Source organism: Theropithecus gelada, chromosome 1, assembly GCF_003255815.1.
Source record: "Theropithecus gelada isolate Dixy chromosome 1, Tgel_1.0, whole genome shotgun sequence".
NCBI lineage: Eukaryota > Metazoa > Chordata > Mammalia > Primates > Cercopithecidae > Theropithecus > Theropithecus gelada.
In genome coordinates, this window is record NC_037668.1 from 24,673,767 (window position 1) to 24,744,867 (window position 71,101).

At 44.8% G+C, this 71,101-nt stretch overlaps 2 protein-coding genes and 1 long non-coding RNA gene across 6 annotated transcripts; 2 read left to right on the forward strand and 1 right to left on the reverse strand.

Moving 5' to 3' along the window:
* Window positions 1-16,793: 16,793 nt before the first annotated feature.
* Window positions 16,794-46,712, forward strand: CADM3 (cell adhesion molecule 3). 3 transcript variants are annotated; one of them, XM_025391193.1, is made up of 11 exons: window positions 16,823-17,077; window positions 34,936-35,037; window positions 35,836-35,922; window positions 37,102-37,242; window positions 37,741-37,893; window positions 38,896-39,033; window positions 39,332-39,502; window positions 41,828-41,918; window positions 42,353-42,522; window positions 45,218-45,343; window positions 46,250-46,700. In XM_025391193.1, exons 1-11 carry the CDS (start codon window positions 16,996-16,998, stop codon window positions 46,366-46,368), a joined length of 1,380 nt encoding a protein of 459 aa, XP_025246978.1. In that variant the 5' UTR covers window positions 16,823-16,995; the 3' UTR covers window positions 46,369-46,700. The 3 variants fall into 3 exon arrangements, with proteins under 3 accessions (XP_025246997.1, XP_025246988.1, XP_025246978.1); XM_025391203.1 differs by lacking the exon at window positions 35,836-35,922 and having other exon boundaries at window positions 16,817-17,077; XM_025391212.1 differs by lacking the exons at window positions 34,936-35,037; window positions 35,836-35,922 and having other exon boundaries at window positions 16,794-17,077; window positions 46,250-46,712.
* Window positions 41,448-47,840, reverse strand: LOC112628472. The gene is made up of 4 exons (XR_003120428.1): window positions 47,661-47,840; window positions 46,258-47,066; window positions 45,253-45,326; window positions 41,448-43,686 (listed from the first exon to the last, which is right to left on the reverse strand). It is a non-coding gene; the product is annotated as an uncharacterized LOC112628472 (long non-coding RNA).
* A 2,308-nt stretch (window positions 47,841-50,148) lies between these two features.
* Window positions 50,149-51,849, forward strand: ACKR1 (atypical chemokine receptor 1 (Duffy blood group)). Of its 2 annotated transcripts, none has more exons than XM_025391235.1 (2): window positions 50,149-50,331; window positions 50,810-51,849. In XM_025391235.1, exons 1-2 carry the CDS (start codon window positions 50,311-50,313, stop codon window positions 51,797-51,799), a joined length of 1,011 nt encoding a protein of 336 aa, XP_025247020.1. In that variant the 5' UTR covers window positions 50,149-50,310; the 3' UTR covers window positions 51,800-51,849. The 2 variants fall into 2 exon arrangements, with proteins under 2 accessions (XP_025247020.1, XP_025247012.1); XM_025391227.1 differs by having other exon boundaries at window positions 50,276-50,331; window positions 50,760-51,849.
* Window positions 51,850-71,101: the final 19,252 nt, after the last annotated feature.

Sequence of the window (71,101 nt, forward strand, 5' to 3'; positions counted from 1 at the left end):
TTGAACTAATTTACATTCCCACCAACAGTGTAAAAGTGTTCCTATCTCTCCACATCCTCTCCAGCATCTGTTGTGTCCTGACTTTTTAATGATCGCCATTCTAACTGGTGTGAGATGGTATCTATCTCATTGTGGTTTTGATTTGCATTTCTCTGATGACCAGTGAGGATGAGCATTTTTTCATGTGTCTGTTGGCTGCATAAATGTCTTCTTTTGAGAAGTGTCTGTTCATATCCTTTGCCCACTTTTGATGGGGTTGTTTTTTTCTTGTAAATTTGAGTTCTTTGTAGATTCTGGATATTAGCACTTTGTCAGATGGGTAGATTGCAAAAATTTTCTCCCATTCTGTAGGTTGTCTGTTCACTCTGATGGTAGTTTCTTTTGCCGTGCAGAAGCTCTTTAGCTCAATTAGATCCCATCTGTGTATTTTGGCTTTTGTTGCCATTGCTTTTGGTGTTTTAGTCATGAAGTCCTTGCCCATGCCTATGTCCTGAATGGTACTGCCTAGGTTTTCTTCTAGGGTTTTTACAGTTTTAGGTCTAACATTTAAGTCTTTTAATCCATCTTCAATTAATTTTTGTAAAAGGTGTAAGGAAGGGATCCAATTTCAGCTTCCTACATATGGTTAGCCAGTTTTCCCAACATCATTTATTAAATAGGGAATTTTTTCCCCATTTCTTGTTTTTGTCTAGTTTGTCAAAGATCAGATGGTTGTAGATGTATGGTGTTATTTCTGAGGCCTCCATTCTGTTCCATTGGTCTATATATCTGATTTGGTACCAGTACCATGCTGTTTTGGTTACCGTAGCCTTGTAATATAATCTGAAGTCAGGTAGCCTGATGCCTCCAGTTTTGTTCTTTTTGCTTAGGATTGTCTTGGCAATGCGGGCTCTGTTTTGGTTCTATATGAACTTTAAAGTAGTTTTCTCCAATTCTGTGAAGAAAGTCATTGTTAGCTTGATGGGTAGCTTCCTATCCATGAGCATGGAAAGTTTTTCCATTTGTTTGTGTGCTCTTTTATTTCCTTGAGTAGTGCTTTGTAGTTCTCCTTGAAGAGGTCCTTCACATCCCTTGTAAGGTGGATTCCTAGGTATTTTATTCTCTTTGTAGCAATTGTGAATGGGAGTTCACTCATGTTTTGGCTCTCTCTTTGTTATTGGTGTATAGGAATGCTTGTGATTTTTGCACATCGATTTTGTATCCTGAGACTTTGCTGAAGTTGCTTATCAGCTTCAGGAGTTTTTGGGCTGAGACAATGGGGTTTTCTAAATATACAATCCTGTCATCTGCAAACAGGGGCAATTTGACTTCCTCTTTTCCTAATTGAATACCCTTTATTTCTTTCTCTTGCCTGATTGCCCTGGCCAGAACTTCCAACACAATGTTGAATAGGAGTGGTGAGAGAGGGCATCCTTGTCTTGTGCCGGTTTTCAAAGGGAATGCTTCCAGTTTTTGTCCATTCAGTATGATACTGGCTGTGTGTCTGTCATAAATAGCTCTTATTATTTTGAGATACCTTCCATCAATACCTAGTTTATTGAGAGTTTTTAGCTTGAAGGGGTGTTGAATTTTGTCAAAGGCCTTCTCTGCATCTATTGAGATAATCATCTGGATTTTGTCGTTAGCTCTGTTCATGTGATGGATTACGTTTATTGATTTGCATATGTTGAACCAGCCTTGCATCCAAGGATGCAACTGACTTGGTCATGGTGGATAAGCTCTTAGATGTGCTGCTGGATTCTGTTTGCCAGTATTTTATTGAGGATTTTTGCATCTATGTTCATCAGGAATATTGGTCTAAAATTCTGTTTTTTGTTGTGTTTCTGCCAGGCCTTTGGTATCAGGATGATGCAGCCAGGACTATTTGATGTTTTAATAATCCCTCACTTGTCTACCTGTAACCACCCCTGCTCCCTTTCTGCCAATCAGCCACACCACCAACAGTGCAATTATTTTTCCTGAAGGCAAAACCCCTTAAAGTTCTCTCTTGTCTAGAGAAGAGCCTAGAAGCCATTTGTGATCTGATTCCTGTTCATCTTTTCAACATCAGTTACTATTATCCGTCAGCCTCCCCTCTCAGCTTATGTTTTACAGTAAGTACTTAGAGTTCCCAAAATGAAAAATAAAAAGGTTCCTTTTCCATACTAATATGACTAGGTATGCTGCAACGGTTTCTCTTTTTGGAATGCCTTTCTCATGTTCCCACCCTCACATCTGTCTGGAAGACTGTTTCTCCTCCTAGAAGACTCAATATCAATCACCTCATTTTCTATAATATCTTCCCTGACATCCACCACAACCCCAAGCAGACTGGATCACACCCACCTTCACACCATTACTGCACCCTGTGCATATGGCTATCGGAGGACTGAGCACTCTGTAATGTACTCAATTTTGTGCATCTCTCTTCCTACCAGAGAGAGAGCAACTTGAGTTCTTTTTACCCTTGATAGTCTGGGCAGTGCCTGGCACATGGTAGTTGTTCAATGTATGTTTACCAAAGAAAAAGAATCAACAATCAAAACCACTAGAACAGGTCTTTGTCTTCTTAGCCACATATCATCCTATAATACCACAGTTCTTGATTTTTGTAATGGAAATGTTAGATGAGAACTCTTAAAATGAGACTGAGAACTTTAGGCTTCTTCTGCTGCTCTACTTCAAAGTGGTAGAACATTCAACTTCCTCCAGAGCTCCAGTTTGCATATCCAGTCTATTGAGTATTTCCTACTTGATGGGTTGCCCTCAGCTTAAACTCAATGTAATTTAACAAAATTGTTATGAATTGATTATGTCTCCCTCTAATTTATATGTTAACACTCTAATCCCTCATGTATTTAGATGTGAGAGGTGATTTGGTCATGAAGGTGGAACCATAATAGATGGAATTAGTGTCATTATAAGAAGAGACACAGGACAACAATCTCTTTTTCCACCATGTGAAGACACGTTGAGAATGTGGCTGTCTGCAAACCAGGAAGAGGACACTCAACAGGAATCAAATCCACCAGTACCTTTATCTTGGACTTCCCAGCCTCCAGAATTGTGAGAAACCAAAGTCTGTTGTTTAAGCCACATAATTTATGGTATTCTGTTTTAGCAGCCTGATGTAAGACACTCATCCTCCTTCATTCCAAAATACTACACCCCACAAAAAGGTTCTCCTAATTCCACTACTTCTTTTCATGGTTCAGCATTTTCCAAGTCACTCAAAAGCCAAAACTGAGAGCTGCCTCAGCCTTCTCCCTCTGTCTTGCTTCCCATAACCAACACCAAATGTAGCACCTCTTTTTCCTTCCCAGTTCCACTGCCCTTGCTCAGGACTCTTACTTTGGTCCTGGATTTCTATAATCATCTTTTAACCCATATTCTTAGAATAAGCTTTTAATTTAAAAAAATTAATCATTCAATACATAAGCACACCATTATTATAAAAATATGAAGTATATAATATGGATAATTATAGTCCCCCTTGTAACTTAAGTCTCAGTCCTAGCCCAGAAAATAATTTTCCAATTTTAATATGCATCTGAACAATAGAAACACTCAAGTGCCTACTATGTGCCAGGCACTATTTAAAGCACTTTAAATAGATTAATTTATTTAATTCTCACATCATACAACCCTAGGGGTCATGTAAAATTATCTCTATTTTCCATACAATGAAAAAAAACACTGAGGCGATTAAGTATCTTGCCTGAAGTCACACAGCCAGTAATTAACTATTCATTTACTTAAACACATATTTATATGCATATAAGATTTAACATATATATATGTGTATGTTTTAGGCTTTTTTTCCCATTTTACACAAAAGGGATAGCTGTATGTGTATTTTCTTTGTATTTTCTTTGTATTTTCACTTAACAACATACCTTCTGTATCTTTCCATGTTGGTAGGTATAAATTTACCTCATTCTTTTTAACTGCAATGTGTTATTACAAAGTATAATATAGCATAATTTATTTATCCAATTCACTATTGATGAATATTTATGTTGTCTTCAATTTTTCACTACTGGAAAAAAATGATGCGATGCATATCTCTGCACATAAATCAGAGCACCCATGTGTGAACAGATCTATAGCATAATTTGTAGAAATAGCACTGCTGGTATTTCTATTTTTAATTCCAATACATTCTGCCAAAATATCTCCAAAAAGGCTGTGCCAATTTACATCCTCACTAACAATATATAAAGGTGCCTATTTCCCTAAGCACTTGCCAACACTGAGTATTATCCATCATTTTAATTTTTAACAATCTGATGGGTTCTTTGATGCCTTTTAACAGTCTAGGATCTCTTTGGTGCTGTAACTTGTATTTCTCAAAATCCATATGCCGTTGATCATCTTTTCAGATGTTTATTAGACAACTGTATTTTTTTTCTGAGAATTCCTACTCATATCCTTTGCCCAATTTTCTCTTGGACTGTTTGTCTTTTTTATGTTTATTTGCTGACTATTTTGCATGTTAGCAATTTTGATACTTTGGTATATATGTTGCAAATAAAATTTTCACAGTCTGTGACTTACTTTTACATTTTGTCTATGGGTCTGTAATTATAACAGTTTTAAAAATCATGCAGTAAATCTTATCAGTCTTTTCCTTTATCGAGTCTAGGTGTTGTGTCTTGCTTAGGAAGGTCTTTCCCACTCTAAGATTAAGTATATTTTTCGACAGTTTTTACAAACATTTTTAGTGTTGCTTGCTTTATAAAATTTAGCACGAGTCCACCTGAAATATATTGCTGTATATGGCATAAGGAAAGGCTAAACCTATCCCATACCAACTGACAAATAGATAACCAATTACTCTAATGTCTTTAAACAGTACAACCCTCTAGTCACTGATTAGAAGTGTAGTATATAATGGAGGTAGCACTCTTCATACACTAAATTTCCAAGTTGGTTTGTAACTACACTCTCTCTTCTGCTCCATGGTTCTATTTATGTATTCCTGTGCCAAGATTTCATGTTTTAATTGCTATAATTTTAAAGTCGCTTAGGATAGCTAGAAAATCATCCTCCCCCTTAGCCCCATGTGTTTAAAAAATTATGGCTATTTACTCTTGACTTTATCTTCCAAGGGAATGTTAGAATAGGCTAGTCAAGTTCCATAAAATATCTTATTGGAATTTAGCATAGTATTGCATCAAATTTATAAATTAAAAATTACCATCTTTACCACACTGAATCTTAGAATTAATCTTTAAATACCAATTCAATAACATAACATCCTGCTGCAATTTTTTTTCCAACTGACATTGGGTTAAAGATAAAGCTCTTCAGTGTCTAGTTTTCAAATCCCACCTCCCAAATTTGGTTTAAACTAGCCATTTCATCAAATTGATTTCCCTTATTTTTCATCGACAAAGTTTTTCAAACTAGTATACTGACTATATCCTAAATAATCCTTCATTCCCTGTGCTAGAGATGCTATGAAATTAGGAAAGGGATAAAGCAGTTACATTCTTTGTCTACACATCCTCACTTTGAAGTGCTAACATTCTGGGTCTATCCAAGATCCATCATTACCCTTTAACAAGGCAAGAATAGGTATACTTTTCCTTATTAACTTACACAGATTTGAGTTTGCAGGGGGAAAAAAATAGAGCTTTTCTGTGATTAAATAATCTATGACAAAACAGTCATCCCTCAGTATCTGCTGGGGATTGGCTGCAGGATGCCCATACCCCTGCCATAGGATACCAAAATCTGCACATACTCAAGATCTACAATTGACCCTGTGAAAACAGCAGAACCAGCAGAACCAGGAAACTGGCATATAGAAAAAGTTTGCCCTCCGTATCTGCAGATTGCCCATCCGGAGACTATTGTTTGGTTGCAGATATGGAGCCTGCAGATACAGAGGGCAAACTGTATTTATTGAAAAAAAAAATCAACCTGGAAGTGGATCTCCACACAGTTCAAATCCGTGTTGTTCAAGGGGCAACTGTACATTGTTTTTTTTGTCATTCATGTGAAAGAGAACTTGGTGTTCAGCAACGAAACAGATAATGGGATCTGAAACTTGAGGAGGCCTCACTGGGTCCAAACTCTCAACATGCAGGAAAGAATTCATGCAGTCTTTGACAGATGGGTAAATATTAGAAAGAAGTGAGAAAAGGTTAGAAGAACTGAGATAACACTACCTGAGAAGAGAAGACTAAAATTAAACTGAAAAATGTTTCAGGTATGTGTTAAAACTCGGAGGAGTGAGAAGTCTGGGAGCGGCTGCATTACAGCAAAGCCACCACACTGAGGGAGCAGAGGATCAGAAATGACAAAGGGTCAGGGTGGCCACACGAGGGTAGTAGAGAGCAGGTTAACAGAGAGACCTTGGTAAAAGTGAAAAAAACTTATTGGAACTGAAAATCTAGATCCAAGCAGTGCTTTATACTCGGACAGTGAACACAGGGCAAGATTCTATGGTACACTCAGAGAAACAGAGGAACATCTCCCTGCTCTAAGGTGAAAAGGTCACAGGGAAAGGTAGCTAACAAACATGTATTGAGTTCTATGTTAGGAGTTTTACATAAATGTCCTCATTTGATAATCTTTACAAGCCTACAAGATAGACAATAACAATGTCTGATGTTTAACAAGTGAAAAGACTGATCGCAAATGACATAAGTGGCACAGCTGGTATTTAAGCCCAGATGAGTCCACTTTCTAAATCCATGCTTTCTCACTCTTCTGCACTCTTCTGCCTTTCCAATGAGTCAGAAATGTCTCCTTGGAGCTGGGCCCAGAACCTGGTTAACTTTCTCAGAGCAGCACACACAGTCATTCCTAGGCTTTCATAGTCCACATGAAAACAAGCTATGGCCTTTTGTGAACATAGCGAGAAAACTAAATTTATCTGCATCCATTCTTGGCTTAGCCACAGGAATAGCAGCAGCAGTCACCAGCCTCACAGGTATGGGCACGCAGGCACAGCCGTCCACAAGGAAGCCCTGGGACTGGAAACTGGTGGCAAACCTCAACAGATGTCACCTTGCTGGGGAATACTACTTGCAGTGATAGCAAGCTCTGGGATTTTAAGGTTTAAAAAGATATTAAGACCAAAATGCACCACAAGAAACAGATTAAAATAATCTGAAAAGAAACAGACTAAAAACAAAAAATAGTAAAAAACATACAAGAGGGCATGGAATAGCATATCATAGCATATCATGTTCAACTCATGACCATCAGCCATAGCCTCACTCACCTACTGGACCTGTTCTGAACACAACTATTTAAGTGAAAAGGATCAGAGAAAAAGTACTAAAATGACAAAAGAACTGGCAGAAGGTTAAGAATTAGGACATTTCACCTAATGTAGAGGAGGTTAAGGGGCAATTTAATAACAGTCTTAAATCCTCTAGAGGGACATTATATAGAGGCTCATAAAAAGAAAGAGATGTCTTCTTTCATAAACCAGAGGAAAAAGTCTTAAATGGCAGTGGGAGGTTTACTTTGTACCTAAGACAAAAGTTCTTACTTGTAAAAATCAAAGTGTAAAATCAAAGAATGTGATCGCTCTTCTCCAAATCAACCAGCATTTAATAAGCACCTATTATGTGCCAGGTACTGATATGTGCAGTAGCCCCTAAGTACTGGCAACTTGACTTTGATCAAAGTTGACAGTGGAATTTACATTTACTGGGAGAAGGAATAAAGACAATAATAAACGAAAGATAAATTATTAGGAAAATAGCAGAAAATGACAAGTGATTGCAAGGGAATGAGACGGCCTCTCTGAGGAAGTTAATTTAGGCTGAGATGTGAAAGCAGAAGTGGCTTAGCATGAAGCAGGCAGGAGTGTTCTGGTTCAGAAGGAAGAGCCAGTGCAAAGGCATAGAATGGGAATGGCCTTGGTGTGGTAGAGATCATAAAAAATAAATAAATAAAAAAAGAAAGAGGAAAAAAAAAAAAACAAAAAAACGGATACTGTGGCTATGGGGTTACATGAGGTTAGACAGATAGGCAAAGGCCAGATTACATAGGATCTTACAAACAAGGTCAGCAATTGCTGGAGAGGAAGAGTCAAGAAAATTATTTGTTGAAAGATTCAGTGATACTTTTTGGTTTTACACCTTAACACAACTGTGTTCTGATGAGCTACTTACACATATGGTTCCCTCAGGAGTTAATGAGCTCTTGTTAGTAGACCCCCAGGCTATGGTGGGTTACTTCTCAGGATTGTCAGGGCACAGGAATCACCTGGGAGCACCTGTTAGCACTATGGTCAGGAATCTTTATTATTAAACTAGAACCAGAATATCCTAAGTATCTGTATGATTTGTAACAGGTGGCTCCAGGTAACTGTTTGGATCAGGCACAGATGGGTATGCTGGTTTGCTGGCATGACCAAGAATTTTAGAGACACACCTAAATTAAGATCTCAGCTCCACCAGTGAAGGTGTGACTTGTAGGAAGTTACAAAATTTCTAAGCCTCCTTTTCCTCATCTGTAAAATGAGAATAATACTACCTACTAGTCATAGGGTTGTGCATAAGACTAAATGATAGAGCATAAGCAAGGTGCTAAGTGCACAGTAGGCACTCCATTAATGCTGAATAAATAAATACATGCATGAACATATGAAACCTATGCGTAAATAAAAAACTAAATATATTCACATTCACTCTTTGTAATGCTTGTTGTTTTGAGCCTGCAATGTTCCTTACCGCCAGAGAGAGCCCAAGATCTCAGAGAATGAAGGTAGGATCCTGGATAAGAAAAAAAACCTCCATATTCTGTCTTCTACTTAGCCTTTCTTCTTCTCTTTCCTCCCATTCAATTGGCCTAGCTATTCTGACTCACCACCCCCTACCCCTTTCCCACCTCTACCCTCCCCTGAAACAGAAAAACAAAACAAAACAAAAAAAACTCACTTGGCTTTCCTCCCCCTCCAATCTGCCCTGGAGATGACCCCCAGCTGGTTGCCAGGGAGATGGTCTGGGTAACAGGTGCTACTGAGGGAAGGCTGTTTCTGTCAGGAACTGCTTAGGGTGACCAACCATCCCAGTTTGCTCAGGACTTTCCCGATGTTAACACTGAAAGTCCTGAAAAACGACTCAGTCCCTGGCAAACTGGGACAGAGCTCATAATCCTCCGCGCTTTACTCTTCAAAACCTTATGTCGCTGCACACAGTTGTCAGCATCTGTGTGCCCTACAGCATTGTCCACACTGCGTATTGGTGTCTGGGTCCTGTAACCGCATTCTGTGTGCTATCTCTACCTTACCCATAGGAGCTAAAACAGGACCACACTCACTGGGTCCTATTTAATGTCATGGTACTGGATTTGGGTCTCCAGAAGGGTCAGGCTTCTGTATCAAATGATGTGTATCCCACCAATCCATCCATCCACTACTGCCAGAGTTATCGCTCTAAAATGTAAATCTGGCACTGACATTTCCCTGCTTAAAATCCTTCCGTGACTCCTTGTCTGCAGAATAAAGAGCAATCTCTAGCATAAACTCCTTTCAAAATTTAGCTGCAACTAACCATGCTGCTTCCTGTTTTACTGTTTTTGCATACGCCATACCCTCTTTTGTCATGTCTTTCATCCCTTAAACCTGCCCCACACCTAGTCTTAAGGTTTTTCACAGATTTACTCTTTGCCTCCTCTCTTCTCTCACTGTGTCTTACACATAATTTTACTGTAGCTCTTATCACATGATGTAGTGATTATGTGTCTGCAAGCCTATCTTCTCTACTGGACTATGAGTTCCTTGAAGGTAGATTTCATGACTTACTCATCTTTGTATTCTCAAGTGACTAGCACCAGACGTTGACATTTTGTTGTAGCATTTTTTAACGTCCACTTCTATTTCATGATTCTGAAAAGAAAACCATGACTGTCAGATTGGTCTTAATTACCAAGTATTTTGCATCCCCCAAATACTATCCTAGCCCCAACCCTTGCATCATCCTTCACAGCTAAAATGAGTCTCAAAAATGGGGTGGTAATTGGGAATAAGGGTAAGACCACCCACTGAATGTTTTATTTTATATATTTTTAAAAGCTAGGAGCTTATAAATTTTTTTAATAGGCTGCAACAAAACATCCAGGTCAAAACAATTTCAACTAGCACTATGCAGGCACATAGACACGCAAAAAATAAAATGAAATAAATCGCCAGGCGTGTTGGCTCACACCTGTAATCCCAGCACTTTGGGAGGCTGAGGCAGGTGGATCACCTGATGTCAGGAGTTCGAGACCAGCCTGACCAACATGGTGAAACCCCCTCTCTACTAAAAATACAAAAATTCGCCCTGCGTGGTGGCATCCATGTGTAATCCCAGCTACTTGGGAGGCTGAGGCGGGAGAATCTCTTGAACCCAGGGGTGCAGAGGTTGCAGTGAGTCGAGATTGCACCATTGTACTCCAGCCTGGGCAACAGAGTGAGACTCCATCTCAAAAATGATAATAATAATAAATAGATTTTTAATAAATAAGTAGTAAATAATAAAATAAAACAATAAATTAATGAATAAATTAATGATCAAGAAGTTCTGTTCTGGACATAATAACTTTTTGTGTTCTTATATACAAACACATTTGTTTCCCAGGCATGATATAAAATTATAAGACTCTTGCTTGATTTTGTTTATACTAACAAATACATCAGAATGACACTGCTCAGAAACTTTCTAGAACTCCTATTTGGTAACTGCCTTAAGAAGCAACAAATAAATCAGCTTAAAAGTCATTTACTATTACTTTATAGCCAAGTCTTGTTTCTTATATTACACAATATGAACCACCAACTTATCCATAAGGCTTGAATCTCAAAGATGTCTGGCTATTTTTTAAATTAAAAGCCGAACACAAAGGATAAACATTCTCCACAACTGAAGTTATGCAAAGGACTGTGGCAGGTTCTAAAGTCAATTCCAAAAGTTACAAAACGTACTTCAAGTAAGTGGATGAAAATATTTGTATATTAGGATCAGTTACTTTATTTTGGGCATATTATATCAGTGTGATCACATGCACATGTAGCTACAGGGGGTATGCCAATGAAGTCTAGTTATATGCATGTATGTGCTTCTGGGAATAAAATGACTTGTCAAGCCTATGTATTTATAGATATATCATTTGGGATTACCTCAGAATTAACTAAGAATCTATACATTTTCAGTTTCTACACAAAGCACTCGGATAAATGAGATTCACGAAATATCATTCCTGCCCTCAAAGAGCACAGGAAGGAGAAAAACATAGACAAATCATTGCAACACAGTGAAAGAAGTGTAATAGTGGAGATACATATTCAATACAGTGGTAGCAACTAGCAAGGAGTGATTATATGTAGATAGAAAGCTTCAAAGAGAGGCAACACCTAATCAAAGTTTGGATGGATAAACATGAGCACAAGTTTCATCAGGCTTAATGAGATGGGCAATCCAGGTATAGAAAATAGTATGTGCAAAGACACTGAGGCATGAAACAACATAGCGTGTTTGGGAAATTACAAGCCATTTGATATTGCTGGAGCACAGAATCTAAGGGAAAGAATACAGAGATATTTCATTGGAGAAGCGACTGATAGCCATGTAACTGAAAAATGTGTATTTTGGTTTGCAGATGATTATGTGTGTCTACTGTCTTTCCATAGTACATCAATCAGCCTGTAGCTGGAGCAACAGTGACACATGTATTTATTATATGATTTTATTTTTGCCTGAATTTATCACAAAAAAATGTCCCTGGTCTCTGCTCGTATTTGTTTTACTCCCCCATTACTCTCTCACCTTTTACTAGTTTCCCTCTGCAATCTAGTTTCTAGCTCCCTTTCCCCTTGGAGCATCTCCTCCCACATTGATCTGAGTTCATCTACAGTCCCATAGGCCATTCTCTTTTCTAATATCATGCAACTCTTATCTTTCCTTCAGAATCAAACTTATATGACCTCTTCTCTGAGAAGCCTTCTTGGCGAAGTGTAATGACTGAGAATTTAGAGTTTGGAGTAAGACAACCTGTATTTGAAACCTGAGTCTGTCATTTACCATCTTTGTGCTCTAAGATACCAGTCATTTTGCCTCTTCAAGCCTCACTCTCATCACCTGTAAAATAGGGGTAATGAATACTGACCAGCATGCTTGTGAATATTAAAATGGATAATAAATGTGAAGAATTTAGTATAGAATGTGACCCTTAATAGTTATTGCTAATCATAAATTTAACTTGTCTAGAAATTCTCATGCCTAAGTCATATGTATACATAAGGTGATTTAATTTGGTCGATATTTACCTTGACTTTATCTGCTTTTCTGATAAGCTGTGGGAGGCAGTGCTGCTGCTTTGCACAACTCCAATTTGAACAATGCCCCCTGGAGTTGTGCAATATGGCAACTCTGGGAAAGAGGAGGCTTTTCAGTTTGTTTCTATTTATAGTTTGAATACTTTAACTTTATAAATAAATTAATGTCTTAAAGTGTCTGTGGGGTCTCTGGGCCAGAAGATTTTGGGGCTTTTTTGTTGGTTGGTTTATATTTTGTATCACTATTTAAAAAGAAAAAAACTTAAACCAATAATAAGATGCTTTGAAGAAACTCAGTCTTTTAGATGTCATTCCAATCAGTATTAGTTAAGATTTTAGTAGAAGTTCAATTAAAAAGCATTTGTTGACAGAAAGAAGAATGAGCACAAGCCTTCAGGTCAAGTAGAGCTGGATTTGGATTCACTATTTACAGATTACATAATCTTGTTAAACCTTTGTTTCCTTGATTTGGTAAGGGAGCTAATCATTCCAGACACACTCAGGTACTTTCTGGTACTTAAGTGAGCTACTGTGTACATAAAGTACCCAGCACAAAATCTGGCATTTGGTGGGTTCTCAATAGCGGTACCTATGATCACGTTTATTATGTGCATGTTGCTGCTCTGATTGCCGGCTTAAAACTGGTTAGAATCCAGATGCTGGTTAAAACTGGCGATTAAATTCAGGTTGGTATTAGGATTAATAGTCAGAGCCTATAATAGATTAGGGTTAGGACTGAAATTACAATTCAATTAAGGTTACAATTGTAATGCATACAGGGGTTATTATTAAGGTTGATGTTAATTAAAACTGGATAATAGAAGTAAGAAGCAGTATGGAGTACTGGTTTAGCTGGGTGGAAAATTGAAGAGGAAAGCAATGTGGAAACCTATGTAGAATTTAGTGATACAGAAAACTCATACGGAGGAGAAAAAAGGGTTAGAGTACAAAGCAGAATCTGAATGGATATTAAGCCTTCTTAATTTTTTCCCTACAGGTGCTGTCATCTTCTCCCTGATGAATATGTAAAATTCACCCACTCAGGCTGAGTTCTTTCCCCTTTCCCTCCCGGGCAGGAGCAGCGTGGGGAAAGGAATGCCCAGGGCCCACACAGCTGCGTCCAGCCCAGCACCAGTGCCAGCATCACATTCCACACCCTCAGCTACCCAGGCTGTTGCTGAGTGGACAGGGGCATCTAGGAGGCAAAGCCCGCCTTCTCTCCACTCCCCTTCCCTGCTTCCTCAGATTTTCAGTGTAGCTACCAGCTCTGTAATCCCACAGACAACCTACTCCAGACTTTGTGCACGTCTCTGGGAAATGCATATGGTATGTCACGGCGTTGAGAGTGGAAAGTAACCATAGAGATCACAATCCAACATGGATACTTTTATTTTACCTATTTTCATGATGGGGTTAATCCTTGTAGGTCAATCTTTCTTTGTAAAACTATATTCCTAGTGAGGAGGGTGGGCGCCTGTAGGATGCTGGGTGCACATGTAAAAAGGTCATTGGAACGACTATAGGCAAGAAGTTATTCCAAATGCGAACATCCACATCAGTAGGAGAAACTATTTTTCACTCCGAAATATGCAAGAGTGAGGAATTCCTCAAATTGGACACTACTCTAGAGTTTTGGGAACGATTCTTCTTATCCTTCCTGCTTCCAAGGGTACTATCTCCCATTCCCCACCCAGTGCTAGTAACCCTTCTGCCAGCTAGCTGTATGAACACAGAAAGTCATTTAGCTTCTCTGAGTTCCATTTTCCTTATCTGTTCAACAAGGGGTATTAATTAGATAATCTTGAAGGTCCCGTACAACTCTAACATTCTTTTATTCTGTAATTCTAAAAGCCAGTGACTGTTTCCCATTCCCAGGACTTAAACTGCTGCCAAACTGATGCTGATGATGCAGAAAGGAGAAGAGGAGCCAGTAGGAAAAGAGCATTCCAGAGTCTCATATGCTAACTCTTAATACTCTCTCCAAAACAGCTTTCCTCCTTACCTCTCACCCTTGGTTCTTGTCATGCAGTTACAGTAGAGAGTAGGGCCAGACCAGCAAGTATTACAGAATTAAGGGGGTCAGGCAGAAGGGGATCACTGCAGAGCAGCAGATGGAAAAGACAGATTCATTAGAAGACTATGAGACCTAATCCTACATCCTGCGCTCCCTATCCCACCCATCCCCACTCTCACTCCCCTCCCCCTCCATTAACCTGTTCTCTCTTAAGCCCACTTAGATGATCTCTAAGATGTCTTCTAGCTGCAAAGATAATACTCTTTATCCACTAAGACCCTTTAACTAGGGTAGCCTGATCTTTCCCTTCTGAATCTGATTTCTGTTTTGAAAACACCCACATTACTGCCTGATCTCTGCATAACTAACTTCATGCCAACAGGGCCCCACCTCTGTGGGAAAGTTCAATCTTTCCCACATCTCTCCCCTACCCCCTAGCCCAGCCTCTTCTCTCTCTTACATTCCGGTTTCCACACCCCTCAAATATAGTACCCCCTTTATTTTCATCTCTTGGAGTTTCTAAGATATCAGCAAACCCTAGGGAGACAGAATGGTCTGGAGCCACTGAGATATGTCAAGTCAGGCAAGTCGGACAGCCAAAGATGGTCAACACTTCCGTGCAAGAAAATCTTAACTATCCAGGCACTCAAGAAATGTCCAAGAGGCAGGCAGAACTCTTCTCCCAGAAACCATCAACTCTAACAGCCATAAGAGAAAAACTGTGGGGCAGCATCCTGACAATCTGGAAGAATTTCCCTGGGGAATATTCTCTCCTGACCTCCCATAATTGCTTGTAATTTATATAGGGCTTTACTGGTAACCAAGTACTTTCCACATCCCTGCCCTTGAGTTTCTGGGTGACAGAAACATTAACTACATCACAGGGGGGGCTGAAAAACTCTGTTTTCAAGAAGGAAAGATTACCCAAACATTAAAGATTAGCCCAGTGAGACAGTCATCAGCCCAGAAAGAGAGCTGGTCTAAGAGTTAGAAGACAAGCACCCAAATCCCTCATCTAGGGATAAAATATTAGCCTCACAGGATTGGAAGACACTTTAAAATCATATTGTTGCACATCCCAGCCACCACTTGTGTCTTCTACTGTTAACTGTCAGTGTAACCTTGGTTCAGTTAGCCTCCTTTGAGCCTCAGTTGTACTTATATAATTAAGGGGTTGGAAGAGCCATTTTCTAAGAATTCTTACATATCTAAAATTATTTTATTCTAGAATTCTAACATTTAGAAATGTATTTCCAAAAGCTAAGTTTCAGCAAGACTGATTTAGAAAGATCCCTTTCTGAGATATATCAAGACTCTCTCAGAGATACTCAGTCACAAAGAACGGCAAACACCAGGGATTTGGGACATTTAAGCCAAGACCAAGCGCAAACACCCTGCATCTCTCATTGTGTCCGGAATTGGTGGGTTCTTGGTCTCGCTGGCTTCATTCCGAGAGCGAGCGAGTGCTGCTAGCACGTTGTCACCTCTCATCATCTTGTTATATCTGGCCTCAGGAATGAGAGTTGCTTTGGTCACAGATGCAGGGGTCCTTAGAGGGTTTCTAGATCAGACTCTTCATCCATGAACCTTACTAACTCAAACTTGAGATGGGCAAGATCCTGCAAAAGATCAAGAAAGAAGAAAAAATATTGGAGAAAAGGACTGGGGGTGAAAGGGATAGAATAGGGAGGGTTAAGAAAGAAAACGACTGAGTTGCTTTGTTAGGCTGCCAGATTGGGCAAGAGTCTGGGGTGAAATCATGTTTTCAGAGGGTGAGTTGTTTCCTTGAGTGAGATTGAGGGAGACATTGGTTCCCAAGGCTTGGGAGTTTGCTGGAAGATGCCTTTCATGGGAGATTGCCTGGGGCCACGAATTCTTGCTGGACAACTATGGGCTCTTGGGTAAGAGGAATTAGGGATGTTAGCGTTTAGGAGAATGATGAGAGTTAGCAATTATCCACTGGACAGATGTCCCTGGGTACATTGTTGATAGGGGGACCCCAGAGCTTAAGGCCGGGGGCCACAAATTGTTGCTGGACAGATAACTATGGGCTCTTGGGTAAGAGGAATTAGAGATGTTAGTGTTTAGGAGAAAGCTGAGAGTTAGTAGTTATCCACTGGAGAGATGTCCCTGGGTACATGGTTGGTGGGGGACCCCAGGGCTTAAGGGGATCCCCAGTTGCCAAAGGATGGAGGGCGGAGCTGGAGGATCTCAGCCTAGTGGGCACGCCCTTGTCCAGGCCTGCAGTGGCCGTGCTCGCCAGCTGGCCCATGGCCCTGTCCGACTCCCCTCCCTCCACCCCAAGCCTAAGAGGGATGAGCGGGGGGTCCCACTGCTGAGCCAGCTCCCTCCCTCTGATCCACACCCGAGCCCGGCTGGCAGAGCTCCCGGGGGAGAGGGTGGAAGGCACCACGAAGGCAAGGAGGGGGTGTTGAAGGTGGGGGGAGTGGGGAATGCGGCAGCCTGCCCCCCCCGCGACCAGCCCAACCCCCCGCCAACCCCCCTCTACCTCCAACCAAATGGTTTGCTCCGAGCGCCCTATTTAATCCCCGCGACTGCAGCAGCGCCGGCTCCCTCCCGGTCCCCACCTCGGCCCCGGGCTCCGAAGCGGCTCGGGGGCGCCCTTTAGGTCAACGTCGTAGTCCACCCCCTCCCCATCCCCAGCCCCCGGGGATTCAGGCTCGCCAGCGCCCAGCCAGGGAGCCGGCCGGGAAGCGCGATGGGGGCCCCAGTCGCCTTGCTCCTGCTCCTGCTGTTCGCCTGCTGCTGGGCACCCAGTGGGGCCAACCTCTCCCAGGACGGTGAGTGAGGGAGGGGGCGGCGCCTGGGGAGGAGGGGAGTGACCCGAGGCGGGGGCTGGGATCGGGAGTCTGGCGGAGGGAGCCTGTTGGCTTTGTTTGGAACCGGGGTTAAAGTCACCAGCCGCTGCTAATACCCTTGTGTCTGTCTCTGAGCATCCGTGTCTCTGTGGACTGTGGGTGTGCCGGCGTGTGCACCCTTCTGTGTACACCACCGAGCGTGTGTCTGCGTGTGCACCGGGATTTGGCTCTCGGGGCTGATGTCCGTTAGGAGCAGCCCCGGGTCTGGATGTGTTGCTGTCCGTGTGCGCGCGCGTCTGTGTTGGTGTCTGGCTCTGCGTTTCTGTGTCAGTATCTGTGTGTATGTCTGTGTCAGTGTGTGTTGGGGGCGGAGTGAGATTTGTCGCTGTTTCAGTCAGGGCGTGTGTCGGGTGTTTGTGTATGTATGTCTGTAGGGGTTGGGTAGCCAGTGCAATCCCCCAAACTGCTGTATGCAAACATTTCTGCTCCCCCGCCCGTCCCCGCCGCCACCCGCGGCGCAGCTCCGAGTGGGCAGAGAAGGGGGTCTGGGTGAGGCTGCTGAGGGGGGCGTGGGCAAAGAAGGGGGCCCTTATCCTTGGAGCAAAACAACAACACAGGGCGGAGGGGGCCCAGGATGGCAATATCCCTGGCCGTGGTAGAAGCCGGGAAAAGAAATCCAGACAGGAGCAGAGGCGGGGTGGGGGTGGGGGGGGAGCGCAAAAGAAAGAATCAAGATATTTGGGGAGGAGGATGCATGAGACACCCAAAGCTTTCCCGGGCTAAGCACTGATTTTCCCAAATTTGGAGTGGGGTAGCATACCTAGCCCCTTTGCCCCAGTCTGGAACTCAAACCTTCTTCGGTTCCTAATGGTAGAGAGATGAAGGAAGGGAGTCGGGGGAGAAAGGAGGCGGGGCCAGGGGTGAGGGGACTTGGGGAAGAGCCCCTCCCGCCCTGGGCCGGGCTATGTAGGTCAGCGCTGTGGGGGCACCTCAGCTTTCTTAAAGGCTACTAACGGTTAGTGGGATGGCAGAGGGGCAGCGTGTAGGGAAACCCGGAAGGGGGCCACCGCTCCCAGCCTCAGGTCCCTGAGGAGGGAAGGCCGGCTGTGCAGAGACTAAAGGAATGCATCCTCCTCTCCCCGCGCCCTGTTGGAAGAGGAGGAGGGCTGGGATGGAGGAAGGGGGAGAGGGAACAGGACCTCTGTGGAGCAAAGGGAAGTGGGGAGAGTGAAGGGGGAGGGTGGTGGCTATGCCCGGCCAGATGCCAACGAAAAACAGAAAGAACCGCAGGGGAGGAGAAAGGGGAGGTGGCTCCTGGGCGATGGACCCAGTGGCCAGCAGGGATGGGCACAGGGCGGGGCGGGGGTGGAGAGGGGAGGGGTTGAAACTGGGGAGGATGATGTAGAGAATTTCATCTGAGGAAAACAGGCGAAGAGCCAGGGTACTGGAGGAATAATCGCTCTACCTCGCCTGACCTCCCTCAGACCTGTCTCCATCGTGATAAAGGAGCTTCCCTGCTATGGGGACCCTGGGGATCCCCTCCCTATAGTTGGCTGGCTGACTCCTTCCGCCCTCTACCCATCAAACTCCCCAAAGGGAGTTCCCGCCCTAGTCACCACAGAGACAGCAGCCTCTCCTTTCCCCTACGCGGAATCCCCTTCCCCAGAGGACTGCACTGACGACCCCACTCACTGAGGAGCTGAAGGGAGTCTTTGGGGAGAGCAGGCTAAGTGCAAGACAGAGAGGCTGCTGGGTGTTTGTGCCTCACTAATGACCCTCCTACTAGGCCTCGACTTTCAGCTGCAGCCCCTGGCCTTTCTAACCTGCTGAGTTTTATAACGAGAGGCAAATATGATCCAAACTGCAGCCGTTCAGCAATGGGAACTGATGGTGCTAGGCTGGGCCCCAAAAAGAGAGAAAGACGTCATCCAGAAAGCTGTGAGCTCTTCTACTCTAAGATGTAAAAAAACTATAGACTAGAGTAAATCAGTATACTAGCCAAGTCTTTCTTCACTGACTACACTCTTCTTTCTTGGTCCTCAAATTGGGGGCTCAGCCCCTATTCAGGCTTAAAGTTGAGAGGAAGAGAAATGTTATATCCTCATATTTAGAAATATGTTTCAGAGCAGTGGCCTGAGAGAAACAGTGGAAAGCAGTAACTTCTAAATGGGGAATTTCCAGAGGAGAGGTGGGGAAGTGGGAGATGAACAGGAGGGGTCTGTTTCCAAAGAAGAGTCAAACCAAGCATCATTTTCCTTGGAGAGCATTATCTTCACAGATAATGGACATCTGTCTGGTGTGCAGTATCTCAGGACACACTGATGCATGAGACATAACCACTATATCTTCTATCTTAAATTAATTCTATCTTTTAGTTTCTGGATCTAAGAAGGCCAGTGCTGATGGTGGGAGGTAAATGCGTAGATTTAATGCTCACGGATAGTAATCCTGAAGACTATTTTGCACAGGATCATGGACATGTGTCTAGTACCCCTGAGTTGGCCTGGGGCCCCTGGGAAGAAAACTAGGCAGTATGTACTTAACTGGTAATGCTTGACCAAAACTACGAGAGATATGGTGTGAAGGTTTAAGGACAAGATACTCTTATGCTGATGCTTGAATTGTCAAGGGTGTTGTGGTAGCATATCTTTTCCCATTTAGAATAAGGAAACAAACTTAATGTGCTGCTGGGGCATATCGTCCCCTGGGGCACAGCATAAATTTCTTAAGCTTCATAAGGCTGAACAGGGATTGAGAGGGCAAGCAACTGATATCTAGGACTGGCCATGAGAGTTGTGCCAACAGCTCAGGAACAGGTAAGACATTTAGAATGTCCCATCTGCCCTTCCTTCTCACATTTCTCCACTAGTTTTCACCGTGGTTGACAATTCTAACTTTGGAGGACTCAAGTCTATTAACTTAATGTGTCCTCTCTCTGGTGAATAGCTCAGTATTCAACACTGTGACCAGCTTTCTTGGGCTCTTCCTTCTCAAGTTATTTCCAGCACTCTGTGAATTGACCTAGGGTAAAGACAGATAGACGGATAGCCTCTCTTTGTTTCAGATAAGTTTATAGCAATTTAACCTTGTACTGCGCTGCCCCACACATGAACATCTATTTCTTCTCAATGACCTCTGTCCACTATCACTCATTCTACAGCCCCCTGGCCAGATGCCCAGTGAGGACATCATGCCCAATGTGCCAGAGAAGTCCAGCAGGCATTCGCTCTAGTGCTGTCCACAGATCTCTTTGGCAGATCGACTCCATCCAGTCTCTGTTCCTAGTTGCAGCTGTAACTGTTCTGTTTCTGTTCCTGTTCTCCTCCTAGTTGCAGCTGTAACTCTTGAGAAGGATATGCTCTCCTTTTAGACATGTGCATCTTCTGGCACGGAGAAGTTAAGACCATCACAGAGACACTCATATAGCAGAGTTTAGTTAACTCCATGAAGAATCAGTGTGTTTCATGTAGGTCCTAACCTATGTAATGTCAACTGCCTACCCAGCAGTTATGCCACTCTATTCTAAGCTTCTCCATAGATCTGGAGAGCACTGCTGGTTTTAATAGTTTCCTCTAGGGCAGGAGTTTTCCCATTTTGTTTTTAGAACAAAGATGTGAGACATTTTTAACAAATGAGAAAAACATATCAAAGGAGAACTGCTGTTGTTGAAATAGTGAAGTAAGACCTATATCCCTTTTCCCTGTCTTACTGGCTTTTACACATTCCTATAATCCTTAAGGAACTACCTGGGGTTCTGCCACACAGTTCAAAATCCTCTGTCCTAGACTGATAGAATGAGCCAGCTGACTACCCTTAGGCTCTTTCTCCTTCCTCTTCCAACTGAAGAAGAAAGGAGGTCCAAATCTAATTGCAAGAGTGCCTTGTTGGAGATATTCACTACTCACTTGGAGAGAGTGACTCATAGTTCTGCAGCCATAAATTTCCACAGGCAGCATCTCTTTGGCGTTCTGGTTACTTTGAAATAATTGAGAGGTTGTGCCATTGCTCTGTAAATTCTTAGATTTGATTTTGGTACTTCTTGATGTTACTACTTTCTTGCAGTCCAAATAATATGCAAAATGGGATCAAAAGTTTATTTTCCTTAAATCACATGGTAGGAAAAAAATCTTCACAAATATTACCAGAGAAAGAAAACCCCTGGGGCTGTGACTAGTCTTATTCTTTGTTATTTCCTACTCCAGTGGAACTGCGTACTGGCTCAACAATCCCTTTTTTGTCATCTAATTCTCTGTAATAGAGTTTTACCTAAGGATGGTGATCTAGGTTCCAGATTCTTGTTGAAAGCAAGCTGTGGACTGGACCAGTTCCTTACTGACTACTGAGTGAAAAATTCAAAGTTATTATAAAGTTTTGGTAATTATATCTTCTTTTATTTTTCATGTTAGAATGTAATGTTTCATGTTTAACATTGACCATAGGCCCATGTACTAGAATATTTTGTTTCCTGTATGAGGTCGTGTTTTAGAGGTCCACCCTTAATCTCTGAGAATAGCAATCCCCGTGGAAATGCTTACAAAAGACAGAGGGAAACAAACCATCAGAAAAGGACCCTGGAGAAGCAAGCCATCAGAAAAAGATTCTAAGAACTTGCTCAGATTAAGTATAAACACTCCATGTCATCATAAAATGAAGAAGAACAAGTTTCCAGGGCTAGAGACCTGTTTCTGCCTCTAGGATCAGCAGCAGTGATCATTTTTTACAAGGTCAGAACCAGCTGGTGCCCGGGGCTCCAATAACTACCCAAGTAGAAACCCAGTCCAATTCTGTTATATATGACAAGGAGATCCATCCCTTCTAGTACAGAGAAGTCAAGCTCTCAGGAGGCTTGAACACATGAATCTGTTGGGATTTTTACACAACAGAAGCTAAGATGCTAAGAAGTAAAGGTACATACTCTTCACTGAAGCAGCAAATACTAAAGAATCATTTCTCTCTTTACCAATATTTTCCTAACCCTTAAGACAGTCATGAAATTTCTCAACTAACAGAGAAACTTCTAAATCCTGAGAACAAGAGGCATGATTCCATACTTGTCTTCTAGTGTGGTTGTCTGAACTACTTATAGCAATTTTGGATACATTGGGACATTCTGAGTCTGATACATCTCATACCCTACCTGACGAAAATACGTATTTTGACTTTCTTGTGCCCTACTGTCTCTGAGGGAGCACAGGCTCTCAGTTCCATCTTTAGAAGATAGGCCTAATTTTACTCATGGTAAGCTAATGCATATTAAAAGCCCCTCCGTCACCACTAATATCTAGGTATCTAATGTAATCACAGAGGCTCATGTTGACAAACTGAGCCTGGTGGTGGTCCTCATTTTTCAGCACAGTCTCTTGGCTGTGTATCACCCTGACAGGTTCAAATAAAGCACTTCAGAGAGAGCAAGTGATGAGCATAGAGTGATCCTAATAGAAGCATGATGTCTGTTCTTTTAGTTCCTGTGCTTGAGAGCTGGCTGCCTTACCCCATGATCCCAGTTCCCTGTTCTTTATGGAGCAAGCTATTATACCTGTGCTTTGAGCTCTCCATGGTGCTAGCCCCTGACAGTGACACTCTAGGCTTTTCTTGTTGCTCTCCATGGTCCTGTTTTACCTCCAAGTTTCATAATCTCCTTATTCTCCACAGTGCAGTCCCCAGAACAGGGCTAGAATCTCCCTCCCTGCCACCACAAACACACACATGTTCTTGGTTATGGTCCCTGACCTGTTCCACCACAAACACATAACAAAACTCTGAGATACAGATCTAGGAAGTCCTCACAGCCATCTAACCAACTGCAGGAAGGGAACAGAAGGGCAAGCAATTCTTAGGTTAAAAAAGCAGTGCTAGAAGGTTTTTGTAAGATGCTCAGGAAATTGTGGCCTACAGTGACCTCAAATGGCCTCAAAAGAATTGAATGTTTTGTCATATCTGGATTCATAGATTAAAAGTACAACTATATATAGTTCTGTTTTAGATTGAGATAGTATTGCTCTTATATGATAACCATATACAGTTGTACTTTGGTATCCATGAAGGATTGGTTCCAGGACCTCCCACAGATACTAAAATCTGCAGATGCACAAGTCCTGGATATCAAATGGAGTGGTATTTGCATATAACCTAGGCACATTATCCTGTATACTTTGTTATCTCTAGATTACTTATAATACCATACACAATCTAAATGCTATGTACATAGTTGTTTTACTGTATTGTTTAGGCAATAATGACAGAAGAAAATGTCTATACAAGTTTAGCACTGGCACAGTTTTTAAAAATATTTTCAATCTGCAGTTGATTGAATCTATGGAGGTGGAACCCATAGATATGCAGGATTGACTGTATACACTATAAGTGTGGAATGTAAAATGAATCCTACTCAGTTTATAAACATGTACCTCTTAACAGCACTCTGAGCACGACAACCAACTCTAACTTTCCCGTGATGGTGCTTTTTTACCCTTTTCCTTCAACCTTAGCAAAGACAATATATAACAATGGGCTATCAAAATAGATAATGGAGGAATCCGGTAAATGAGAGGCATAGAAAACAAGTGTCAAGTATACATCCATACCACCCTGAATGCACTGGATCTTGTCAGATCTTGGAAGCTAAGCAGGGTTAGGCCTAGTTAGTACATGTACGGGAGAAAACAAATATCAAAATCTTGACTTAACTTCCCCACCTTCATAACCACCTTGTGCAAAACTAAATGCCTTTAAATATAACCATCTTCTCCGAGAGCACAGGTCCTTGGCCGTATCTCAGTAGATGCATCTTTAAACTGTACTCTGCTATGCTTTGAGGGTATCTTCCAATAAGCTGATGATATCAAACGGGGTAGGGAGCTGACAGCGCTCAGCTCCTGTCAGTCTTAGATTAGCCAGCCTGTTCTTCACATCACATCAGAACTACACAAGCTTCTCGTCCCCTAAATGCTGATTTTCCCATGTCAATTTATGGATAAAAGTTAATATAATAGTTAATACTTATGAGTGACCTACAGCAGAGTCCAGTAGAAGAGGCAGGCTTCCAGGATGAATTTCCAGGACTCCTCTTTCATTTCTTCATTTGAAACAAGGAGAAACTTCATTCCTCAAGGACAGGTAATGAGAGTGATTTATCTCTATGAGCGAGCCTTCAGCAAGACAGAATTAGGGTTATAGTAACAGCTGGAGTGTCTCCTATCTACTCATCTTCCTAAACCCCCTATTCTCATGAAGAGCAGGCAGGTTTCAAAAAAGACTCAAATACAGAAATCTCAACATATTTTTCAGCACATATATCATTCTTTAATGTGAACTCTTACCCCTGGAATTCTTTAACCTTCTCTTCTCTCTCTATCTTTCTCTTGGAAGTCTCCAAGAGAACAATAAGAAAGCTAAATAACTTAAAGAACAAACTAAAATGTTGTCTTCTCTAAGGATTTATTTTCCCTTTCCCCAGCTACACCTACACTAATTGTGTATTGATTGCTAATTATAAGCACCTTTAGCTCATTTACTTCTAGTTCAGGGTCAAGAAGGTCAGGTGCATCACCTTGCCCTAGGAAAAAAAAAAGAAAAAGAAATGAAGGCTGATGTCTCAGGCACTCATCTGTAGGCTAGCCATTATTCATTTCTCCCCTTTCTTCAGATACTCGCAAATATTGGCAAGGTAGAATGAAGAACTAGTACTTCTGATACAAGATTTTATTGGAAATATGCATATTTTTGTTTCATATGTTTACTTTTACCCTTCTATGACCTGGCTCTTTGCTTCCAATTCTGATTTCAGTAAGTACATCAATGACAGGTAATTTGGAACTTAGCATAGCGGTCAGTCAGTCTTTGAAGAGCCTGGAGCTGAGTTCTTGAGTTATTATAAAATGAGAAGCCAGTTTTACCATCTGCTCCTAATCTTTTTTTTTTTTTTTGCCCAGCAAATGCAAAAATTACAGTAGAACAATTGCACTCACTAGTTCTTACTGTAGTTCTTAAGGATGAGATCTTTCCAAATACATATATGTTTCTTCCCATAATTTCTATCTGCTAATCTCACAAAAATATAAAAATTACCACCACTAAGCCCCTGAGCCTCCCATATTTTCAATTATCCTCAATTGCCACTTAATGCCAACTCTTTTCTGGTTTCCAAGTCCTGGAGTCCAATGTCAGTGACAGATGGACCGAGCCTCAGCCCTGGAGAGGAGAGGATTCTGGCCCTCTCCTGGGGAGTTTGAGCAGGAGAGAGAGCCTGAATTCTGCTTTGGGGAGAATCTCTTGAGTTTAAGCCATATGGTTTTCTGGAAGTAAGGGGTTCTGATTAATATGGGCATGTGAAAAGGACTCTGTATCTGGGTCATAATAAAATCTGTGTGTTCATGTCAGAAAAAAAAAAAACACCCAGAAAAATGATTAGTGAGAATCAGAGTGTTTTATGTGTGTGTGTTGAGGGGCACATGTCAAAATATGCACCCATCTTAGGGAACAAAAATATTTTTGCCCACATCAAATAAGAGACACTCAATGGAGATTTAAGAAGAGAGATAAGAGTTCTTTTTGTCAGAACAGTATTATTTTCCATTTCGGGGACTGTGAGATCTGTGGACTCGGGAGAATGTATCTGTTTCACGGAAGAGTTAAATTCTCAGGAAGGTACAAAGTGAGGCTAATGCAAACAATGTACAGCAATTTTAAAAATACAGACTTTTATTTTTTTAAGTGAGGAGAGTGTAGGGAGACTAAATAGCAGTTAGGCTTGGAGGAATCAGTGAAACTAGAGTACTGTGGGTGTGTAGAGCAGAACACATTTTTCTTCATGTAATGCTCCTAACCATTGCCCTGAACCTGTCATCCACACCTTGACTCCGATCATCCAGTGAAGGGTAACAGTAAAAACAAGTCAGGAAAATAAGAACCAGCAGAGATGAGTGCTTTCTTGCTTGACTTCTAACAAATTAAACTTTTCCACAGCATTGTTATCCCACCACACCAAGCCATCAGCCTGAAATATCTAAAGTGCAATGTAAGGAGCATAGGAGAACAAGACAAAGCCCACTGAGAAAGGGAATTCATCCATGCGCTCAGACAGGTATTGGGGCACTGGGATAGGTACTGCAGAGTAGAAGCAAGCTGTTGGAACCTGGGCTGAGATTTTTCATCTCCAGAGAATCTATTCTTTATTTCTCCTGATTTTCTGGGCTTTCTGGCCCATTCCCAGTCTCTATTTTCCCATACCCTTCCAATGAGCTAAACTGAATTCTGCATTGGAATCTGTTGTGTTTCCTTTCTCAAGTACTTTCCTAAGATGAGGAACTTTTTCCCCCCAGTTCTATTACATATGTGTGAAAGCAGCAAGATAAATTGAGGGAAAGGGTATAAAATCCCTCTACTTAGTTTAAGAGGACAACTGAGAGTTCAAAGTCTGGCCTCCTGACTGTATTGCATTAGAATGCAGATTTCAAGTCATACCTGTCCGTGTGTCTAAAGTGTTTGATCATAGTGAGAAGTGAATGAGGAGATGGGATAAACAGACACTCCTAAAATGGCTCAGGGTTGTTATCATCCTGTCTTCAGGGGCCTACTCCAAAACAGCTGAAGAGAGTCAGTACCTGCACAGAATCTGTGCTCTAGAGGTCCTCACTGAGCCCTCCCCTGTGCTGTTTCACCTCACCCTCCCATGCTCTTCGGGCAGAACACCAGATGCTTGTCTACAGCACGTAGCCCAGTCCCAGAAGGAAGCAGCTAAGGCAGGGATCGAATCCTCTTCCTTTTTCTCTCAACTGCAGTTCTTGCTACAACTCAGTATTGGCTACAGAGGGGCTTGTTTTGGTTGGGGGCCAGCCCAGGGCTCCCTCCTGGTGCTAATGCACCAAGAACACTGACTCAATAGCAAATCAAAGCAACAGCTGTCCCCACCTCCTTCCCTGCCACCCACTTCCCAGTCTCTGCTCCTCGGAATCTTAACTAAGTCTCTGAGGGCCCCCCTCAGCCTACCACAAGCCCACTTCTGCCTCCAGATTTTTTCTCTCTCCAGCTCAAGAATAGGACATGTTCCTCTGCTTTTTTTTTTTTTCTCTTCTGTTCTGGCCCCTGTCTCCTGCTTCACGATCAGGTTAGCATTCCCTCAGCTCTTCACCGTGCAGATGCCAGCAAGCGCGCACACACACACATGTACACGCACATGCGACCTGTCCTCACAGTCACCCTTTTGAGCTCCAGAGGGCATGGCAGTGACTTCTAGCTGATGGCCTCTTCTGTGTGAACTGGAACCTGCCAGTAAAGCCCTGAAGTGTAAGAAGATGCCATCTGCCCCATCTTCAGGGACTCCCTCTTCATCATAACCCAACTTCCCCAACCTACTGGGCATTTAGTGGACTTACTTCTCTTAAGGTCCATGGTCCTGGAGTTCCTCAGTATCGTGTACAGGAGATGGGGCATAGGAAGGGTAGGTGTCAGTAGAAATATAATCACACTTAATGTCAAATTAATCACTGAATTAGCCAGTCCACAAGGACTGCTATGAACTGTCAATGAGTACAGGTCTCACTCACTGCCTGTGTGACCATGCTCAAGTTCCTAAACCTCTCTGAGCCTTGGTTCCTCATCTTTAAAATAAGAGGATTGGACCAGTTAATACTTAATATCTTGTCAACTATAAAAATCTACACTTTTAAGAATCATAGAGGGGAGAATATTTTGGGCATAATTAGGTGCAACAGAAAGAGAAAAAGGCATTACTGAATTTGGGCAATAGAGAGTCAGAAAGGGCATTAGTTCCATCCTTCCGTAAAATCAAAAGGATTTTAGAAATAACCACCTCTGACCCTTAGGATTCAGTAGGCAATGGCCAGATATGCAAGTTGGCTTAAAGGTTTTAGGAAATATGTAAAATACATGTATTCATAATACCTTAAAGTTTGGATAGGGAAAAACATTTGAATTTTCTCTTAAACTCTGGATATTAAAAAATGTTAAGAATAATTGTTTTTCAGTGAGAATCAAGGGTTAACTCTAAGATAAGCTTTTCATTTTAACCCCATCTTAACACCCACCACAGGCAAGCTAGCTAACTATCTCAAAAGATTCCCTCCTTATTCAGCCTGGAAAAGCCTAGCCACACACCATTCCCAAAGCAGAAAACAAAAGCCTTTCATTTTCAACCCGCTTAGGATGGAACCAAAAGATGTCTGCCAAGGTGTAATAATAAACATGTTTGAGTCCAGATTGGGTACAGGTTCCTTCTAAATCTAAATCTCTTAGATAATCTAATAGTGTAGGACTCCTCAGTCCATAAATCCTGGATCTCTGGCCCAGGCTTTACCAAGCTAAGTAGCTAATCCACATGTTAGGACTTCTTACAGTGAGGATTCTGTTCTCCATTCCTATTGACCATCTATATTCACTCATATCCTGTATGCCTCCTAGGAGAGTAAAGCAAAGCTGGGACGGAGTAGTTTATCAAGAGGCTGCTTGATAAACAAGACTCTAGGAGGAAAAACCACACAGCAACAGAAATAATAGAGGGAGGAAACAAGGAGGAGCAAGGTCTCAGTAGCCCAGCCAGAAAGAGGGTGGATGGGGCAGTGAGGTGGAGAGAAGGCCTAGATCAGGGAGGTAGGCAGCTGAAGCGTGACTGAGCTCTGAAGTTCCAAAGTGGATGTGAGCTGGAGCGCATCGGAGCTAAGGAAAGGAGATCCTTTAGGAGATCCTGCTGCCTGTGAGGGGACAAGAGGCCTTTCCCGGAGGAGCAATGAAAAAGGAAAAAATAGTATCTGAAAAGAAAGAGGGTACCAGATGACAGAATAACTCCCACCCCGTATGGCCAGCTTCTATTTGACTGCACTGTTATATCGTGGCCATTAGGGAATTAGGAATTTAACGGGGGACAGACAGAGTTAGAAAGGAACGGAGGGCAGGATGTAAGAGAATATTTTGACATTCAGGCAATCAAAGTCTTAGATTAGGAAATTACATAGTGACTTCAGTAAATGTGGCATTGCTGCTGGCTGCCCAAGAACCACCGAAGGAAGTTAACTGTACAGAGTTCCTTCTGACCAGCGTTTTGTGCTCTAAAGTCAAAGCAACTCCCCCAAATTTTGAAGTTTTCATCCAAACCAGAATTCAGATGGAACTGGTCTGATTTCTTCCAAATCCACAATCAAACATTCACTGTCAAAGAAAACTGTCACTCTGAGCATAAAGAAAAGCTCCAGGGGCTGAGTTCTAATTCTGATTTTGCTATGGCCAGTCTCTTGTGTGTGTGATCCAACTGTACATAGAATTCACAAGAAGCTGGGGTTCGGGAAAAATGAGAATGACATAATCTGGACAAGGAGCCCAGCAATGGATGTAGATAAACCATTCTAAAAGTGGGTCCCTTCAGTATTCTGGGCCGCAGCCCCCAATATGTTTTTCCCTTGGAGATAACACTCCTCCACCCACCTGTCATGGTAGTCGTGAGGAATAACAAGTAGGCTGGGATGAACAGTATTTTTAACTCTGGAGTTAGAGAAATGCTGAGTCATCATCATCATCATCACCATCATCATCAACGCCTACTCAGGGAGCTGTTTTTTCCTACAGTCAGGGAAGTGGGACTCTGGACCCAAGCACTGGCAAGGCCAGCAGCAGTTATGCAGGAGAGCTCTGTCCTCTTGTTCTACCATCTGACATGTGCACCTGTGACCCTGTTTATGGCTGTAAGGGCAATATGTTGTAGGTCCCCAAAACAGACACGGCAGGGACAATATATAAACCAAGCAATCAGGGCTTACGCTGGCAGACTTTCATAGACTTTCCACTAAAGTTACTTAAATTCAAGACAATACATTTTTATTTCTTTGAGTTACTCATTTATTTATTCAATAAATATTTATTGAGCACTTACTATGTGTAAGATTCTGTGCTATGAGTGAAAAACTGAATAACAGGTGCCAATGCTGCTTTAAAGAAGCACATTAGTAATTCTTCAATTCCCACCTCTGCCACTCTTAACATGAACAATCAATAAGAAGAAAATCAGCGGGTGAAAGGGTTACTTTGTCTTTTAAAATGCTGGAAATCCTAAAGATACTAGAACCCATGAGCAAATAAATCAAGAATTAAGAAACCTCCAAAGCAATTCAGAACAAATAAGAAGATAATTTTTTTAGTTTTCAGCCTAGGTGCTAGAGTGCTATGAAAACACAAGGAGACTTTTTTTTTTTTTTTTACTAGACATGCCATTTGCTTGGTTATCTAAAGAGTCCCACATGGTAAGGCACTTAGGAGTCCATGAAATAGTCCCAGAGGTACAGGTGCAGGTATACTAAGGCATCCAAGTAAAAATGTAATTCAACAGGTACAAACCACAGGACTATCAACACCACAGGTACCCATTTCCAATTTGCTATAGTGTCATTTTCATCATACTGCAGGTGAATGTTGTAAATATTATTTAGGTGAATCACCCCTGGCCAGCAATGCAACGAGGAATCTTTCCCACTTTACGCTCTACCCTACCACCACACACACAAAATACATGCTTCTGCAGAGGGGGACAGTGTAGTAAAGATGTGCAGAAAGCCTGGGCTTTGTGGTCAGAGTGGTCTAAGTTTAAAGTTCATCCTATCCCAGTATCTAATAGTAGATATATCATAAGGACAAGTTTCTTAATTTGGCTTTAACATGTGTGTAATCGTGTTTATCTATTAAAAGATTATTCTGGAATAATGAATATACAGCAACTAATTTGGATCCTGACATATAGAAACTGTTGACAAATACCAATTTCTTCTGTCTTACAGTTTTCTGGGTAGTCTACCATCTCCCTTGGCCTATTCATATCCTGTTTGGTTTGCTATTTCCTCTTTACTGGCAAATTTTGAACTTAACTCTCACAACAGAAGATGCTTAGTATCTGATTCATTTAATAAAGAAATATTTATTAACCAACTTCTATATGCAATATGCTATATTAGAGCCAATACTGGATACAAAATGCATCAGACCCTACCTATGGAATCTTTATAATTTAGGAGGAAAGTCAAACTTGCAGTACAAAGTAGAAAGAAATGCATAACTTAAGAAAAAGCAGATAAAGTGTGTAACTCAGAGAAATGGGGAATTATTTAAATCTGGGACAACCAGGGAAGACTTCTGGAAGGAAATGCCCCAAAATGTAGGCTTTATGCATGGGTAAGGTTTAGACGTGTGAAGATGGGCAAAGGGCATGATCAGCAAAGTTATTGCAGGCAAAGGAATGGATGCAGGAAAACAAAGCGTTCATAGAGAGAGTTCCAAACGGCTTCACAGGCCTGGAATGCACCTGGGGTGAGTGGAGTAGAGAAAAGACAAAACTGAAAGGAAGCTCAGCATCAGACTGTGCAGAACCTTGAAGGCTAGGCTGACAACTTTGGGTATTATCTGCAGAGACTGGAGAGTCAGTGATAGTTTCTAAGCAGGGAAAGAATGTGACCGATATGACTGATCTGCCTGGGCCTTCTCTCACTAATGGTTGTATGGTCTCAGTGACAGAAGCGCCTTCTGAGCTCCTATTTCCACTTCAAATTCCATACCACCCATTCAGAGTACTCCTAAGTTTTCCTTTCCAGTCTGAATTCATTGAGAGAATTCATGCTGATGTCATAAATGACTGACACAATCTGAATCCAAGGAAGGTACAAGTCTTTCACAACCCAGGTTATAATTCCTGCTACTTACCCATGTTTCTGTTGATAGCATTATAATCACTCATCCACTCCCTGGGGAGTGGCCATTCGTAATTTATTATACAGGCTTACAATTTTATAAAAACGACAGGGTAACTTTCAAGCGTATTAAGAGTCAGTTCTCAAGAGAAGACATGAGATTATAAGTGCATTTCAAAATTAGAGGGAGAAATGTCACCCCAGGGGGAAGAAAAAAAAACCAGCCACCTCTTACAGTTTCTTAAGACACCACAAATCAGAGTGAGTTCTCTGTAAACCCATAGAGGCAATACATCATGCATATCCCAAATATGCCATTTATTGGAGATTATTTGGTTATCAGTCCTCTCATCTGAACAATTCAGTTTGGTTTGAATGATCTACATCACTATTTCACTTATTCATCCTATGCAGAAAAAAAGATGCCTATGAAATGCAGGAGGAGGGGAGGGATGAAAGAAATATGAGCAAGGAGAAAAGCAACTGAGGAGGATGCAGAAAAAAGCACAGATGAAAGAAGAAACAGGAGAGTGAAGACTAAGCCCATGCTGTTGGACAGAATACATGCTCTGCCTGATTCACAATATAGATAGCACAGTGCCAAGTGTGGCTGAATGAATTACCAGAGCCAATTAAATGTACCGAGAGCCCACTATGGGCTAAGTGCTAAAGATACAACGATGAATAACTTAAGGCTCTTGCTCTTAACCAGCTCAAAGTTTAGATGAGGAGACTGATAACTAAGCAAGTAAATCACACTGGAATGCTGTAAGAAACATAAAATGTTGAAAAAGCCCCCAAAGCACCATCAGAGACAGAAAGGATTCTGGAGAGGTATGCTATTTGTGTGCCTTTAGGTAAGTAATTGAACCTCATTGTAAAAAGCAGTTCTTTCTGGCTGCCTATCTCTTGAGTTTGTTCTGAGATTAAGTGAATTCGTGGTTGAAAATCCACTCTGCAAACTGAAAGTCCTATACCATGGTATGAGACGGCTATTTCCTGCACTGATTTGAGCAAAGGCCTATTTAATACTCACTGTGCACTGGACACCAATACCGAGGGGCTGAGTGTGACTCCTGTCTGTCTTCTCCCTGTCCCTCTGCCGTCGTCCCACACCTTGGCACAACCAATTTGGTTCCCTACTGTGTGCTGACGTTCGCACAGGGCACCCACGAACACATAACCGGAGAAACAATATGAGCACTCACCACCTTCAGGTTGCCTCCGTCCTCCGTGTGCACAGAAGGTAGCAGGGTGAGTGTGAGGCACTCAGGGAGAGCCCCTGCTGGATGTGACAGCCCTGACCCTCTCCCCAGCCCCCTTTCCTTCTCTCATTCTCATCCTGCTTGCCTCTCTTTTATCGACAATTCCCCTTCCCGCCTTTCCTGCCTACTTCTTTCTACTTGTGACTGTTTTTCTCTGTTTTCTCCGCTTTACTCCTTCTCAGCATTTGGGCATTAGCGCTTCTCCCATTTAAGAACAGAGCAATTTCTAAAATCTCCTGGAAGCTGTCTGTGAGGAGAAGAGAAGAGGGGCGGTGCCTCCATGGAAGCCAGGGAACCTCCGCAGCTGTCTCAGAGCCCCATTCCCATGCTAGGACTCTCGAACGCCGCCCGCTTCCTGCCTGACTCCCTCCCCACTCCGGCCTCCCATTCTCTCCCTTCCCTCTCCACCCCTCTTTCTCCTGTACCCCTCGTCTTCTCCCTCCCCTCTCCTCTGGCCCCTCGCCTCTCTTTCCCTTTGCTTCTGATTAGGCAATTCTCTCCCTAGTCCAGTCCTTTTCTTCCTCTGGGACCCTAAGCCCACGTCCCACTTTTCTTTGTAATCTCGACCTCCCGGCCCCCGCGTGCCTTCTCTTGGTCCTAGCGCCCCTTTCTCCCCTCTCCTCTCCCACCTGCCTCTCCCTAGCTGGCTCTGGGTCGCGCTGGGACGACTGGCGAAGTTCTCCCTTGACTCCAGGGCGCGGACACGTAGCAGCTCCGGGCTCTGCTCAGCAGCGGATGAGCTCACTGAATTTTGCGCACTTGATTGGCTACTTCGGGGCCCTGCGGCGGGAGACCCTGAAAAGATTCGCAAGGCCGGTTTCTTTGTCCCTCCGCCTCTTCAGGTTGGGCTAGGGACTTAGGCCATTGGGTATTTCTTGGAAATGGAATTCCAGTAATCAAGAAAGGCATGAGCAGACAGGTAGGGGTAAGGTAGGTGCCAAAGGGAGCATGGAATTGTTTTAAAATTCTCTACGGGGGAATGTAGGAAGAAAGTTTCTCAGTTTCCTTAGTTTCCCTTACAGTACCTCAAGAAAGGGTTTGGGAGCCACCTTGTAGGAAGAGAGCTGAGACGGTGACGCAGGCCCTGGAAAAGGGGTTTGTTGTACCAGAGGAAGGAGCAGACTCAATCATTTAGAGGGGCTAAGGGTAGAGTAGGAAAAAAAGATAATTTGAGTATCCCATAGAAGGTAACAATCTGGGAAGACATGGTACGGCTTTCAGCCCTTACCATGATCTGTTTCTTCAATGGAGGGAGTCTCACGTTGAAACAAATAGAGGTTTGCATTTAAAATCAGGCATTGAATTTCTAGTCTTCGTCTCCTATTTGTATGACCTTGGGCGAGTCATTTCATTCTATTTTAACTCTGCAAAATAAGAATGATAATATCCTTGTACTTATTTTACAGGTTTATTAAGAGGATTACATGTGAAAGTATTTTCTAATTATTAAATGTGTAGTAATTTTAGTGAATCGTATGGTGGAGCAGAAAATTCTGGATAAGGAATGAGAAATCTTTGGTGGTCTTTCATTTTTCTATAGTGACCTTCACCAAGTCACTTTTAACCTTTAAGGGTTTCATTGTCCTCATCTACAAAGTCGGAGAACTAGACTGGATGAACTCTTAAGATCTCTTTGGCACTAATATTCTGTGACTGACTGATAAAAAGTTAGCATCCTCCTTTAATTCACCCCTTCAGAGAAAAGGTCACTTCCTTTTTCAGAACTCTAGTTAATTTCTCCCGTTGGTGAGAAAACTACCTTCTGTTAGGTATCCCGGTGGACCTATTTTTCATAGGGACCTAGACTTTCCCACATGCCCAGCAATGAAAGTAGAGCCCCACACTGTAGCAGGATACATGTAGGGCTCATGCTTGATGGAGATTCTCTCCCCAGGCTACTGGCAGGAGCAGGATTTGGAGCTGGGAACTCTGGCTCCACTCGACGAGGCCATCAGCTCCACAGTCTGGAGCAGCTCTGACATGCTGGCCAGTCAAGGTGAGAATCCAGGCCCCTCATCTCAATGTCCCTCAGTTCCCTCACTCATCCTCACATCCTCTCCCACTCATGTTGCCTTCACCACATGTTCTCACTCCTCTCATTACCACACAGCACTTTCTCCTTTCCATCTGACATTTTAGTTCTTAGTCTGCACCACCAAATTCTGTTGCACCTACTCCTTCTTCCCTTACTCCAGTACAGAGACCTCTGTACACCCTACACTTCTTTCCAAAAATAAAATGATTCCAGGGGAATATATTACTCAAAATAAAGAGGTTCTGGAAAGACACAATCTAAGGTAGAATTCTTCAAAGGGAACCAGGGACAAAGGGATGACTGGTCAAAAATTGGCACGTGGCTATGGTAAATGAAAGGTTTCTCAAACCATTTGAGAGGTTTTAGGAATATATCACTTTCAACTTTACTCAGCCAGCTCAGTCCCTGGTACACTAATCTCAGAATCATGGTTTTAAGGCTCAATTTAGATGATGACTTGAGAAGCATTTCAATGAAAAGGGCACCGTATTGAAAGACACAGGAACAAAGTTCTAGTTCTAACTCAAGTTAGTACAATGAGCTTAGGCAGTCATTGCATCTCCATTGCCTCATTGCCTACATTTGTAAAATGAGGGATTCCATGATCCCAAAGATCTCACTCAGTTCTACTAATTTTTACAATTCTTAATGCTGAAACTAACCACCAGGCTTGTGCTCCAATTTGGGAACAGTCACCCTGAACAGTCGATGCTATCAGTCAATAGCATCAACTCCAGCAGACACATCTTCATTCCTCAGGGCCTCTGCTCTACTGGGAGCACCCATTGGGTATTTCTTGGAAATGGAATTCCAGTAACCAAGAAAGGAATAAGCAGACAGGCAGGGGTAAGGTAGGTTCCAAAAGGAGCATAGAGTTGTTTTAAAATTCTCTACAGGGGAATGTAGGAAGTAAGTTTCTTAGTTTCCTATTCAGACATAAGCAATGTTGATTAAATAATTTAGTGTCAAAGAACAGATTTTTGTGGATGCATTAGAATGAGAGCTGGAAGGTGTTGTCTATTTTAGATTTGTTCGGTGGGGATCAGTGCTACTGAGTCACAGAGTCAGTTCTGAAGATGAGGGAATCAATACAAGAAATCAGAATCCATGCTGTGGGGAACATGGAACAACAGGAAGCAAGTGTCCTGGAGCCTGAGGGGCTCCCAGGTAGGCCTGACCAGAAGGCACAGTTGAGATTCAAATGCCTCATCCATAAGATACCTTCCTAGTCCTTTTTGTTTTGTTTTGTTTAACTTGACTAAGGAGAGAAGGATTAGAAAGCATGTTTTCATCACATTGAAGAGAAAACCTTAATCCTTCCCTCTTTAAAATGACATCAGGATGGTGATTTGGGTTGTGTGTTGGGAGGCGGGTAACACTAATACCACGGGGAATATGCTAAGGGCCTTGATTGAAGGGAAGTTATTGTTAGAAGAATTGAAAAGTATGTAAAAATGTTTCACTTTTAAAAATATTTTGTTTGATTGTTTGTTTTGCAGTTTTCTACCAGCTACCTTTGTGTAAATGAATGCGCAACCCAAGAGCTGGTTTAGCCTTTTCCCCATTTTAGTTTAAGGATTATTAGTCACAACCGCTTCTCCTGTTCTTGTTCTTATATGTAGGTGGTGGCAGGAAGGCAAAACATAGAACGACAGATATGTATGTGTGTTTTCAAAGGTAAATGGTAGAACCGTATCAGAAAAGACACATGTGGAGTGGTATGTGCAGATTTGGGGTGCCTTTACTCCTCTAAATATTCGTGGCCCTGTCAGTTCATTCAGGAAACATTTAACAAGTGACTATTTGTTTTTCTGTGTATTCAAAGTAAGTGAAACTAAGATCTGTCTTTCCGTCCACCGCCACCCACCACCTCTTTTCCTTCCCCCATGAAACCTTAAGGGTACACAGAGACCTTGTGTACACCAGGTCCTTGGATGGTCTGGATTAGATGAGGTGTACTTTGGCTCAGAAATGGGAGGAGGGGCTAGGGGTCCTCAGGAAACTAACCCTCTTCTACTCCTGCAGACAGCCAGCCCTGGACATCTGATGAAACAGTGGTGGCTGGTGGCACCGTGGTGCTCAAGTGCCAAGTGAAAGATCACGAGGACTCATCCCTGCAATGGTCTAACCCTGCTCAGCAGACTCTCTACTTTGGGGAGAAGAGAGGTAGTATCTCATGAGTTATCTTTCTGCGTGAAAACCATGGGCTAGAGAAGGGGACTGCAGACACCAAGGGGAACTGTTCCTATCATCCAGAGGCTGAGAAACATGGCAGTATGCTGTTTTAAGATATAACAAGCCATGAGTTCCCCAACTAGTTCCAGTATTGCAGCTGTGGTTTAGAGCATGCACAGTCTTATAGGGTTCTAGAGTGACTTCACCCCACAGCAACTCTAACAGGAAGCTGAAGTCAATGTTACCTTAGGTATCTGACAAGGAAGCTCACAAAATCCAACATACTTTCTGAGTATCTCTTAGGCTACTATGTCCAATGACCCAGAAAAGTGACTGAATGACTTAAAGACTGCTTAAACTCAGGAGCAGTTATTTTTTCCCCACCCACCATACTACACCCCTTCCCCCAAAGAAGCTGGCCTGGGATTGGAAGGTAAACATGAAAGGTGCCGGTAAAATCCTAGCTTTCCGTTCTCTTGATTTCCCCAGCCCTTCGAGATAATCGAATTCAGCTGGTTACCTCTACTCCCCACGAGCTCAGCATCAGCATCAGCAATGTGGCCCTGGCAGACGAGGGCGAGTACACCTGCTCAATCTTCACTATGCCTGTGCGAACTGCCAAGTCCCTCGTCACTGTGCTAGGTGAGACTCCCAAACCCCAGTGTCTCTACAGCATGCTTCCTTGCAAACAAACCTCCCTGGATGGGTCCCTGAAGCAGCTGGGAGCCAGGCAAGTCTCCAAGCACTTTAGGAAAGTTCAGCCTGTGTTCCCCTGGCAATGGGATAAAATGTAAAAAGAAATGTGTTTTAATCCTTTGTGCTCTAGTTACTGTTTGATCTAGGACAAACTTTTTTTTTTTTTGAGACGGAGTCTCGCTCTGTCGCCCAGGCTGGAGTGCAGTGGCGAGGTCTGGGCTCACTGCCACCTCCACCTCCACCTCCCAGGTTCACGCCATTCTCCTGCCCCAGCCTCCCGAGTAGCTGGGACTACAGGCACCCGCTACGATGTCCGGCTAATTTTTTTGTATTTTTAGTAAAGACGGGGTTTCACCATGTTAGCCAGGATGGCCTCCATCTCCTGACCTCGTGATCTGTCTGCCTCGGCCTTCCAAAGTGCTGGGATTACAGGCGTGAGCCACCGCTCCTGGCTAGGACAAACTTCTTCCTCTCTTTGAGTCTGAATTTTCTCTTATAACAGAGAGATGATCATACCCCTTCTACTTACCTCCCAAGATGGTGTGAGGAAAACACAAGACATGAATGTGTTATAATTTCCAAAATAAGTACCCCAGTTGCTTACATGCTCTCATCTTCATCCTATATTTCATCCTATATTTCAACTTCCTTCTTTGCCTCTCTGAGACTCACACTATTTCTGTGGCCACCCAGTTGTGCTGTAAGTGGAGGATCATGTATCACGTCTGTGCTATGGCATAGCTCCTCACTACCATGCTGTCTCCCACAGGCCTTCCCTTCTGGTCCTCAGGGAGGAGATCAAAAAGAAAGATGATTTATCTAGTCTTCTACCCATCAGAAATTATAGTAGAACCTAGGTACACAGAGAAACCATCTCCACAGTGAGAACAGAAGTGTGACCCCATGGTGCCTCTCCTTCCTATCCTGGCCATCCCTTATCCATGGCAGGAATTCCACAGAAGCCCATCATCACTGGTTATAAATCTTCATTACGGGAAAAGGACACAGCCACCCTAAACTGTCAGTCTTCTGGGAGCAAGCCTGCAGCCCGGCTCACCTGGAGAAAGGGTGACCAAGAACTCCACGGTGAGTACCTCCTGCCTTGGGGTTACAAGAGAAAGTGGTGCTGGAAAGAGAGAGAAGTGCCTGTCTATGAATGTACATAGGAGGCATGGTATGGAAGAGAACACGTATTTTGTGTGCACTCAAGTGCCTATGTGTGTGTTGGGGCCTACATTCTCCCTGCCACAGCTTTCTAAGTTTATCTAGGTTGAGACTCACCATCTGTACGTCTACAGTGAGGCCCACATGATATCTGTATGTTGGGTTTACTCTGTGTCTCTCTCTGTGTGTTTGTGTGTGTGCCACTGTTTCTGCACTCTAGGAGAACCAACCCGCATACAGGAAGATCCCAATGGTAAAACCTTCACTGTCAGCAGCTCGGTGACATTCCAGGTTACCCGGGAGGATGATGGGGCGAACATCGTGTGCTCTGTGAACCATGAATCTCTAAAGGGAGCTGACAGATCCACCTCTCAACGCATTGAAGTTTTATGTATGTCATGGGCTTGGGGATGAAGAAGGATGAGATATGAGATGAGGACTAGGGTAAAAGAATGCAGGTGACTGTGTGTGAAACAACACGCACAGTTAAGTGGATAGGTAGAAAATGAAACAAGGACTGCCAGGACTAGGCCAGGGTTGACAAACTCTTTACAGAGGGCCCAGTAATGAATATTTTAGGCTTTGAGACCCATACTGTCTCTGTGTCAACTACTTAATTCTGCTGTTGTTGTAGGGACGCAGTCATAGACAATATGTAAAAAATGAGCTGGGCTGTGTTCCAGTAAAACTTTATTTACTAAAGCATGCAGGTGGCAGGATTTGGTCCAACGGGATACCAACCCCTGGGCTAGGCCAGTGTAATATAGCCAGACTGCAAACTGTGGTGGTAACTGTAGTAACTTAGGATTCCCAGGAAGTAGTTTCTAGTCTGCACTCCACCACTAACTAGCTGTGTGATATTCAGAAAATTACTTTACCCCACTGAGCCTGATTCTTTATTTGCTAAGTGAAAGCGGTGAGCATGGGGATCACTACAACTTTATCTCAGTTTAACGTTCTATGATTTCAAGAAAATATGGGTGGTAGGAAAGCACAGTTTCCCTGGCATCGTTATTCCCAGATCTTTTCCTTACTGACTGCTCTTCTATTTGCCCCAGCTCCATGTATTTTCCTGGGATTCTGACCTGAAATGGCCACTGTCACTTTCACTACTCCTAGCCCTTCCAAGGACATTCTCACCCTCTATGGAATTTGCCTTTAGTATGGTTAGGACACTTCTGAGGAAGTTTGGAAATGGGAATTTCTCATCGGAGGAAATTCGGAAATTTGTAAAGAACAGCCTTTCTGGGTGGAGAAACCAAAGGGAAAAGAATCCGCGAAACTCCAACCGGAGAAGTTAGAGTTAGGAAATGGTGCATTCCCTGTCCTAACTTACCTAAAAGTTGGGCAGTTTTCAAAATAACCAAACCCCTTCATCCTCTTCTTGTGGAATCAACTTAGGCCCAATTATTTTCCTAACTTCAGTGCTATTTAATAATATCTTAGACCCATTACTCAAACTTTAACCTGAGGTAGGTTTAGGGTGGCATCGCTATTCATTTAGCAGACTCAGTCCGCAGGCAGACAATCCAGATTCTAGACGCAGTGCTGCCGCTTACTAGCTGTGCTCCTTTGGCCAAAGCATTTCATTTTTCTGTGTCTCCTGCTTACTTCGCTAAGTTACTGTGAGGATAAATAAAACAGTGCACGTGAAAGAACTTTGTAAATGTCAAAGTTCTATATTCCTATAAGGTACTTCTCTAATTATTAGCTCCTAGTGTGAGGCCCTGACCTGGAGCTTTTCCCCCACCGCCCTTTGGTTCCTGGCCAGAGCTAAAGCCTTGGTCCCCTGCCTGAGCCCCAAAGACTCCTCTGTTAGATACCAGACCATCTGGCAGTTACTTGCCAGGGACCCTTTTGGCCCAACTGTGATCAGCAGTCAGTCAACAAATGCTATACTTCAGGCACTGTGCTAGAGGTTTCTATGGCTGTGGGGTCCCAGAACACCCATTCTTTCACCTGGCCTGATTCTCTGTGTCCCATTTGATTTGGCTGAAACACGTTCATTAACTGGTTGTTAAGGTTGGCTCTATCCTTAGGGGAAGCTCAGTCTCTTTATCTGTTGTTCTCGACCAGCATCTGGTTGTATTGTTCTGAGCGGCCATCTGGACCTAGCCTCCTAAGCAGCCCTTCGGCGTCAATGGCAGATGCCATTCTTCCTTCACAGAGCCCTTCTGTATTGTGTCAGTGCCTTTTTGCAGCCAAAATATGACCCCGGTCTCTTGCTGTTTCAAAGCTCTCACTTCGTGTTTGGACTGACCATTCAAAATGATGTTTTGTGTTCAAGCATTGCTTCTAGTTCTAAGCTCCCTTGCAGAGCGGAGAGAACTGATAAGTTGTGAGCTCAATACGTGGCAAGTTCAAGTTTATTTGTTCTGTAAAAAATATGTATTAGGTCCTTCCTATGTGCTAGGAAGTTTGCTAGGCACAGGCAAACCACTCATTGCCCTTCTCAGCTTTCTGTTAAGGCATCTCTTAGAGTCCCAACAAGGACAGACCTTCCAGAATCCTATCACACAAGGCTGCAAGAGAAGTTGCTCACTTCTTCAATAGCAATAATGGTCCTTGTTCATAAGAATTAGGAGAAGGAAGGTCTTTGTGGCGCTTCTTGGGCTGCGGAAACATTTAGAGGTAGAAGCTGTAGTGTGCAACTAAGCGAGGGAATCTCCTAAGCTGTGTGGGGAGGTTTTCATTGACACCATTTCCTTCTCCACAGACACACCGACTGCGATGATTAGGCCAGACCCTCCCCATCCTCGTGAGGGCCAGAAGCTGTTGCTACACTGTGAGGGTCGTGGCAATCCAGTGTAAGAAGATCCATTTCCTGGTCTCCTCCTTACTCTCCACATTCTCAGATTGTCTTCTTCACATAACAGCTCCTTCCTATCTCCTCTCTATTGTCTGACCTGAGCCTCTCATTTCCCTGACTGTCCAATAATGTCCACCTGCAATTAGTTCTTCTACAAAGCAGCACAAGTTGAAAGGGGCCACTCCCTAGCTCAGTCCCTGAGTTTCCTACAAAGGCCAAGTTAAAGTAAGATACAAGTCAGGAGATTTCCAGCTTCCCCAGAACGAACCCCAAGAGTCCACCTGGAGTATAACAGCTCCAATGTCTCTGGCCCTGATAATTTCTCCAGCCTCATCAAACAGTCCTTGACATCCCTGCTCCCAGTTATTTTTTTTTCTTTTAGCTCCCTGGCCTATGCTCTCCTGAGCTCTTCTGATTTGTCTGCCTCGACAGCCCCCAGCAGTACCTATGGGAGAAGGAGGGCAGTGTGCCACCCCTGAAGATGACCCAAGAGAGTGCCCTGATCTTCCCCTTCCTCAATAAGAGTGACAGCGGCACCTACGGCTGCACGGCCACCAGCAACATGGGCAGCTACAAGGCCTACTACACTCTCAACGTTAATGGTGAGCCCTCCTCAGTTCTCTTCCTCCAGAATCTCCTTTCTCTGTCCATCATATTCCCTTTTAAAATACTTCTTGATAACATCCCCAAACTGTGACGGGGAGTGGAGGAAAGGAAAACCAGCCCACCACTGGGGTCCCTGAGGGCTTAGGTCCCAGGTCCACTCTAGAATGTGAAATGGCCGCTTAGTGAAAAAACATTAGAAGGGTGGGCTCTCATCTGCCTTTCTTTGGTAGTAGTGGCCTGGGTGACACCATCTTCCATCCCCTGCACTTGTCTGACCACAAGAACAATAATTCTGTGTGCAGAGGCCCCAAAGCCTGTCAAGTGCAGGCGCAGGTGCATTTCCTTCTCTAACTGGCTCTTCTCAGAGTTGCTTCTCCTAAGATTAGGTATTGGGTGCAATGCAACTGCTGTCATTTTTTTCTCTGCCCACCTTAAGCACACGGTACTGGGTCTGGACAGAAAATAGAGAGAAGCTTGTATTATGCCAAGAGACAGAATCTTTTCTCAGATGCTGTATCTTCTAGAAGGACCAGGTGATGCTCCTTCTCTGAAGTTCTTCTCAAAGCTGTGACCACAAAACCCAGCTTCAGGAGTTGTGGCAGGGTGGCACAGAGGCCCCTTTATGGAGAGTTGACGGGGGATTTTTTTGAAGATCCCAATGGCTGTGGGCCCCACCAGAAAGTCTTGTAAATCTTTTCTCAGAATAGGGGAAATGCATTGTCAGGGAACTGTCAGAGGCTCCCTTACTTGAAACACTCATTAAAACAGTTGGGGGGATAAGAGCCAGGCCTCCCAGCGATAAGAGGTTTGAGTTCTTGAGATCAGAATGTCTAGATGGGTGATTCCCACTCCAGGGGCAGACCTCAGCATGTGGGAGCTGCCTCAGCACAACAAGGCTATTGTAGGATGCCAAGAGCAAGGACAATGCACTGAGCTCCGGTCTCTGCCCCCAGATCTCTCCAGACCAATCTGATGATGACTGGCAGTGAGAGAAAGTTCTTATGTCCTTGTGGTTGGTATCTTGCTGATCTCCCCTCTGCCCTGTGCTCAACAGCCAGGCAGAGGGAGTCCTGTGGCACTGCGTCTGTTTCCAGTGCTGACACCTGGTGGTAGAGGGAGCTACTGCATCTTCTTCCAGGAATATCCTTAAGTGGGCCTGACTGGAATGAAATTAAATGCTGTTCTACCTAGAGACGGGGGCCTGTAATTGAGGACCCCAGAGGTCGTTTGGCCATGGAAACCTGTGCTTTTCTAAGGAACTGCCATTTCCATAGCCTGTGGAATAAGTATCCAGGATTGATTTTCCATGTGGACTGTGTCTCACATACTCCCTGAGAGAGAGACAGCAGGTAAACTCACTGCTTCCTCCAAGTTACACCATCACCTCTACCCCAATCATATCATAGATTCCCTGGACTCATCCTCTCCCTTCCTCCCAAGCAGGGCATAAAAAACCAGAACACAAATGTTTTCTTTTCAAATAAGGCGTACACAGGCAAGGAACTGAAACGCGGGCCCAGCCAAGCCTGAGGAGACATAAGGTAGGAAAGACAAAATATGTAAGGAGTCAATGAGGCATTAAGACTCAGGCTGAGCTCATGGAAAACAGCAGCTCTCCCATGGGTGGGAGAGTTATATCTATGGCTACCTCAGAACCATGTGCTGGGCCCATGTGAGTTCTCAGATATTTGGGACTCTGGCTGTGCTGCTACTGTCTTTGCCACACCCGGCCCAGTCTGTGCTGTTGATCCTCTATACAGGTTGTCAATCCTCTGCATAGGTTGCCATGGAGGACAGATGCTGTATATTCAGTGGCAGGGACATCCGCTATCATGAGAGAAAGCACCTTTTCCTTTGCACAAACCTTTGGAGGGTGGCAAAGTGAAGACGGAGTCCCATGCGTCCTTCTCGGGAAAGACAAGAGGCCCGGGGTTTCACTAGAACACTAAACTCCCCTGAACACTAAACTCCCCTGAACACTAAACTCCCCTGCTACAAAGGAACAGTGTTCTTTACATAGGGGCCACAATCTGTCATCTTTCGTAAGGTGCTGTCAAAGTGCTTAATTCTTGGCTCTATCAGCTTTTACTGCTCCTTCCCTATCTGATCTTAGGGCAGCGGGTGAATAGGCTGAGAAGGCCCTTAGAGCTAGGGGAGCTGGCTCAGAATATCAAGCAGACAGGAGAGTAAGAGGCCATGGGGACAGAGAAGGAACACTCTCATAACCCATAAATTAAAAAGAAAAAGAGGGAGAAAAGAAAGAAGGAAGTAAGGGCAGAGGGATGGAGGAAAGAAGGAAGAGAGGAAGGAAGGAAAAGAAGAGGGGGAGTGAGGGAGTCAGGGAGGGAGGAAGGAAGAAAGGAAGAAATGGAGGGAGGGAGGGAAGGAAGGAGAGGCATTAAAGCAATGATCTTTGACCGAGGTCAAGCTTCGGTGCCAACAACTCAATTTATATGACTAGGTATGGGCAGATTTATTTATTTATTCATTAATCCATCAATTTGTTTTAGCAAATACTATAATCCAGGCATGGCATATAAGCACAAAATAAGGCATGACGAATGATGCTGCTCCATTTTCCTGATGTTAGTACCTGTTCCCTGCAGTGTAAGACTATTCATGTCCAAGTTGGAATGCTGTAGGATAAGGGCTCTCCCCAGATCTGACTGTGTGTGTTGCCCTTTCCTCCAGACCCCAGTCCGGTGCCCTCCTCCTCCAGCACCTACCACGCCATCATCGGCGGGATCGTGGCTTTCATTGTCTTCCTGCTGCTCATCATGCTCATCTTCCTTGGACATTACTTGATCCGGCACAAAGGTCAGAAGCACAAGGAGAACATCAGCAGAACTTTGGAGGGGCAGGGAGACCAATCAGAGGCAGGCGTGAGGAGGAGCAGACAATGGAAAGGGCCTTCAGAGACTTGTCAGCCCTTTGGAATGTTTAGGGAATGGAAAATGGAGCCAACCCTATCATTGCCAACCCTGTGATAACTGAGCACCACCAACCCCGCAGTGTAAAGCCTGATCACTTGGGGACGGTCCAAGTGAAATCAAACCTTCCCACTCAGTCAGCGGTTGCTCCCATGCTGCTCTACCTCCAGGTCTCCTGCTGCAAGACAGAGAGATCCTGAAACCGCATCTCCATCTCATTGCTTCCTGCACTTTCTTACTTTCTGTCTGTTTAACCTCATTTTCTTCCTCTTTGATCTCATTGCGTTTCTTTCCTCTCCCACTTTTCTATCTTCTCTCTTATATCCATACCTTCTCTCTACCCTCTTTTCACATTCCTTCCTCTCAGACTTCCTACTCTGCTATTAATTCTAGCCAGCAGCCTGACTCCATAGACTGGTCATACACAAGCCAGATCTCAATTGCTTTGCTCATGAAGCTGACATAGCAGTTCCCCCGTCACCAAGTTGCGTGCACACGCATGCGTACACACACACACACACACACACACACACACACACACACACACCTCTGTCTTGCTTTGTATTATAGATGAGATTCTACTTAGGGGCAGGATTCATTATTCATGAAGGGTGTGGTCAGGTGAGGGATGTTGGAAGCAAAATGCGAATTAGGTAAGGTGGAGTAGAAGAGAGCTATTGGCAAGCCAAAAACGACTTGAGCAGTGTGTGAGTGGGTGGGTGAGAGAGTGGGCAGGGTGGACTCAGAGGTTGGGAAGCTGGTCCTGAGAGGAGAAGCCTCTGTCTCTACACAGGAACCTACCTGACACATGAGGCGAAAGGCTCCGACGATGCCCCAGATGCGGACACGGCCATCATCAATGCAGAAGGCGGGCAGTCGGGAGGGGACGACAAGAAGGAATATTTCATCTAGGGGCGCCTGCCCACTTCCTGCGCCCCCCCCAGGGGCCCCGTGGGGACTGCTGGGGCTATCACCAACCTGGACTTGTACAGAGCGACCCCAGGGCCGCCCCTCCCGCTTGCTCCCCAGCCCACCCACCCCCCTGTACAGAATGTCTGCTTTGGGTGCGGTTTTGTACTCGGTTTGGAATGGGGAGGGAGGAGGGCGGGGGGGAGGGGAGGGTTGCCCTCAGCCCTTTCCGTGGCTTCTCTGCATTTGGGTTATTATTATTTTTGTAACAATCCCAAATCAAATCTGTCTCCAGGCTGGAGAGGCAGGAGCCCTGGGGTGAGAAAGGCAAAAAAACAAACAAAAAAACAAGACCTTGGAGTGTTAGGAGGAGAGTGAAGGTAGAGGGGCGAGGAAGGGTAAGGGGCAGGGCTGGTTTGGAGCTGGGCGCTCTCACCACCCCTCCTTTCAGCCTCTGCAACAGAGCAGCTTCCCAGACTTCTCCAGGAACCCAGAAATGGGATGGTTGTCAACAAAGGTTGGGAGTGGCTTTTCCTCTGGTAGCCTGAGCACTACGAACAAGGAGGCAGGTGCCACCCTGACACCCCTCCTCCATAGCAATGGGAAAGTGATGAGTAGGGGAGTCCTGAGGAGATGTGGCCTGCAGAAGACACGCAGCCATGCAAGGACCCAGGGCTTTAACCTGGGGACGACGCAGGTCCCTGCAAGGAAGAGTAGATTTGGAGAGGAAGGAAATGAACAAAACTGGGCCCTTTCCATAGGAACTGCCCTTGGAGATTGCAGAGGGTGGCTGCCCCTCCTTGCTCCAGCAGCTGTGGGAGAGGCACTGCTCTGGGGCCTGCACTGCCTCTGCCTCCCCTGCTGAGGGGCCCCTCACTCTTACCCAAGACTCTGGATTGTTGCATGGCAACCACTCCTCCCATGGCATTGCTCAGCAACTACTCCTCCCATCCTGGCCACCCTGTGCCCCCTTCCTGGTCCCAACGCCAGCCCTTAGTCCTTCCTCCCTCAGCAGCCAGGCAGACCTAACAACAAAACTACTAAAAGGAGCTTCACTGCACTGAGCTGTTTCCTGCCCAAACTAAGGGAATAATGTGAACTGTGTGCACGTGTGTGTAGTGTGTATACTTGTGTGCATGTGTGCGTGTGTGTGCATGTGCGTGTGAGTGAGAGGCAGAGCGAGGGACTGAGGAGGAGGGCTAAGAGCCAGGGGTCCTGGGCAGGTGGACAGGGCTGTGGGACATGTCGGGGAGGCTTTGGGAATGGCGTATTCCTAGTCAGGGTTCACACCTCACCTGGGATGTTGTTCCATGCTGGTATTTCCTCTGCCACCCCCAATGCCCATCCGTCTTGGAGAAAGGAGTCCCTGGGTGTGTGTTTGCCCAGCTGTCCATTCTATCTCTCCCTGAAACCTGAAACACAGAGCATTCAGCCCTTCCCTGGATTTCCCTCCTCTGAGCCATGGAGTCAGTGCCACAGCCTTTGCTATGCACCTCTCAGGCCTCTCCTTGGCATTGACCCTGGAACAATCTACCACCACCTATTTCTCCCATAGTCTGTACCCAGTGAGTTGAAGGCTGGGTCCCCACCCTTCCTTTTGGTTTCCTGTCTTCCTTCTCATGGCCCCAGCTGGTTGCCGTGGAGATGAGGTTCCTGGTCCTCCCTGTCCTGGCCGGACTGCCCCGCCTCAGATCCAGGATGCCCTTGGCATCGCTCCCACCCTCTGCCAGCTTTTCCTCCCTGCTCTGACAACGGGCATGCAAAAAGGGGCAGCTGCCATCTAGCAGGTCTGCCCACCCCCTTCAGTTCAGGTAATACCGTTTTGAATCTTCCAGCCGCTGGTTAGGGCCCTGGGCACCACAGGCAGCCCCTCACCTAAGCCAGGGCCTACTCCTCTTACAACAGCAAGGGGGCCCTGGGGCCCCAGGCCTGTCGAGCTTTTTGTCTCCCAGCACCCGCTTTTGGGAAAATGACTTTTCCTCTTCAAGCTGAACCACTCTGTCCATATTACACAGAAGCCATATTTGTACGGGGGGTGGGAGGGAGAGGGGCTCTTGTGCTGTGTGTGTCTGTCCAAGGTGGGGGGTGGGGAAGGGAGCAGGGAGGGGACCGTGTATCTTTATAATCTTTCTAACTCTCCTGTGCTAATCTCAGAGGGGCCACCCTCAATATATCTGGATTATCCGTGTCGTTCAGCTGCCTCCTTTCTGCTCCTCTTGCTGCTGCTGGGATGTGTGTATGTGAGGGTCTTCTTCCCATACCCCTTGCACGTGGTGCCTGGTGCCTCAAAAGGTGATGTGTCCCTTGCCAGGCCACTTTCAAGGATATCTATGTACAGCGACAATATAACTCTCCAAGGGAGAGAAGTGTGTTCACCTCCTTTTGCTAAGCCCTTCCTTTCTGGAGAGTGTCTTGGGGGGCATCTGACTGCTTCCCCCCACCCTCTGCCAGGCATTGCTGGAGAATGTTGAGACGGCGATGGAGACACCATCAACCCCACCCTGGAGAGCATCACCAGACACCACCAGACAAAACTCACTTTCCAGCCCCTTCATGTTGAGCCTGAAACTTGAGCTAGTGTCTAGGGAGAAAAGGGGGAAATCTCTACGAGGTACCCATCCTTCTGCACCTGGGTCTGAGGTGCTTGGCCCCTTAGGAAGCCCTACCTGAATGGGACAGAAGGTCCTTAACAACACCGAGGATGAAGCAGCTGATGCTGTTTTGGACAAATGAAACAGTGTCCCCTAACCAGCCCTTTCTATCTCATTGCTCTGACTTAGACACGCCACGGCTCACCATTCCCAATGCCCCCACTATGTCTCCCCAACTGAGGAAATAAAAGCAGAGAGGGGTGATGAAACAGTGAAGATCCTGGGGAAACAGCTGAGGAGGGGAGGCAGGGGGAAGAGGCCACTAAAAAGAAGTGAAATGGGCTTAGGAGAATCGGCCTGCCTGCAGGGTAGATGCTCTTTCTCTGTGCTGGCCACCTCTGCCCCTCAGTGAGAAACTTTACATATTGCTAAGATGCCTGACCAATGAAGCAGTTCCAGAGACTTTATGTCCCTCAGTAGAAATATGAATAGAGATCACCCTGTGGGCAATGGTCCCATTTTAAAATATGCTGTCCCATTGTCCCCTAGAGCCTACTTTAACTTGTCAGACCATGTATTCCACTTCTTATGCAAGAGGCATGCACCGAGCCTATAGGTGGCTAGGCACACACCCAATAGCTCCCTGAAATGGCTTCATTAGGCAGCCTCGACAGCCACCCCAGCCCTCCCACTCTCACACTGAAACACCCAGACCTAGAGATAGCCAGACACACCCAGACACCCGCCAAGCCCCTCACATACAGATATGTGCACACTGATACACAGCAAACGTACACAGAGATCAGCACACACAAAGAGCCCACACCCACATGCACACACCCCTCAGGTGGGACGGATTCGACCACCACCACCTTTCCCCCAAACACATGGCTCTTGAACTGCCTTTCCTTGGATCAAGTTCAAGGGGATGGAGGAGCAGTGAGAGTCAGCCGCCTTTCCACTCCAATTTCCCAGCACCTCCCTTATCTCTGCTTCACAAGTCACCCAGCCCCCCTCTTTTCCTTCCTTGTGCTTGAAGAGTCTCTACTTGGTGGAAAACCCCCTGGTTTCTCAATCTCCCTTTCCACTTCGGTAAAATGCCCACTTTCTGGTCTCCACCTTTTTCCTGCGTGCAGTCCCAACCAGTCAAATCCAACCTCAAAACAGGAAGCCCCGAGGCCAGTGCCCCCCATAGACCTGAGGCTTGTGCAGGCAGTGGGCGTGGGGTGAGGCTTCCTGATGCCCCCTGTCCCTGCCCGGAACCTGATGGCCCTCATTAGTCCTTGGCTCTTATCTTGGAAGCACAGGCGCTGACAGCCGTCCCAGCCCTTCTGTCTGTGAACCAAACGGTGCCATGGGGAACTGTCTGCACCCGGTGAGTATGGGGCCAGGCCCCACAGTCCGTTACCCCTATGCCCCTCATTTCCCCTGCTGTTTGCTCCTCAATCTTTATATCTCTTCCTTTTCCTCCTCATCTTTTCTCCCTTCCCTCTTTTTCCTCTTCCTTTAAGGTAGTTTTCCTTCTCTCCTTCCTATGCTAGTCTCCTGGCTCCCTCTTGTGTCTCTCCCTTTGCCTTTGAGTCAGTTCCATCTTGGTCCCTTGGTGCCTTCCCTTCTGACCTTGCACTGCTCCTCCAGCCCCAGCTGCCCTGGCTTCCCCAGGACTGTTCCTGCTCCGGATCTTCAGGCTCCCTGCTTTGTCCTTTCCCACTGTCCGTACTGCATCTGACTCCTGCAGAGACCTTATTCTCCCACCCGACCTTTCTCTCTGTCCTCCCCTCCCACCTGCCCCTCAGTTCCTAGGAGACTCTTCCGGGGTGACTCTGATGGCCTCCTCTGGGTATGTCCTCCAGGCGGAACTCTCCCCCTCGACTCAGAACTCAAGTCAGCTGAACAGTGAAGATTTATGGAATTTTTCCTATGATGGGAATGATTCCTTCCCAGATGTAGACTACGATGCCAACCTGGAAGCAGCTGCCCCCTGCCACTCCTGTAACCTGCTGGATGACTCTGCACTGCCCTTCTTCATCCTCGTCAGTGTCCTGGGCATCCTAGCTAGCGGCATTGTCCTCTTCATGTTTTTCAGACCTCTCTTCCACTGGCAGCTCTGCCCTGGCTGGCCTGTCCTGGCGCAGCTGGCTGTGGGCAGTGCTCTCTTCAGCATTGTGGTGCCCATCTTGGCACCAGGGCTAGGTAACACCCGCAGCTCCGCCCTATGTAGCCTGGGCTACTGTGTCTGGTATGGTTCAGCCTTTGCCCAGGCTTTGCTGCTAGGGTGCCATGCCTCCCTGGGCCCCAAACTGGGTGCAGGCCAGGTCCCAGGCCTCACCCTGGGGCTTTCTGTGGGCCTTTGGGGAGTGGCGGCCCTACTGACACTGCCTATCACCTTGGCCAGTGGCGCTTCTGGTGGACTCTGCACTCCGGTATACAGCATGGAGCTGAAGGCTTTGCAGGCTACACACGCTGTAGCCTGTCTTGCCATCTTTGTCTTGTTGCCACTGGGTTTGTTTGGAGCCAAGGGGCTGAAGAAGGCATTGGGTATGGGGCCAGGCCCCTGGATGAATATCTTGTGGGCCTGGTTTATTTTCTGGTGGCCTCATGGGGTGGTTCTGGGACTGGATTTCCTGGTGAGGTCCAAGCTGTTGCTGTTGTCAACATGTCTGGCCCAGCAGGCTCTGGATCTGCTGCTGAACCTGGCAGAAGCCTTGGCAATTTTGCACTGTGTGGCTACGCCCCTGCTCCTCGCCCTATTCTGCCACCAGGCCACCCGCACCCTCTTGCCCTCTCTGCCCCTCCCTGAAGGATGGTCTTCTCATCTGGACACCCTTGGAAGCAAATCCTAGTTCTCTTCCCACCTGTCAACCTGAATTAAAGTCTACACTGCCTTTGTGAAGCGGGTGGTTTCTTATTTTGTCTGGGGAGAAGGAGAATGAAGAGAGAGACATTTTTATGTCAGACTTTCTTGCCAGTGTCTGTTTCTATAGCTGGCCTGGGGAGAAGGTGAATGATGAATAAACATCCTCAGGGTACACAGATGTTCTCTTGAGGTGTGGGGTCACTGTCATCTCAAGGGAGAAGAGAAGAGGAACCAGAGCATGAGGGGAGTTGTTAAACCAAGAAAACCCAGAAGGGATGGCTTAACTGGAAGAAAAGCTGTTCCAGGAAGCAAATGGAATAGGAACCAAAACTGAGAGATAAACAGGGAAGAGTGATGACAAAGCCCAGAGCAATACCACCTCCCCCTGTCCGACCTGCCCAGCCTCTCTCTGTCTTCTGTCTCCTCTCTGGCTTTGTTTAGTGATTAGGACCGTGGTGGGGAAGGTGAAAGAAGCATCCCAGGGAGTGTTACTCAGTTCAGAGAACATACTAAGATAATTTAAAAAGTCACTCCTGGGAGTCATCTCTCCCAGGTTCCTCAGCATGACCTGAATGTGCGCACACGTGTGTGTGTGTATGTGTGTGTGTGTGTGTGTGTGTACATCTGTTTCTCGATCTGTTAGAACCTACCTTTATGTTAGATGTATGCATGTAAAAACATATGTCCACCCACGAGCTTGCATCTCTGTCAGCACCTGAACTGCGCACACCTGTGTGTGTGCACTGACTTTTCTCAGGACCCAAACCCCCACTCAATTCTGCAACCATCCCTGCTCACAGGATATAGAATCGGGATTTATGACTCACTCCTTACCCAAATGAGTTTTCTTTACCCTGGTTTTTAAGCCTAGTCTTTTCTGTGTAGGATGTGTGGAGGGAAGAAAAGATCAAGAAGTTGTGAAGGGTGGAGAAACTTGAAGGGGGAGGCCCTGATCTGATTCATCTTCTGCTTGGCATTCCCCGAATTTCCCTTTCAAATTCTCAGCTTTTGAAATAAACCTTTATTTCCCACATACATCTTTCCTTCCACCTTCCATACAATACCCCAATCCCCTGGGCACCTCTTTCTCAAATATACCCCTGATTCTCTGGCTGCTTAATCACGACTTTGGAGATTTTTCTCAATCTCTACCTAGCCAAGTTGAGATGGCTGGAAGGACAGAAGCCCCTCCTCATTAGGGGCACAGCTTTTACCACCAAGAGCAAATTCACCCTCTACCTAAGAGGTTACAAAACAGTTAGTTGCTACCTCTAACCCAACTAAAGGCTGGGGAAACTTGAGCAGATACGTTATATCCATTTGAACCCAATTACCATCTTTCCATTTTCCGAAGATATGCTATACCTGGCTTCTTCACTAAAATGTTTCTGCTTGACTCTCTGGGCTTGGGAATAGTAGGCGAGTGCGGGAGAGGTGCAGAGATGAGTTAGAATAGCTTAGGCAGGAGGGTGCAAAAGGCTTAGGGAATTTTCCTGGGTGGGTGCCACGACAAAGCCTCTAAATCTCCCACCTCCTGTCTCTTAGCAACCACCAGGTTAGCTCCTGATTGGTTCATCATAAATTGAAAGGCGGGATTTAGGGACCGATTGAGACGCGGGAGACATTCTGAAACAGAAAGGAAGGGAAAGAAAATGAAGAGAAAGGAAATAATTTACAAACCTAAATTATGCTCACCAGAGTTCGTGAACCACAGTTCATGAATGTGTTCTAGTATTTCTTCCCCCTAATTTTTTTTCCAGGTTCCTCTCAATATCCCCCTCCCGTCCTTGACCACTCTTCCAATTCTACCAGATGTTGCTCTCCTCCCTTACAAGGTACTGATTTGGAAGCTGACCTAGTTGAGGGGGAGGAGAGGGCGTTTTTGACTCCCTGAATATTCCAGTGTCAACCTGATGCAAGGGAGGCTTAATTTAAGACCACTGGGCTTGTCTTATCTGCCCCCAACCCTATGCCTCCGGATAGAAATCCCTGGTCGGTCAGTCCAGTTAGAGAGAACCCCAGACTCCTGGGTAATAGCTTGGCAGCTCTCATGGCTTTCACAAGGGAAAGGCGGCTGCAGAAGCCTGAAGCTGCTAAGAGGTTAGGGTGGGTTGGAGACAGTGTCCCACCCCGCCCCATGCTACATCCTCCTCATCCCCTCCCCCACCGGGATTGCCCCAGGCCTTTTGGGCTGCCCTTTCCCTGCTATTACCTATGCAGCACGTGGAAAGCTCCTCCTTAAGTCTTAGCCGGACCTCAGCCATTTCTTTAAAGCTTTCTTGGGGACCTGCCACCCCATGCATTTAACCCACTGCATGCCATCAACCACTCTAAAATTGGTCTGAATCTGGCATCTTTTCTGCAACCCTTCAGGAATACAAATCCTGTCTCCTTAGAGCCCTTAAGAATTTAATCTTAGGGTTGGCAGGGACTTTAGCCGTGTATGAGATATTGGGCCTCCTGGCTAAAGAAAAAAATCCTCTCAGAAAGATGAGAGCCAGGGAAGCAAGCTCTTGGGAAAACACAGGACCCTGAGGAAGGTCAGTTTGCTTTGCTTTCTAAAGGAGAGAGATCTATTATTCAAGGGAAGTTTGAACATCACATTGATGCTCATAGTTCATTTATTCCGAGCTGAGGCCCCTCTCTTAGGATTTGGAAAACAAATGCTTGGTCCTCTCACCCTTTTTCCATTCCTATTTCCCTATCCCCCAACCCCACCACCACCTTCCTCCCTCAGAGGAATTCTGATTGAGAACTTCACTGGGATTTCAAACCCTATTCATCGCCAACTCTAATTGCCAGGGATTTGCATGAAAACCATCGTATGCTATCTAATTATTCTGACAACAGCAGCCCGCCGTCTGGGCACAAGGAGAATCGCAGTTTTAATTAACAATAATGCACCTTGCCGATGAATGTGTCTGTTTAGGTTAATTAACAAGTCCAAGTCCTTCCAAATCATCTCTAGACATCTTCTAGGTGATTTAGGCAGGAGGGGTGTGGGGAACCCAGGGAGGGGTGGGGAATGTTAAAACATCAGTTCAGCAAAAATGCATGTTGGCTTTCTTCTTTCCTGTAACTATTCGGTGAAGGGAAGAGAAAATCTCTGAGAGACTGGCTCGGGAAAATTGGTTGGGGAATTTTGGGAACATCTTTTTTTTTTTTTTTTTTTTTTTTTTTTTTTTTTTGGGACAGAGTCTCACTCTGTTGCCCAGGCTGGAGTGCAGTGGCACAATCTCAGCTCACTGCAACCTCCAACTCCTGGGCACAAGCGATTCTCCTGCCTCAGCCTCCCGAGTAGCTGGGATTACAGGCGTGCACCACCATGCCAGGCTAAGTTTTTGTATTTTTAGTAAAGACGGGGTCTCACCGGTTTGGCCAACTTGGTCTTGAACTCTGACTTCAGGTGATCCACCTGCCTCAGCCTCCCAAAGTACTGGGATTACAGGCATGAGCCACCGCGCCCGGCGGGAACATCATTTTAAGAGGATGTATCAGACATCTTTATGTTGCAGTTAGATTTAGGAAATCTTTTGGACACATTTTTATAAATGAGAAGATTAAGTTCTTACAGCTTTCTAGTATCTCGAAATCATTGCCTGGTTGTTTGCAAACTTGGTTTCTAGCATGAGAGCCTCAACTTCCCCATCAACGCCATTTGTCCTCAGCTTTCTTTGTACGTTCCTACCACATCTGTGGTCATTTGAAGTTGCCTACTGCCTGTGGTTTCCCAGATAACATCTCAAGTTTCACCCTTGCCCTCCTCAAAGATAACTGTATTTTTTTGCTGGGTAGTTCTCTGTATCATGCAAAAATACATTGTATGTTCCTCCAAATTGCACCTTTTATCTTTCTAAGAGCATGGACCTAGTCTTCTACCTCTAAATCAGGTATTACTAATGTTTAGGGGATAGGAGGAGGGTTATAGACCTCTTAGAAAATCCAATGAAAGTAATAAAATTACTCTTTAGAAAAATCTAATGTTGTACCCTAAATTTGGCATCTAGTTCTTCGCTACTGCATTTGAGTTAATCCTGAGTGCTCCTCTACTATCTGACAGGACCTCCACGATTAGCCGGTGGCCTTGTCCCCCCACTGCTCAAGAAGCTTTATGCCCAGGGGTGAATTTTCTTCTTTGAAGGGGCAAATCTGTTTTCCATTCTAAGAGTCTTTGCACTTGATATCTCTTCTGCCCAAAATGCTCTTTCCTGTGCTCTTTATGTGACTGGCACCTTCTCATCCTTGGGGTGTCTGTGCAAATATCACCTCCCCCAAGAGTGACCTTCCCTGACATCCAGTGGAATGTAGCCTGGCCATGCCGCACCCAATTATTATCTACCAATTCACCTTGAATGTTTCCATTGTAGCATTTATCACATGTTAAAATTTTATTTATTCGTTTATTTGCTTACCAGTTCACTGCCTGTCTACCTCCTCCCTCCAACACTAGAAAAGAAACTTCAACCATGCAAGAGTCCTTTCTCTGACTGGCACATGATTGGAGCTCAGGAAACATCTACTAAATTCCCAAGTTAATTTCACGAATAAAGATTCATTGTCCACACTGGAGCATTCACAGTCCAGAGAGGGAAGAGAAACAAGTAAGCAAATAATTGATGCAGAAAACTGGCCTCTTCTCTCTAAGTCCTCCAGAGCCTCTCCCATGTCATTCCAGTGTCTGGGGACTGAAGAGGCTGGAGAATCTTCCGTAGATTTCTGGCCTGTGAACCTGTTTTTCTGTGTCAATTCATGGCTGACTGGGAAAGGTTGCCTTTTTTCATTTTTGCTTGAGGAAAAGTGAGTCACTGAGACTCCCCCAGAGTTCTGGGAGACAAAGTCCTTCACTGGCTCAGAATCAAATTCATAGTCCAGCCACCTCCTCAGATTGCATCACTCTCAGGGAGAGCCCACTACCCCCCTTGGACCAAAAAGTCACCATGTTGATTTTTTTTTTCCTTCAGTTTTCTCTCCTTCCTTTTAGTTTCAACTTGACTCCCCTGCCAACTCTACCCCTTCCCCACCTGTGAACGCTGGTGCCTACTCCACCTTCTGGCCTCTGTCGTCCCCCTGTGGCAATTGATGTCTCTGCAGTTTTGGGAACAGGATCACCCTTTAAGGCACTTAGGGTTGTATAATTAATTTCATTTGAAGAATTTGTTGAGTACCTACTACATTCAAGATGCTAGTGAAAGTATGGAATACTTGGAAATGAATCATACACAATTATTGGCATCAGATTCTCCCTGGACCCACCTGGTCCCCCATCCCTTTCCTTCCTCCCTTCCTCCCTTCGTCCCTTCGTCCCTTCGTCCCTTCCTCCCTCCCTCATTTCTCAACATTTCCTAGTCCTCTCCCAAACAACCTTGAACAAATTGGGATCCCAGGACACATAGAAGATCCCACAAATCCCTCAGGCATCTAGACTTCTCAGAGCGAACTTCTATTTCACAGTCAAAGGCCTGTAGCAAATCGCAAAGCCTCTAGTCAGTGGGTGTTCCTGTCTCAGTGTCATGTTCAGAAGTGTTCCTTACATGCAGACGCAGAGAAGATACAAGAGCAAGAAGCTCTTGCCCTTTCACACTCCTCCAGGGTGGTTGTGGTGGATTCTGGAAGCCAACGCACTGAAAGACAAATTACTCAGAGTAGAGGGAATGGATGTGGAGCCTTGGAGAAGAAAGTTCCTTACAAATTAGTTGGCCCTTTCCTGTCTGTGACCAGATGAAGAGGGGAGGAAGAAGTGGACTGTCTGTGCTGCCTGCCTGGATGCTTCCAAAAACACGGCCATGCTTTTTCTCCTCCCATCATCTCCCTCAAGCCCCAGAACAGGGTTGTTCCCTTCACATACTGGGTTGATTGACAGGGGGGACTTCCATGGAATGCTTTGGGGAGTGTGACAAGAGCAAGGGAAGGGAAGGTCATTGGGCTAGCAAACATCCGCAGAAATTAAATAAGATGTAATAAGGATTATGCAAAACCTGCGTTTAAAAAATTAATTGCACAAAAACAGGATGGAAGATACCTGGCTCAACAGAAGTTCTTGTAAAAAAAAAAAAAAAATTTAAAGACTTAGAGGTTTCACTTGGCCACAAGCTAAAGATGATTCAATAGTGTATGTGGTAGCCAAAACGCTAATGCAGACTCAAACTGCATTCAGAGATGCAGTGTACAGGATGAGGGAGCGCACAGCACCACCCCTGCCCTGGACAGGCCATATTTAGAATAGAGGGCTTGGCTCTGCGTACTGCATGTTTAAAGGCCACTAACAAACGAGAGTTCTTAAAAATGGGGTGGCCAGGCTGGGTGCAACCGCTCACGCCTGTAATCTTAACATTTTGGGAGGCTGAGGTGGGCGAATTGCTTAAGCCCAGGAGCCCCAGGACCAGTCTGGGCAACATGATTAAACCCCATCTCTACGCACGTGCGCACACACACACACACACACCAAAAATTAGCTGGGCATGGTGGTATGTGTCTGCAGTCCCTCAGGGGGCTGAGGTGGGAGGATCCCTTGAGTCTGGGTAGTCGAGGCTGCAGTGAGTGGTGATCGTGTCACTGAACTCCAGCCTGGGTGACAGAATGACACCTTGTCTGAAAAAAAAAACCAAAAACCAAAAACCAAAACAAAACAAAAAAACGGGGAAGAGAAGGGAGAGGGAGCTAGTGGTCAAAATGTTGACAATCTAGAGACCATGCTACTTCTACACGGAGAGACTAAAGGTGCAAGGGGTTCAGGGGTGGGGGAGATTTACCCTGGAAATGTGTAGAAAGGACAGTTGTTTTTAACTCAATAGTTGTGCTGTTCAAAAAGCATCAGGCATGTATGTAGCTTCAGAACTAGAAACACTGAGTGAGAAGAAGTAACAGGGAGGCTGATTTTGGCTGAATGTTAGGAAGAGCCTTTGACAATTCAATCTCAGCCACAGAGATGGCTATCACATTCTGGAGGGAAGGAAGGAAGGAAGGAAGGAAGGAAGGAAGGAAGGAAGGAAGGAAGGAAGGAAGGAAGGAAGGAAGGANAAGGAAGGAAGGAAGGAAGGAAGGAAGGAAGGAAGGAAGGAAGGAAGGAAGGAAGGAGAGAGGGAGGGAGGGAGGGAGGGAGGGAGGGAGGGAGGGAGAGAGAGAGAGAGGGAGGGAGGGAAGAAGTGGAGGGAGGAAGGAAATGTTAATGAGCAGACCATATGTTATGCAGTGCTCTGTGTTCTTGTTTTACAGTGGTGAGCATATCAGATGTGGGCCTCGCCTTTGTGGTGTTTGGAGACTAAAGCAAAAGGCAGTAATTATACACATAAACACACAAATAAATTACAAATGCTGTTATGAGATAAAAGAACTAGTGCAAATAAGAGAAAGAAAATAAGAAGGTAAAAGTAATTCAAGTTATGAGTTCATAGTTACAGAAAGGATTCGAGCTGTGACTTGACAGTAATACATTATCAAAATGTGGCAGAGAGCATCCCTTGAATTGGGTTAAAGCTGGGACCAGTCCAACTGCTTTCTTTCAAATTGACAATACACTGGAAACCTAGATGAAGATTTTCAATAGTTCTTGACCTAATCCAAGATACTCTTAATCATAATTTTTGGAACTAGAAGACTCTGAAACTCTATGATAGTAAGTTAATTGAAAAAACTAGACTAAAACACATAATCTTTGATTCTGATGTCTGAGTTTCACTTGTGATGACTTTAATCTCTTTGCTTGGGTTATGGAACTAAGTTCCTCTGGTTCAGAGCTAGGATACCTTTGTCTCTTCAGGAGACCAAACAACGAAGGGATTCCTAGCCAGATATGCACCTGACCTGAATTTTTCCAAGAGGTGGGTACCCTTCCAAGCACTAGCTGCTGCAGAGAAATTGTAGCTGGTGCCTGGGGTCCCTCTAGTGGTCAGAAGCTGTCACTTCAATATACTTATCTTTGGCCCAGGTTCGGCCAGAGAATTTGCTGATACAGGCTCTAAGAGGGATGAAGGAGTCTCGCAAAAAGCAAGCAGAGAAACCTAAATACATATATATTTCAGAAGGTTCTTCTCTAGAATTAATATTAAAAGTAGAAGTGACATAACTCAGGAATTTCTTTCCAAATTTTTCTTGACCCTTTTTACTTTGTCTCGGCTAATTTAAATTTAGAGAAAGAAAGGGAGTTGAGGGATATACAACTTATAGAATCCAGAGTAGACAGCTCTGGATTCTAAAGTAGACAGAGTAGACAGGATACCAGGCCATCAGTTAGGGATTCATTTTCATTCCCTGGCAAAATGCAAAACATATCAGAGTTGGGTGGTCAGGTAGAGCACTGGGTTGAGTAGGGAGACATGACTTGTGCATTCTGAGCTGTAACACTTCTCAGCTTTCTAAGTTTCTAAGAGAAAAAGCAGGTAATGACACCTTCCTTGCCTGGCTCACAGGTCTGATGTAAAGATTAAATGGACCAACAGATGTGGAAGCTCTGAAATCAGTTACAGCTGGGAAGAAAGACACTGCAATTAGTATTAAAGAAGAGTTTGCCCTGCAGGCAATTCGAAAAATGTCCATTGCCTTTTGGGGCCATTTCACCTAATCACAAGTTCTTACAAAGGCAGCAGCACGTGGGAGCTGGACTGCTAGGAGTTACCCTTCCAGCTCTGTCCTTGAGTGTATACTCAGCCCTGTGACCAAAGGACTCACAGAATCTGCCTAAAATGGTGTTTCAAAAGGACCTTTAAGGAAGAATTCCCTCACAACAGAGGTCAACGGGGGCAAGGGAAGGGAGCGAGTGATAGTAGTGATGGTAATGGGAGCTGTTGGTGGGTATTTTAATGACATTTGGGCTGGCTTTTGCTGCATCATAGTATTGTTTAGAGAAGGACTTAAAATGTTCTTGAACTGCCACAAAATCTTTTACCATACTTAACCTTATACAGGGACCCTCAGATGACCACATTGCAACTTTTCTCACAACCCTCTCCTGTGATTTCTGTTCCTTGGTGTCCTTTGGAAGCTCCTTGTTGTGGGAGGGTGGAGTGCTTGGGAGAACTCATCTGCTTATCAGCCACGGAGCTCCCCCCAACTCATTGGAAATACATTAATGCCACGTCATCTACTAATGCCACTCAAGGTGTGGGCTATGGATCAATATCGGCATTACCGGGGAACTTGTAGGATATGCGGACTTTCAGGTTCCATCCCAGATCTGCTGCTGAATCAGAAGCCACGTTTTCACAAGATCCTAAGTGATTGATTTGCACATTGAAGTTTAAGAAGCACCCACATTTTGTTGGATATTCAACAAAATGAGAACCTGTCTTTAGGGTCTCCTCTCTCCCACCCTACCACTACCTCCAGCAGTCTCCTTGTCTTCCAGATTCCACCTTAAAATTCAGGAATCACCATGCACTGGGGACAGCCCTGCATAAACATCTAGTTCCCATGCTTTAGGAAAAGTGACAAAAACCCACACCCCCTTTCTGTCCCAGGTTCCCTTTGCCCCAGAAAAATAGACCCTCCTCAAATCTTCCCCCAAGGCTGGGCATGGTGGATCACACCTGTAATCCCAGCACTTTGGGAGGCCAAGCGGGGAGAATCACCTGAGGTCAGGAGTTCAAAACCAGCTTGGCCAACATGGTGAAAACCCATCTCTACAAAAATATGAAAATTAGCCTGGCGTGGTGGTGGTGCCTGTAGTCCCAGCTACTCGGGAGGCTGAGGGAGGAGAATCGCTTGAACCTGGGAGGCAGAGGTTGCAGTGAGCTGAGATTGCGCCACTACACTCCAGCCTGGGTGACAGACAGAGACTCCATCTCAAAAACAAAAAACAAAAAACAAAAAACTTCCCCTAAATGGCACAGGTCTCTGTGGCAATGGGGGACACAATCTTTCTACCTGTCTTTCTTTCTCCTGCTTTGGGTGGGAGGGGCCTCTGGAAAGAAGCATGACTGTGGGGAACCATCACTGTGTCAGGTGTGATGCAAAAGCAAGACCAGAAGTGAGTGCTGAGGGGTGCCAAGGAGCTGGGCATAGGATGGAAGAACGTGCTCCTGGAAGGTAGCAGAGAGACCACACACAGTCACGAGGGATGTGGGGTCTCAGGCTGTGCACCCCCAGACACCGGGGCAAGTGGGCACACTCACACGCACATGTGTACACGGTCACATACGGTCTACTGCTTCTGGACTCTGTGTCCAGGTACACATCGCAGAAGGCAGGCGGACACCATGCCAACCCATTCCCAGTGGCCAGACCTTATCCGTGCTCAGTGGCACAGACACCTCATAGCCTAATCCCCACACACTGCACATACTCTGCTGATGCCCGAAATGACTGCGACGAGAGATCTCTCTCCTTGGCAAACATTGTCCCTTCTCTGTGCTCCTCTTTTAACACAGACATTTCTCCAAGAGGGGCAATGGATTAAATAACAGACACTACTTGTAAGTTAGTGAATCCAGAAATGTTGCCAAAGGGAGGGTCGAGGGCAACAGGAGAAAAACAGACAACTGAGGAGGGACAAGGAGCTGAATGAAAGAAGGAGCAGGGGCGGGGCAGCCTGAAGACAGATTTTGCCTGCACCGCAATTACGCCAAGGAGCGGTGCTGGTCCGTAGTGCAGGATGGGGGCCTGGATTACACTGATCTGACTTCCCAGGGACGTATGGGGGAACTAGCATTTCCAGGCTTCTGATGGGCCTCCTGGGCTCCAGCCAGACTCACCTCAAAACAATTCCACCTGCAGTCTTAAAACATGCCAATCTATCCCTGTCACTTCTGCGAGTATCCGTGGCTTCTCCATCATTCTAGTGTAAAGCCAAGCTTAGCATAGCTCCCAAGGTCCTCCTGAACCTTCCCCAAACCTGTCTCTCCAGCCTCACCAATCATGCTAACTTTTAGACATGATGAATGACCAGTAGCTCCCCCAAAGCAAGCTACCTTCCCTTGGGCCTCTGTGCCTTAGTGTGGGGCTGCTCCATCGGCCTGAAAATCTCTCCACACCTCCCCTTCATCTAGCTAATGCCTACATGTTCGAGACTTAGCTCTGCTGTTTCCTGACCTAGGCCCATCCTCTCTGTCCCTGCAAGCTGAGTTGGTGAGTTAGGTGTGACTGCTCTGTGCTCCGGAAGCACGCTGGGCATAATAATGAGTATCGTGTATTATTTAACCTCTGTCCTTATGTGTTGGTCCCGCCAACCGGGTTTCTTAAGGACAAAGGTTGCGGCTTCCTTTTACTTTCCAGAGCATAGCCCAGTGCAGGACAGATAGTATGCATTCTAAATGTCTGTTGTGTGTATTAATGTATATATTGAGGCTAGAGTTTAAGTACAAAACTCTTTGTGAGCTAATGGACTCTTCTCACTAAAGAGAAAAATGGGGCTCTCCAATCAGAAGTTATGCAGCTTGTCCGCGTATCAACTGTTAGAAACCAGAAAATTCTGAGATTTGAACCCAGGTCTGTGTTCCAGATGAATTTAAGGTCCTTGTTCCCTTATCTCTCATGTGCTCAGTGGGTGGTAAGTCATAACAGCGCTGCCCTATTGTTGCATTTCCCATCATAAATTCAAAACATTCAGATCCAACCTTCCAGGAGAGACCTTAAAGTGAATCAGGTTTTGCCTTTGTGTTTCTATTTTATTCTTTCTTTCTTTAGTTTTTTTTTTGAGATGGGGTCTCACTCTGTTGCCCAGGCTGGAGTGTAGCGTCGCAATCTCAGCCCACTGCAACCTCCACCTCCAGGATTTAAGCGATTCTCCTGCCCCAGGCTTCTGAGTAACTGGGACTACAGGCATGCGCCACTATGCCTGGCTAATTTTTGTATTTTCAGTAGAGATCGGGTTTCACCATGTTGACCAGTCTGGTCTAGAACTCCTGACTTCAGGTGATCTTCTGGCCTTGGCCTCCCAAAGTGCTGGGATTATAGGTGTAAGCCACCGCTCCTGGCCTGCTCGCTTGTTTTATAGATGGTGGCTGAGGCTCAGGGATGTGGAACATTCCCACATTACTGTAATACTCACAGCAATATGATAATGTTATCACGTTATTACATCATGGTGGGGCCAAAATGGGATGGCAGGGACTGGGCATGAGGCAGGAGACAAGGATGAGATGGGCTGGTTTTTCCACATCAGCCCAGAATGAATCAAAGCAATGTATATTTATTGACCGTGAGCTTATCTGGGTGCCCGAGCCCCCTCCCAAACCCCAGCAGTAGGAGAAAAGTGACTAGGAGAACAAAGGCAGATGTTTCTCCAGCTACCCTCTCAGGTCAGAGGGAGAACTGGATGGAATCCATCACTTGGAGCCCACTTCCTTCTGGCCTCACCACAAGGGGCCACATCCAGATGGAGAAAATGGTTAGGAGGGTCGCATATTTGCATACATTTGCATGTGTTTGCATATTCACACAGAACATGCAGCTCATTCTCAGGCAATTTTCAAGTAAATGCGATTATTGCCACCTTCAGGTTGTCATGGATAGATTTTGCTATTCTCACTTTCGTTCTCACCCACCCACGGTCTCTGGGCCCTGATACAGGACGAGCCAGTGTGTGCGTGTTGGGGAAGGGGATACGTGAAGGCGCAGGAGCACCAGCACCAGGGAGAGGTGGCACCCAGGGCCAGGCACAAGGGCAGCACAGCAGCCTTGCCTTAGCCTGAATCCTCAAAGCACGCCATGCCGGCTGCTAGGTGACATCTGCTGTGTTCCTGCTAACAACTATGCTGATTGGAATGGACATTCTCAGCAAGTTACACGCTTTTTCACTGGTGAGGTGGCAGTGCAAGACAAAAATCTCTTTGGCACACAGGACGGTGGGCAGATGATGAGCATTATATGAATATAAGCTGTGAAGTCAAATATCAAGCTCCCAGTCCCTTGAGAATCTTTTCCTCTAGAGTGTATTACCCCCCAATCCACCTTTTGTTATAAAACCTGCTTTCCTACTATTTGGCTCACAATAGGTTCTTCCCAACAGCCTTTCAATGGTTCAGGGGCTCAAAAGGCCCAGAGGGGAGCCTGTTTGTTCTTGCAGGCTGCCAGACAGTGGGCAGGCACAGCTCTGTGCATGGAGAACACAGGAAATAAAGAACAAGCCTGATCGTTGCTGTTCTGCCTGGCACTGAGAGGAGAGTCTCAGAAGCAACAGGATGTCAGGGTGTTCCTTCTTTGAGTTATTAAGTCAGAGAAAAGACTCCCCTGACTGACTGATGATTCCTGTGAGTTTGAATACTCAGATAGCATATGAGTCAAATAAGAGAACTGTTTTACCAATCATAGATTCAAACTTCTCCTGTATGAATTTGCTGATCAACTAATCAACAAATACCTTCTGCGTGCCTCAGCTAAGCTAAGTAGCTGAACTCTAGTAGGCATTCAGTAAACAAGTGTTAATTTAATTCACTGCAGTGTAGATATTGTACTGTTACTGTGGAATTCAGAAGTTAAAAACATATAGAACTTGGCTTCTAGGAACTCAGAGTCTATAAAAATTTTAATACTTGAAATATTTTATTAATATTAATAATATAATAGAAGGAATATAACACAGTTGTCTTAGTCTGTTCAGACTGCTGTAACAAAATGCCGTAGACCGGGTGGCTTATGAACAACAAACATCCATTTCCCCTGCTGGAAAGTCCTAGATCAAAGTGCTGGCAGATTTGGCATCTGGTGAGGGCCAGTTTCCTGGTTCTTAGACAGTTGTCTTCTTTCATGTCCTCACGTGGCAGAAGGGACAAAGGGAGTCTCTGGGGTCTCCTTTATAATGGCACTTAAGCCTTCATGACCTAATCTTGCTCCAAAGGCCCCACCTCTTAACCATTATATTGGGGGTTAGGATTTCAACATATGAATTTTGATGGGACACGAACATTCACTCTTAGAGCAGTCGTTAAAAACAAAGGCACTGAAGTTAGACACCAAAGTTCAATTCAGCTGTGCAACCTGAGACAAGTCATAGAATTTCTCTGAATTTTAGTTTCCACTGAAAGTAGACCAACAGCATCTTTCACATTGGGTTATTTGGAGCATTAAATTGACTGACTACAGAACTTAACACATTGCCTGGCACTGAGTAAGCCTTCAAGATGTTAGCTAAAATTTAAGAAAGGCATAATTAAGTACCAAAATACATGATTTAAAGTTGTACGATTTTTAAAATTAGAAAGAACCTTAAAAACTCTCTAATCCAGTGTTTTCCAAATAATGGTCTGTGGATTGTTGCCAATTTGTGACTTTCCTTTTTTTTTTAACCAGTCTGTAGCAAAATGGAATACAGAAAGGCAATGTGGCGGTAAGCTATTCTTTCCTTGTTGTTCAGTTTCGTTTCTTTCAGTGAGCTGACAAAAGGCAGGTGGTAAAATTGTTAATCCCATGTAAGTTCTCCATTTATTGTTGTTGTTGTTTTGCTCATGAAATGTAGAAGTCTGAGAACCACTGCTTTAATAGACTAACTTTCTCATCAGTGGAGTCACTTTATGTGTCATCCTCTTGGCTCCATTTGAACAGGGTCAGGGTGCTGAAAAGTTGTTTATACTTTAGAGTTCAGATAGAGCTAGGAGGACAAGCCTAACCCCTCTTCTACATGATTGTCTTTCAGATCTTTGAAGACACCAACTGTAAGGGAGCTTGCTGTAGTGGGCAGAGTCTTTGGCTTATACTCAGTTCCAGTTCTGCTACCATCTTTATTTCCTCCTCTGAACTTTTGTTAAATGGGCTAGGAGCATCTACTGGTGAAGAATGTTGTTGGGATCAAGGAAAATACTGCATGTGAAAGCACTTTGTAAATAGTGAATTGCCATGCAAATGTTATACCTGTGGTTTTGTTGTTGTTGTTGTTGTTGTTTGAGATGGAGTTTCGTTCTTGTTGCCCAGTCTAGAGTGCAATGGCACGACTTTGGCTCACTGCAGCCTCCGCCTCCTGGGTTGGAGTGATTGTTCTGCCTCAGCCTCCAGAGTAGTTGGGATTACAGGCGTCTGCTGCCACACCTGGCTCTTTTTTTGTTGTTGTTGTTATTTTTAGCAGAGATGGGGTTTCACCATGTTAGTCAGACTGGTCTCAAACTCCTGACCTCAGGTGATCCACCCACCTCAGTCTCCCAAAGTGCTGGGATTACAGGCATGAGCCACCGCACCCGACCTACACTTATAGTGATAAGACAGCCCCATTTCCACCAAGAGATCTCCACACAGCACAGTACCTATTGTTTACCATCAGTTTTTACTTCTCTGGACATGGGTGGAGTAATGATTAATCAATACTCTCCACAAAACATGATACCCAGAACTGAGCATGAACTTCAGATCTAGTTGGTAACATGGAGTAAAATGGGACAAAGCACTGGCCTGCATGGTCTTTAGGGTCTTGGCTTTCGTGATATTTCTTCTTTATGCCTTCTGACCTGAGCTCTCTACTTTTATGCTACAATCACAGCACGTATGTGTCTTGTTTCCCTTTTCGCTGGTTAATATCTTCAAAATCCTAAGACAGCTAATATTTTAGAGCAACTGGAAGCTTTGCCTTCTTAATTTGGCTTAAAGACTACAATTCTTAATCTACATTTTCCAACTTAAAACCTCTCTGGAGAACATGGCAACAATGTAAGAGTTTATTAGGGCTGCCTTTTCTTTGCCATGTTTCCATTTTACCACCTCCATTGTATTCTATCGTTTCTTCTTCTTTTTACACGGAATATTCCCTTTGAAAGCTATTTGAAACTATATTTTGCCAAAGGCCTATGCATTCTTCTCTAACTTGCCATACAATGTCCTGAGGAGTATCGTGAAATAGTTAGAAGGAGATCATAGAGGTTAAGAGTGTCAGCTCTTGGACACACTTATTTAGATTAAAATCCCAACTCTGCTACTTATTGGGTTTTTGGCCTTGGGTCAGTGACTTAACCACTTAGTTTCTTAGATCTTTCATCTGTAACAAGAAGATAAATATGACATCTACTTCGCCATGCTCTTCTGAGGAATCGGTTTGTTAATCTATGCAAAAGTGCTGAGCATAGTTCCTGGCACATAGTGAATCCTCAGTGTATCGTGAGCATTAATCTTATTATTGTCCTTACAGGACCATGTGAACTTTTGGATCTGCTCTTCCATGTTCTCCTCCTTATATCTTTTGTGTAAGCCTTTATTCAATCTGAGCTCATCAAAGAGCTCTTTATGAAGCCCCGTGGGTTTTGTTAGCTGCCTTCTCCTTTTTTTATCAGGATGACTCATGATTATTTTATTTGAATTTCATTTCTTAGAAGGGCCCATCCTGTTAGAGGGTGGAGCTCCATTATTAATTTTGCATCATGGGTCACAAGATCATAATCTTTTGCTCTGAACTATTAGACATTTGTTCTGGTGTCTGGGATATACTGATCTAAATATTTTAGTTAATTTATTCATGCATTGCTCGTTTCCCAAAAGGAGTTGAGATGGTTGCCACATTTTATTATAATAAGGGGCTACCCTATCATTTATTATCAGTTTTCGGAAATGTCACAGTCACTTTCCTCCCAGTTTCTTGTAATACACACATCATTCTACAGGTCTTCCTTACTGCTCATAATTAAGCCTTGACTAGCAGTTTCCTCTCATTACTTTTTTGCCTGCTGAGAGATGAAGTTGTCAGCAAGGCCAGGCAAATATTCATCAGATGTTCTGCATGAGACTTCCAGCAGATGTCCTGCTAGTTGAAGTCCCTCGTCACCACTAGATCTTGCCTCTCTGCCAATTTTTGCAATTCAGAGAAAAGCAACGAGAAAGATATCTGTCTACCAATTGCACATGCGCGTGCTTTATCTCCTCTGTAAGAATAAGAGTTCCTGGAAAACTCTCTATTGTAAACGCCTTTCATACATGCCTAGGGCTCTGTTAGATTATTATTATTTTTAAAATAAATTGTTATCTAGACTGTAAGATAATTGCTTAACATGAAGCTCTCTTGAAAGAAATAACTGTTAAAGACCTTTTGGGATTTGATTCTGTGTACTGTCAGTGGGTCCGAGTACCTGCCACCCTTCCACAAAGTGTGCCCCTCCTCCAGAAACCTGAGGGAAAATGTAAACTACCCTTACTCCTTGTAGACTTCCTATCGAAGACATTTAACTGACTTAAATCATCACACCTCTGGCTGGCCATTCAGCCAGTCTGAACTGTTGGTTGTTGGTTTGCTAGATAATATTTCTTTTTCTTTTTCTTTTTTGAGAAAGAGGCTCGCTCTATTGCCCATGCTGGAGTGCAATGGCATGATCTCAGCTCACTGCAACCCCCGCCTCCCAGGTTCAAGCAATTCTCCTGCCTCAGCCTCACAAGTAGCTGGGACTACAGGCGCCCACCACCACACCCGGCTAATTTTTTGTATTTTTAGTAGAGATGGGGTTTCACCGTGTTGACCAGGATGGTCTCAAACTCTTGACCTCAGGTGATCCGCCGGCCTCGGTCTCTCAAAGTGCTGGGATTACAGGCGTGAGCCACCGCGCCCAGCCTGCTAAACACATTTCTATGTATTTTTTTTTTTTTTGAGACGGAGTCTCGCTCTGTCACCCAGGCTGGAGTGCAGTGGCCGGATCTCAGCTCACTGCAAGCTCCGCCTCCCGGATTTTCGCCATTCTCCTGCCTCAGCCTCACGAGTAGCTGGGACTACAGGCCCCCCGCCACCTCGCCCGGCTAGTTTTTTGTATTTTTTTTTAGTAGAGACGGGGTTTCACCGTGTTAGCCAGGATGGTCTCGATCTCCTGACCTCGTGATCCGCCCGTCTCGGCCTCCCAAAGTGCTGGGATTACAGGCTTGAGCCACCGCGACCGGCCATTTCTATGTATCTTTCATCTGCATAGTAATTCTTGGTGCTTCATCTAGGAGGCACCCTCCTAGGAGGGATCAGAAAAGAACCCTCAGAAAAGGGTGGCTCTTTGCCATACTAATAATCAAGGTTAAATTGTATATAACTTTCCTGAGGGAAGAGGTCAGTACTCTGATTTACTCCAGCTATCAAAGGAAGTCAGTGAAATACAGTAAAACAATTACTTATTGAGCATCTACTTTGTGTCAGACACTGTTGTTAGGATAAAAAATACAAAGATGAATAAGATCTCCCCTGCTGTCAAAAAGCTCACAGATACAGTGGAAACAGGCATATAAATAGATTATTGCAACACAGTGTGGTTAGTACAGTGATGGAGATATTGGTCTGCTTATTACAAGTCACAGAGTGAAGACACGCAGCCCATCCGGAGAGGAGTGGGGGAAGACCTGCTTGTCAGGTAGCTTCATGTCAGCAAGTGATGCCAAACTAAGTCTTAAAGCTTCATAAGAACACCCTTGTAAATGAATGCCACCCAGTTTCGTTTTTATTGGATAAATATCATTTTGGTGTAAAATGAACCCTTATTTCCGCTCACTGGGAAAATGATCAGCCTTTGGGTTTAAAGGCTGGACAGGGGAAATTGTTGGTAGCTGTGGTTGGCCTATGCAATCACATGTAAATAGGCTTTGGGGCAAATATCTGGTTCCCAGTAGACCAACACCCCTATTATGTAAGGAAGCTGGAATCAGCTCTTGTTGGGAGAGGTCTGAGAGGATCTCAGGGAAACACAGGAGAAAAAAAGCTGTTAGGGTCCTGAGTCCCTGAAGAAGCCATTTAAGGAGCTAGGCACTACACTGGACCAGAAGAGGTAAAGGTTGGTGGACAAGAGAGCAGGCTGCTTGGAAGCAGTGCCTACACTAGAGGATCATTCCAGCAGTGGCTTCTAGGGACAACCTGCCCAGATGGGCAGCTGGCCAGTCAACATCTCGAGCTCTGACCATTCCTGTTCTCTAGGGATACAGTTATTGCATGCAATCTGATCTCTGCCTCAGTTATGTATCAATTCTTCAGTCAATGCAATGGATCCCGTTATATCATGGATTCTGTGATTTGACTCACTCAAATAATGCTCCTGGACGTACTAAGACTTCAGAAAATCCCTGGTCACCTAATAGGGTAATGGAAAAATTGTTTTGAATTATTTTCTATCACCATCTAGTGAATAAAGAGCTAAAAATAAACCTCTTCTCAGGAGCCAGACTGAAGCAACATAAAGACAGAGGGAAGGGGATACCTCTGTTACCAAAGGACAAATAGGACCTAGGCAGGTGAGCTGAGAATACGGGTGGGGACTTCAGAGAGAGGTGAGAATGTGAGCCAGAAGAGGCAGGAAAAATATCACGGTGGAGCAGAGAATGGCAAGCAGGTCTGTATTGTCATAGCTTGAAGTGGGAGGTGGGGAGTGACAGGGGAGGCTCGCAGGCAGTAGGCAATGGAGAACTTTGTAGAACAAGTTAGAGAGCA

Bases quoted from the DNA above. Each gene is read 5' to 3' on its own strand.
- CADM3 (XM_025391193.1), top strand. From the start codon at position 16,996: ATGGGGGCCCCAGTCGCCTTGCTCCTGCTCCTGCTGTTCGCCTGCTGC. The intron at 35,923-37,101 runs GTAAGGTAGGTT...CTACTCCTGCAG, and splicing joins GAATAAGCAGACAGGCAGGG to ACAGCCAGCCCTGGACATCT. The intron at 45,344-46,249 runs GTCAGAAGCACA...GTCTCTACACAG, and splicing joins TTACTTGATCCGGCACAAAG to GAACCTACCTGACACATGAG.
- ACKR1 (XM_025391227.1), top strand. From the start codon at position 50,783: ATGGCCTCCTCTGGGTATGTCCTCCAGGCGGAACTCTCCCCCTCGACT.